At 36.9% G+C, this 72,089-nt stretch overlaps 1 protein-coding gene across 1 annotated transcript; it reads right to left on the reverse strand.

Moving 5' to 3' along the window:
* Positions 1 to 27,117: 27,117 nt before the first annotated feature.
* On the reverse strand, positions 27,118 to 29,567 carry LOC111877938 (actin-depolymerizing factor 5). Its single transcript, XM_023874443.2, has 3 exons — positions 29,410 to 29,567; positions 28,854 to 29,113; positions 27,118 to 27,977 (listed from the first exon to the last, which is right to left on the reverse strand). The coding sequence occupies exons 1-3, from the start codon at positions 29,428 to 29,430 to the stop codon at positions 27,827 to 27,829; spliced, it is 432 nt and encodes a 143-aa protein (XP_023730211.1). The 5' UTR covers positions 29,431 to 29,567; the 3' UTR covers positions 27,118 to 27,826.
* Between the last annotated feature and the right edge of the window lie 42,522 nt (positions 29,568 to 72,089).

Consider the following 72,089-nt stretch of genomic DNA (forward strand, 5'->3'; position numbering starts at 1 on the left):
TCTCATTCATTCCTTCCAATACTTTGTTACCACCATTTATCACCACTGTCTCTACAACTCATTCACCAACCTTTGATCTTGTTATGAATCAACCCATCACTTCTCTAGTTTCGTCTCAATCCACTGAGCCACCTAAACCAACCAATGATGATAATACTGATGATGGAGGGTTTGGAGGATCATTTGCTGATTTAGAATTTGATCTAGAAGAAGACAACATACTAGACCACATGCTTATGTCAGGGAAGCAATTTAAAATTATCAACCGGAAACTTAATTCATTGTTGCAATCACAAGCAGATGCAGGGGGCAGGAATTTTGTATCTGGTACTGAAGTTGACATTATGATCAAAACTCAAGAGCTTCGTCTTTTAAACAAGTTGAATGTGATGATTCAAGAAACCGAGTCTCGATTTCAAGACAAGCTTGATGTCTTAGATAAAAATAATGAGTTACGAGTGAAGTCTTCATCTTCAAATTTTAATGATGAGCTCAAGGATTTGAAGCGTGTTGTTAAGGAATGTCATGTTCTTTTTGTGCAAGATGTCAAAACTTTTTGTGAAAATGTGAATCACAAGGTTAAAGAGATGAAAGTCAGTGTCTCTACAGAGCTTCGTGAGTTGGATCAAAAATACTCTTCGATTCTTGAGAAAGTTGATATTATGGTTGTTGCTGTTACTACATTTGTTTAAACACATCAATCCTTTGTTCCTAAGTTTGATGAGAAAGCAACTGCCGATGTGAATAGCTTTGGTAAACTTAATTCCATGCTTGTCGAATTAAAGGAGCTTGTTTTGAAGTCTGGCCCATCCTCTATCATAACTTCTGAATTTTTGGCTCAAAAGTTTTGCTTGTTCGAGGCTCAAGTTCAAAAGGTGTTGGCTCCATTATCTCAGCTTATTAATCTCTTACCAACAAATGCCCCGCCTGTTGTTACAGGGGTGCAAGGGGGAGAAAAGAAAGATGTTGTTAAAGGAAAAACAACAAAATCAACTGAAGAAACAAAGGTTGTTGGAAAGATTTTCAAAGCACAAGTTCCTACATCAAAACCAAAATTTTCGAAGGTAGAACCAACAATGGCAACTACAATTACTACAAGGCCAATTGCTAAAGGCATTGTTATTAGTTCTGCTAGTGAAGGAAGTTCTTCAAAACCTAAGTCTTAAGAAGCCAACAAGGGAAAAGGAAAAGAGATAGTTATTGAAAAATCAAAAGAAGAAAGAAAAGTTGAGATAGAAGTTGAATTGGAGAAGCAACGTCAAATTCAAAGCATCTTGAGACTTCGAGAAAATGATCCTCCTACAATGGATAAAGGTGATCCAAAGAAGTTGCACATCTATGAAAATATTGAAGCAAGAGTGTCATACAATGAAATGTATGCATTCGAAAAGAAGCCAAGAAAGAGTTAAGCAATAGAGAACACAGATATGAATCAGCTTCATTTCCTAATCAATGAAATGATGTTCATCACATCACAATACAAGATTATTGAGAAATTTGAGAATAAAGAAGACTTTCTACATATGAAGATGAGGTTTCATGTTGTGTTGGGAAAAGAGCAGGAGGAAGTTTGGTCCCTTATCAAGATTGTTCGAGTGATAAGTGTGACTAAGGATGTGATGTTTGAACACATGATTTAGAACTTTCGATTTCATGTTGTAAGGGCAAACAATATTGTTTGTGATTTTTCAGTTGATGACTTTCCACTGATGAAATTGAATGATCTTATTCAAGTTGCATTAATTCTCAAAGATATGGATGCTTCGAAACTTCAAGGGACAGGCAAAGAGATTTTGAGACTTGGTCTTGGTCAAATAAAAATATTTATAGATAATTACTATGATTGTCTAGCCTTAACTGATATTGAGTTATGTGCTGCTCTGGGAAAGGAAGTAAAGGTTGCTCCAGAAATTGTGAAGAGTCAAGGATATTTGAAGAAGTTTGCTGATGGGGAAATTTGTTTAAAGCCTTTGGGATTAGTTTTTTCGGGAAAAGACATGAAAGGAAAAGCTAAGAGGTTCTTATTTCAAGCTTCAGAAATAGAACGGTATACGTATAAGATAATTGAGTTATAAAAATGTATTTGGTCTCATTTAGAAACATTATGTGTTCAAATCCAAAATTTCAAAATTTGGCAAACTACATATAAGTAAGTCAAACTCATAAAAAATTATACGGTTCTCATGACCAAAATGTTTTTATATAAGGATTTTAAGTGCCAATTTATATAAAATAAAATCATATCGTATCTTGTGAAAACATAAAATGGCCTACTTTACTATAGAAATATTGTACAAGCGTTTGTATAGTTTATATGTAAAACTAATAAGTTTCGAATTTATAAACTTTGTAAAATCATTTCGTGGTATTATTTAAGCATTATTTTACTTAATTTGGGAACTGACACTTAACCAGTGGGGCAAACTCTTCCCACATAGATATAGTGTTTTCGTATAAGAACAAAGAGTTTAAATAAATAACTCATTAGCTGTAAGTTATTAAACCTTAATTAGTCGTGTCATGATATTAATTAAGTGTTATATAACTTAATTTCTAGTATTGAAACTTATTGTTTTGGGTCACAAACTATTCCACTACCTACGGTCTCTTTCAACTAGTATCAGTAAACAAAATCCCCGTATAAACCAAATGTCGATTCTATAAGGTAACAAAACGAAACTGAGATTTTGTGATGAACCCATAACCGAACTTATGACACCACACTTTTATACTGACACCTTAATAGGGACTATTTTAAATCTCGTACCCTGTTATAACATGTGGTAATATACAATGGTACTAACGTCAACGCCAAAATCCGTCTCTTCAGACATAGTTGTAGCTAGTAACTCCCAAGCGGGCGGTCAAACCGTACAAGATCAATAATATGACACTTATACTTGTTGTTAGTCGTTCTCTAAGGATTAACAGTTATGAAAAGAAAGAGTTTTCCCACTAAGACACGCAGTCTTAGTATACCCAACAACATAGCTCAAATGACTTAGGAAACAAACCTAACTCATATGGTTAGAAACAACGTGACACCAATAGGGAGACCATGGAGTGTTCGATCCTAATAACGTGTCTAGGCATCTTAGTCCTAAACTTCCGGTTATAAGATTGTTGAACATTTATGATTTTGTTGTTTAGGAATAATATTTGATTGAAGTCTTTTAGTATTGAGATACGCAAGACTTAATGAATTTTCAAATTTCTATTGTCTTTTATAACGAAATTTGGGCAGCATAACAGTTGCTTTTATAATATTTTCCAGGTTTCAACCAACATGAAACCAACCATTTCCATAATATTTACAATCCACGTGATTAGTAAAGTACAATATTTCACAAACATAAACTCTTAAGACTTTAAGTCGATCATGTTATTTCTTAACGGAATGATTCGATTTCAATGGGTGAAGGAATCGATCTTGTGATGAATGATTTTGGTTCGATGTCTATAGTTCTAACGTGATGTTGATAGTTACTCACTGAGACCGAAGGCTTGGTATCGAGATCAAAGGATAGTGGCTTGAATCGATTTTGGTGTCACAGAGTATTGATGTTGATTTTGAAGGCTTCGTTATGGGTAGTTCAATTTTGACTTCGCTTTTGTGTCAATATCTTGATAATGAACAGATGATCGAACTCAATTGCTTGGGTTAGAACATTTCGAATGATGGGGTTAAGGATCGATGGTTGCTATTACTTGCTCTTAACTGGAAATTGATGATTCGATGTCAAGGTGGAATGATTAAAAGCGAAGGATGAGTTTTGGAGCTTGATTGATAACGAAAGGGAAGAAGGATAGATAACGAAGGGTTGAAGGATCTGTTATTGAATTCAATTTTGGGCTCTCAAAGTCCTGATGTCGATGGTTGATGGATTTTAATTTAGAAGGGTTGGATTCAAGAATCGAACAAACTAAAAGCGAAAGCAGTGGATTTGTTCTCGTTCTTCGTTGTTGAGATTCCTTGACCGTCTCCAACCGATGTCCATTTTTTACCCATAAATAGAGTAAAAAAAATAGGGTAAATAGTGTTTCATCTCCAACGCTATTTCATTTTCTATCCCATTTTTACCCCAAAAAGTATATTCCTAAAATATTCCATTTTTATAATTCTATATTTATAGATATTAAATATTATATTTAAATTATAATTAGTAGATAAAATAAACTAGAAATGTATAAAATAAAAATAAAATGGACTAAAATTGACAATCAAACTTCACCTCCACTTTTGGAGATATAAATAGTATTCCCCCATAAAAATGGAGTTGAAAATGGGGTAGGGTTGGAGAAGAATGGAGGAAGAAATGGAGTTTGGGAATGAGTTGGAGATGCCCTTAGCCATGATTAGTAGTCTACTTATATAACGAAGTGAAGAAGAAAACTAACATTTTCAAATTACACCCCTAATCTTTCAACGAAATGGCAAAAATTACCCAACTTCGAAATGGGTGTAAAAATGAAGTCAAAAGTTGAAGTTTCATTTCGAATCCTTGGAGTACGTGAGAAATGGCAGAATTTACCCAACTTCGACATTGGGCTAGAAATTCTAAGAAATGAGATTATTTTCGAAACAAGCTCCTACAGTTAATGTGAATTAACACTTTATGCCCAATTTCATAATTAAGGGAGTGTTTCGCATCTTAGACTGTTTTGGGCGCACCGGGTCACTGCAGAATTTCAAAATTGATAATTTCTATCCAAATTTGTGAAATTTTGTCAAAGGCGGTCCGTGAATAAATTTGAAAATTAAAGATTTTTTGGATTTTCCAGATTTAAGCAAAATGTTTATACCATGTGTTAAAAGGGGAGTTTTTGATAGAAAATTTCCGAATTGAACGCTTTCTCATTCTCTTTTTGGTTTTATAATTATTTTTCAATTATAAAAAGGGAGAGAGATTTTGATATGGAAATTCGAAAGTTGAATTTTTCATATTACGCGTACTTGAAGATCGAAGTGACTTCAAGCATTTGGATTTTATGAAATGATTCAATTGGAGATTCGAAAGTGATTTGGGTTTTCCCGGTTCACGATGGATTTGGATTTATTGTAGATTTTTGGGGTGTGCTTTTATGCTTAAATTTTTTTTTTTTTGGAGATTTGGATACTCCTAATTATCCTTTGATGCTCGGTTTGTAAGTTCTCACACTCTAGAACCCGAATTGGAAAAATCATTGAAGAATTGAAGATTTGAAGTTCATTTCTACATGTGTCACACTTGAGGCTTGGTTCATGAAGTTGCTCGATTTTGGAAGATTTGAAGCAGGTCATCCATTCCTAACTTTGAAGGGGAGAATGTTGGGATGCAAAGTTATCCACGTATGACTTTGTTGTGGTTTGACTCTTGTAGACCCACTTGCATGTGGTAGAGTAGCCTTGTGACATGAGAGATAGAAAAAGAGTGAGAGAGAGAGAGAGAGAGAAAAAAAAACATGTAAACACCTCCATATAAGGTGGGTTCATACCACTTATAGAGGTGTGCTTGAGAGATGTAACATTGAGAGTGTTAGTGTGAGCTATTTATTTGTCTAGATCTAGCTTATACTTTTTTGTACACCTTTCATGATCGAATACATCTCTTAAACACCCAAATCACCATGTTCCTTGTGTGTTCTTTAATTTCGCATGTCAAATCAAATGCTCATCATTCACATCACTATTCTGTAGTTTGCTCTACTTGTCATCCTTAGCCTTCTCCCACTGTATGGAGTTCATCCTCCAGACATCTGGTTTTGACTTATTCTCACACATCAACGGGTCATTGGTTGATGGAGAATACCTCATTGTAGTACATTGCTTAGTGGTCCTCTTGATAATAGGAGGTTTAATCTTTGAAACACTTACAACTCAACCCTTATTACTATTATCACTAGAGCTGCCACTCTTTCTGTATTTATCAGAGCTCCCACTGCTTCCTGAACATCTGCCTATCCTCTGACCGGTGATAGGTCTTCCATGATTTTGAGATCCTCCCACCGAAGAAAATGAAGTGGAAATGTAACACCAAAATGAACTGAAATTGACTTCCTAAACTCTAACGAATTTCTTATCTTCGCAAAACTGACCTTCTTTTATCTACTAATAGAGAATGGCTTAGAATAATGTGCCACAATCATTGGATATAACATTCTCCCTTTAGATACAAGCTTCCATATTCATTCCTCATTCATATTAACAAATCTTTGGTGGCATAGAGTGGATGTCCTAACTCCTTCAACAACGATTGCGTGATCTTTGGAAACCTTCACCATATATAGTGTACCATGTTTTCGAGCCTTAGCACCCCTTCTTCACTTTCCACTTGTGATCACCAAATGTAACATGATGATCTTTGTTATCAAGTTTCCGCAACTGATATCAACATCCTCTTTAGATCTAGAACGAACTTGTCATTCTTCAAAGTCCAATCCGTACCTAGAGTCGTTTTAAGAACCACATCTCCAACACCCATGATATCCAAACACTTGTTATCTTCCATTCTGACCATCCTTTGGTAACGCCTGATGTTCTGCATCACATCTCTGGAAGGACTCATTGGGTTTTATGTACTCTAGCATTCATATGGTGCACATACAACCCTAATGCTTTGGATCTAACTTTTCAGTAATTATACATGTAATAAACATTTTCCAAAGCATGAAGCCTAAACTAGCATGCAAGGTGATATTTGAATCATAAAAACTAGTTAGAATATTACCTTGTGTAGTAGCTTGAATAACTTGGCCTCAAGAAAGCTTAGCACCCCAAGTGTGATGCCTCAAATGGAATCACAAAACACCAAGGTGTAACCAATTTTGTACCTATATATATATATATATATATATATATATGTGTGTGTGTGTGTGTGTGTGTGTGTGTAGAATAGCCCATGACCCATCCATTGATTTGGATAAACACTTCATGAATTAATCCATAAGCCCGTCACAAATCAAACCATGGATCTTTAGCCCGATTCATATGTATCATTTTAATTAGTCTCTCTTGATCACTATATAAATTAATTCTTAATCAATACTGATTAAATAATATGATTCCTCAATTAATATATTATACTTATGATATATTAATAAATCATAAATAACCTCTTACTCAAATATCCTTCCTAAAATATTGCTTTGATGAATGCAACCCAAATGGACCATGCTACTATCGGTTCAAGTACATACCAATTATAGCTATGGGTTTAGACACCTTTTCCAACAGTCTCCCACTTGGATAAGTCTAATAATTGTAATTGCCAATGTAGCTTAAAATCTGATTAGCAATCGTAGCTCTCAAAAAACCGCTGCTGAACTCTGACGCGTCCATTAGATAAGTGATCATATAATCCTCTGTTCTACAAGATATCATGCAAAAAAATACATGGAACATAGTCATACTTATTATTCTGCAGTTTGTTTCCTGATTTCCAATTTGTCTGACATAGAACTTAATTGAACACATCAATAGAGTTCTGCCCGGGTCGGGCACATAAGTCAAAACAAAATCATCGAGGGGCCTAAGATATCGCTTTTAATCCTCTTAGGAGAAAAGGAACAGATAAACTTCGACTTATATGCTTGTACTAACTTTTCATTGAATCATACATAACAATACGTTTTATAACATCGATTTACTGATGCATTTTCGCACTATTAATGTACAATCAACAAATAATCGCCAACTCATATATCTTGGTTTGAAGATTATACAATATTACCGTCTCACAATCACTCATGATAAATTCCATGAAGTGATATGTGAGTGTGGGTTTATTCCAATACTCAAATCTAATTTTAAGAGTACTCATGAATTTTTGTAGCAATCTTTTGCTATGTCTAACACCTTAGACAATCATACAAAAACCCATTCATGACAGTCTTCTTTCAAGACCTACTTCCAAAGTATGATTGACTGTGGATAGTTTGAATAATATTATTATTCTGGAAGTCAAAACATGCAAAATGAAACAATAGTAAATAATTGACATAAAATAGTAACATTACTTATAAATAAAAAACACCTTTTATTCAATCATCAAATGTCAATTACATTTTAACTATTACAAGTTTCTGAAATTCTATCTAATCATTAAAACTAATATCGTCCTTTAGCCCGACACTACTAGCGTGGCACAAGTACTTAACCCTACTCAGTCCCTTCGTAAGGGGATCTACTGGATTCTCTTCTGACGATACCCTCTTAACCATGAGGAGTCCCTCTTCTACTTGATGTCTTATGAAGTGATACCTTATGTTGATGTGTCTTGATCTGCTATGATCTCTTCGTTCCTTGGATAAGGCAACCACATAATTGCTATCACAGAAAATCTCCATGGGCTCCTTTATAGTCGGTACAACTCCAATGTCTCCGATGAAGTTCTTCAGCCATATCTCCTCCTTCGATGCTTCACTTGCTGCTATATACTCTGATTCACACATTGAATCAACTACAGTCTCCTATTTGGAACTTTTCCAAGTTATTGCTCCTCCATTTAGGGTAAATATCCAGCCCGACTGAGAGCGGAAATTACCTTTGTCGGTCTGAAAAGCTGACATCACTATACCCTACCACTCTTAAGTCATCACTCCCACCAAGGGTAAGGATCAAGTCCTTAGTCCTTCGCAAGTACTTAAGAATGTTCTTTACCGCAGTCCAATGAGCTTTACCAGGGTTCCCTTGATATTTGCTAACCATGCTCAAGGCAAAAGCTACATCATGGCGAGTACATGTCATAACATACATGATCGAGCCAACTGCAGAAGCATATGGTATTCGAATCATTTATGCTATTTCAACATCAGTACTCGGACTTTGAGTCTTACTCAGTCTGACATTGCTTTGGATAGGTAATTCTCCTCTCTTGGAATCTTGCATGCTGAAATGTTTCAACACCTTGTCCAAGTAGGTACTTTGACTAAGTCCTATTAGTCTTTTACTCCTGTTTCTCAATATCCTTATCCCTAGAATGTCAGCTGCTTCTCCGAGGTCCTTCATAGTGAAACACTTCCCAAGCTAGGATTTAACCTCCTGCATGATTGGGATGTCATTTCCAATGAGCAGTATGTCATCCACATACAACACGAGAAAGCTAACTATACTCCCACTAGCTTTCACATACACGCAGGACTCATCCTCACTTCTCGAAAAGCCAAAATCTTTGATTTTCTAATCGAAACAAAGATTCCATCTGTGAGATGCTTGTTTTAATCCTTAAATGGATTTCCCAAGCTTATACACTCTATTAGGGTACTTTTCATCGGCAAAACCCTCTGGTTGATTCATTTAAACATACTCAGCCAACTTCCCATTGAGGAAAGCAGTTTTGACATCCATTTTCCGTATTTCATAATCATGAAATGCAGCTATGGCTAGCATGACCCTTATAGATTTAATTTTGGCCACTGGTGAAAAGGTCTCATCATAGTCAACTCCAGGAGTTTAAGTATAGCCCTTCGCAACCAATCCTGCCTTATAAGTGTGTACTTTCCATCCATGTCAGTATTCTTCTTGAAGATCCATTTGCACCCGACTGTCTTACAGCCTGGTATATTGTCAACCAAGTTCCAAACTTGATACATACACTGAATCTTGTTGTCCATTGCCTCTTTCCATTTAGCAGACTCGGGGCCTGCCATGGCTTCCTTATAGTTGTTAGGCTCATCTAACTTTACTCGTGTGCTATCACTAATAAATGTATCACCTTCAGAAGTAATATGGAAACCATAAAACTCAGGAGCCTGCCTAACTCTACCAGAACGCCTCAGAGGTAAGGACTCGTCAATTGGTTCAACAGGAGTTTCCTCCTCGGGTTGAGTGCTAGTGTTTGAGGTTCCTTCATCACTTAACTCTTGAAGCTCTTCAAGGTCAATTTGCCTCCCACTGTCCCCTTGGCATATGAGTTCTCTCTCGCGAAAGACTCCTTTCCTCGCAACAAAGACAACATTGTCACTTGGTCTATAAAAGAGATATCCAAAGGATTTCTATGGGTAGCCAATGAAAATACATCGCTGTGACATCCCCAAAATCTCGGCCAGAAAAGACCGATTTCATTTATGCTTTTAAAATAATTTCAGAGTAAATCCTTTTGATTTGAAAGAGTTGCGGAATTTGTTCCCAAAAACAAAACATGATAAAACAATGTTTACCAAAGCATTTCATAAAAGAAATGTATTTTATATAATCAAAACTCGGGGTGTCATGTTCCGATACAGACCAATAAGCATAAACGATAACATTACAAGTCATTTAACAAATATATACATATACAGACTTGTAAACAAAACAACTTGATGGTTCATCCATCTTATGCCCTCGCGCCACTTCCTGTAATACAAATAAAACTGAGTGGGTCAGGCTTGGGAGCCTGGTGAGCATATAGGGTTTTCAACCCACAATAAATAATCATATTTAATTTCCACCAACCAACAATAACCCAATTACCCATTCCCGTTATTCTCACTTTATGTCCCTAAAACAACTAACATAAGGGACCTAGTCTAAGAATATTTCATCGGGGCGACAACACATGCTTCGGGGGTTCCTCGGCAATATAAGTCAAATAAGGCAACCATGAGGGGGATGGAGTACAGCGAATGAACACCCAAGTTCATTAATACCTACAGGTGGCGAACTTGCTAATGTTTCCACAAGACTGTCTAGAATAGCCCGTGGTCGTCATCTAAACTCCGCTAGATGACTAAATCAAACAACAACGAGGCCTCTCATCTGTTTATTACACACCAACTATCTACCCATGTTCTACCCAACATATTAATAGATAAAAATATACAATTTTATACATAGTTTAAAAACCTGTATAGCATGCTTTAATCAACACATAATCCACATAACAGATGAGGCACACACACACATAACACATATCTCATAGAGAATAAATCATATCTATGAGATAGAAGAGAGTGAATATACATTCACACATATAACAACAAAATATATACACATAGCACGTATTTTATATAAAATACTTTATAATAATGTGATGGAAGAAGGTAACTACACACTCACACCTATAAACAACAATATACTTAATACACTCAAACCATACTTGTATTATTATCGTGTTTATGAAAGGTAGTATACACTCACTTGATCAGAAGATGATCGGATAGCACTACGACTTGCAGAAGTAATAATCCTCAGCAGATCTGAAAGATCTTCACAAAAATCGAACTTCTCGCGGGCAGAGCTTCGGCTCGAGAACCGCACTTCTCGGGATCTTCGGGATCTCGGGACTTGCCTCGGGGCTTGAGAATAATACCGGGGCTTCGGGGTATTTCTGGCACGCAAAACGATGCAAAACGGGAGAGAGAAAAGAGAAAATGAACAAAAGAATCGGCTGCCTTCGGATCCTATTTATAGGAGGCTGGAGCCTCGGAGTACGTGGGGCGTACTGCTTCCGAAATCGTCACTGCATGCGTCATCCGAGCCACTTGTTGCGAGTGTCGACACCTTCAGTGTACGCGGGGCGTACACGAGTACGCGGGGCGTACTTTGGATCGGATTGCTGACTCTTCTTCGGATAATGCCGGATTTAAAGATTTAATTTAAATATAAAATATTTAATAAACTTCGGAAATTCATATCTTCTTCATACGAACTCCGTTTTCGACGTTCTTTATATCCACGCGAAGGTGAGACTACGCTCTACAACTTTCGTTTAGACTCCGTCGGCTAATTTCGACTTTATTTTTATTATTTATTTTTAATAGGCCGCGACAAAAAAACTTCGTTATAAATTCATAACTTCTTCGTTTGACGTCCGTTCTCACCTAACTTTTTTTATCGCTTTGATACCAACAACGAGACCTTCGATCCTCATTTAGATTGCTTCGGCTAAAAACCGCTCGATCTCAAATCGAGTATTTCGGGCTGCACACTGCTAAGCTGAAACTTCGATAAATCATAACTTCCTCATACGAAGTCAGATTTGGGCGTTCTTTATATATTCGGAAACCTCGTTTCAACTACTACAACATTTACCAAAGATATAAAGTTTATTTTACACTTAAATTTCGACGCTTATTTTTATTCTTAATTAATCAAACCACATAATTAAGCAATTAAGCACAAAACACATAATACTCAAATAATACAATCTTATTATTTCAAACCGGGTTACAAAGGTTAACCTAGACTATTACATTCCACATTCCTTAAGATAGTCGTGGAACTCGATACTAAGATACTCTCCTCCTCGATCGGATTGAAGAATCTTTATCTTCCTGCCCAGTTGATTCTCCAATTCTTGCTTAAACTCTTTGAACTTCTCAAAGGTTTTTGACTTATGCTTGATTAAGTAGACATAGCCATATCTGTTGTAATCATCAATAAAAGTCACATAGAAGTAGTTGGCATCCCTTATGGAGGTTCTGAAGGGTCCACACACATGTGTGTGTATGAGATCCAACAGACCCTCACCCCTTGCACAAGTGCCAGTGAAGGGTGACTTTGTCATCTTTCCAAGTAAGCAAGATTCACAAGTGTCGTCTGACTTTAAGTCAATTGACTCCAACACTCCATCCTTTAGGAGTTGAGCTATGCGCCTCTTGTTAGCATGTCCAAGACGACAATGCCATAAGTATGCTTTATCCAAATCATTAGAAGAATCAATATGCAACACATTATTTACTAAGTTATCTACAACCATAGCAGTTTCATATATGCCATTGCAATGTATTGTGTCACACCCCCGAACCAGACGGTGAAAACATCTGGGGTTTCTGTGTGACTTCATCCTTGTAGTATCATCACATAATACATAATTGAAACATAAGATGATCATTATCACACATCTAATATAACAACATACATTGTTTACGTCGAGTATTGTGTTTAAATATTACATGCCAAAATAATTAAAGTATGATGAAACAAAATATAACCAAACATCCTTTAGATTGTTCAGCCCAACCTGCTTCAACGGTTTCCTGAGAATACAAGTTAATTTAAAAAAAAAGGTCAACATGAAGATGTTGGTGAATTCATAAGCATGTTTGAGAAAATGATTTTTATAACTTGTAATCACAAAAAAATCCTGTATTTTCTTAAAATAGTTTAGTATGTTTGTGTCCGATCTTGTATTAATGCATGTGTGTTATTGTTTAATAGAATTCCAAAAGTGAATGAAGAGAATGTAAAGAGAATGCCCCCAAACAACCCTATGTTGCCTGTAAAAGAAAATGCTGGTATATCAGCCCCCGAGATTGAGTACCGACGCGAGTATGTTCCCGAGTAATCCAAAGAGAAAAGAGAATGGTCTCCCATAAATTTCATAATGTTAATTCCTCTAAGTGAGTCGTTATAACCATACTAGATAATGACAATTTCATCTGTCTTGGCGTTTATGGACGCCAACGGAAAATAGAACAAAGTTTTCGTCACCCTAGACTGGTGTAGTCTAACTGTAGCGAACAGCTCAAGTGTGGGGTGTCATCCCTGTATAGATCTATACACAAACCCCCGCTCTCCCTCCAAGAGACTCTGGTTATAACTATAGGCTACGATCGTACACTCAATAGCTGTCAACCGACACGTCTCACTAGATCCTTAATCAAATTTACGCGAAGAGAAACATATAAAACACATTCCAGGCCCAATGAACCATGTAAGTGAACAACTGAGGCTCACTAAACATGTAAGTCATTTCCAGGCCCGAAAGTAATGAGATTTATAACATGGGCCCAAAATATATGTAAAAGGACAACTAGGGTCCATTTCACATGTAAGGTATTTACAGGCCCAAATAGCACGCAAAGAGTATCCAAGGTCCGTCGAGCATGTTAATGAGTCAATGAGGCCCAATAAACTTATAAAGAGTATTCAGGACTTATCAAGCATATAAATCGGCCACTAAAGTCCAATAACATGAGAATGACAAAATTAGCATGTTTGTTATTATTTTGCTAGTATTAGCTCAATTATTTACTAAAATGGCTTAAAAGACCCATTTTTTTGTAAAAATGACATTCTTGGCCCATTAAACCAAAAATTTACAATTAAGGCACAATTTTAGTAAAAATAATATTTTAGGCCCCTTTTTAGACAAAACTTGCATTTAAGGCTAGTTTTTATAAAAATAACATTTTTAACTCACTTTTGTCAAAAATATCATTTTTGGCTTGATTTTTATAAAAATATATATATTCGGCCCACTATAGATAATTTCATCTTTTTGGCTCAAATTTTTATATTTTCACAACTTTAACCCTTCTTGTCAAAAATTTACATTTTTGGCATAACTTTCTTGAAAATGACATTTAAGCCCATAAAAAATCAAAAATTACAATTTGTGGGCCCAAAACCGTGAGAAGCCCAAACAAGGCCCATTTATGAAAATGTTTACATTTTTAGACCTTGTAAGGTCTCAAATGTCGAGATTAGCCATGTTTATCAAACATTTCCTTTTGAGCCCCTTACTAGTCGTGAGTTACATAAATAACCCATACTTTTGTCATTTTGTTGATTTTAGCCCCTTTCATGAGTTTTTCTTAGCTTCAAGTAACTTAAATGTATTTTAAACCTTTTTCTTATAAGATGAGTTGAAATGAGTGTTATTTCAAACCAATATCATCATCTTTTAGTAGATCTTTAAGTCCATGAAGTTTATAACACATAAACATATATATAACTAGGAAAACACACAAAATCATGCATACACACATAGATCTACACAAAACAACTTGTATTCTCCCCCAAAACAAAGTAAAAATCGAAAATTGGGGTATGAACTCACATTGCTTTGAAGTTTTTGGTTTTTGGTGAGGGAATGAGAAGATCTCGACCCTAGATGTGTTCTTGAGAAGATTTTCGAACTTAGGAAGTTCTAGGAAGCATGATTCACGAAAAACATGTGTTTAGGAGGAGTGATTAAGCTTAAAATGAAGTATATCAACTTGAGTTTGTATGATCTTACCACAATGTGAAGCTTGAAGTGATCTTCTTGAAAACACACCTAATACTCACGAATTTCTTAAGAGGTAGAGAGTGGAAAAGTGTTGAAGGTTGAGAGAAAAGGTGTTGAATTAATTGGTGAGTGAGGTTGGAGAAGGAGAGAGGCTGAGAGTTAGAGAGAGATAAGAGAGGGGAGGGTTGACTTATAAAGAGTGTGATTTGAGGGTTGCATGGATACATGCACTCTTTCATGGATATTCACTAGATATTATTGAGGAGTCAACTCTCTCCTTCCCTCCTATTTGTTTTTTTTGTTGTTGGGCTGAGTATAAAGGAAAAGGAAGAGAGAATTAAAGAGTTTGGGCCCTTTCTTGATTTAGTTCGAATTTAGGAGGCCCAAGATGAAGATTTTCGGTCCATTGGGCCCTTATGAGGGTTCACGACCCAATGAAGTCCAATAATATAGTTTACGGCCTATTAGGGCTTATGAAATCATTTAAGGCCCATCATGGCCCACTAGAGATAAGATGAATCATTTTAGGCCCACATGACCCAAAATACTTTAGTTTCATGGATGTGGGTCTAATTAGAGACCAAATAGGGTTCCTTGGCCCAAAATAGCAAATTGAAAGTTTACTGGTCCATTAGGCCCAATAAGAGGATCCTAGTCTATAATAAACTTGAACCGGGATTTTTAGGGTTTTCAACCCATAGTTGACTATATGAGATGTATTGTATTAGGTTTTGAACTTCAATCAGGAGTTTGGATTCAAATGGATGATTTAATTTTAGCATATAGCATGATATTCACTTAGAGTACAAGTCTTACAATAGTTGATGTTTACATGAAAATAGAATCTCCTAGCTAATAATACTGGTTGTGACATACTGCTTCAAAATAAAATACACCATTATAATAAACAATAGTACTACAAATTTCATTATTAAAAGAAAAGGTAAAACCTTGTTCATACAAACTATGAAAGGAAATAATATTCATCGCCATATTAGATGAGTAGCAACAATTATTCAACTCTAATTTTAAACCATTACTAAGTAATAAAGAGTAAACTCCAATCTTGGTGACAGATGACTTTCCCCTATTCCCCATGATTAAGTTCATCTTCCTGTGCTCCACATCCCTACTTCTTTTTAGTCCCTGCAAATTAGAACAAACGTGAAGACACATCCTGTATTAAGGACCCAAGAATTAGCATGTGATGAGTTATTAGATAGAATAGTATAAATACCTGCAAAGGAGAGTTGGATCTTCCCATCCATTATGTCCTGCAAGTATTTCAGACAGCTTCATCTCGAGTGCCCTTTTTTCATGACAATGGAAGCACTCGGCTTCATTTGGATTGGAAGAGGGTGTGACAGAACCAACTTTGGTTCCACTGGAAGAGGATCTAGCATGGGACTTTCCCTTATAACTCTTGGAAGGAGTCCTCCTCTTCTTTCCCTTTCCATGTCCAATTGCCAGGACATGGGTAGTTGCAATAGGAGTAGATACAACAAATTTGCCTTTCAAACTGCTTTCAGCAGTTGTCAACAGACCTTGAAGTTTTCTTAGAGTGACCTCCTCCTTGTTCATAGGATAGGTCATACGAAACTGATCATAACAAGGAGGCAAAGAGTGTAGAATAATGTCTATGGCCAACTCTTTATCGAAATTAACATTCAATTTCAGCAAGCGGTCCACAAACCTTTGCATCTTTTACAAGTGGGCTGTGATGGACTCTCCATACTTCATTTTGGTCGTGATCATGGAGGCAATGATCTCATACCTATCCCGCCGAGCACTTTGATGGTACCTTTCCATCAAGTCCTGGTGCATTTCATAAGGATAAAAATCCTCATATGACTTTTGGAGCTCAACAATCATGGTAACTATCATTATACACTACACTTTGGTCGCGTCCCTCTCATGGGTTTTGTACTCAACAATCTGTTCGAGAGCAGTAGTGGATTCATCAATATCCCTAAGCTCTTTATCAAGGACATATTCTTTGTCCTCATAACGAATTTCCATTCTTATGTTTCCAATCCAATCATGAAAATCCGATCCATCGAAGATGACCCTCCCACATAAGTTCATGAGGGAGAAAGAGCCGGAAGGGATTGTGCTGCAAGCATTGTTTGAAGTAGACATCTGAAAAGAAACACAAAGTTTAGATTAGATAATGATCCTTAATATAACATCCAAAATGAGATATTAAGGCTAGGACCTAACACAATATTTTACAATTCGGAAGAGGGATGTCGTAATCCAATTGCAAAATATTTGAAGGTAGGTAAATGACGATTTGCCAACTTCCAACATGAAAAATGAAATTGAATATTAGGTTTTAAATGAATTGAAATTCCTAGATTCTTTTGAGATTCATTGAACTCTTCAATGGCATGTTTGAATCTCGATTATGCCCTTCAAGTTTGTGACTGGGATACCGAGGATCAAAGAAGGTGTGAATAACCATGCAAATTAGCTTGGTACTCTCGATGTTACAAATTACCCAATCAATGTGCCCTTTAACCACACATGCTCCATTGATCCATGATTAAGACCAAGCTACCCTTTGTCACACATTTTCAGTCCCAAATTAGTGTGTCGGTTAATCACACATGCTCCACTACCGACTTAACAAGGTGCAAAGTGCAATTTCATGGAATAGCACCATTTTCACATTTTTCCTAAAGTAACTAAGATTGAGAATTTATAAAAGTTTAGTTACTTTAATAATTTTCATTATACTTATTAATGAGAATTAGTGTCCTATCCTACTCGTTTGGCTAACGACCCTCCACCAGTCAAGGAAGCGGTGGGTGAGAGTGGACATCCATTAAACCACCATTTAATAGGCAGTAACCTTATACCCCCTTATAGACCGTCTTCGTGAATGAGGCCTACTAACGTTAAGGCTGACTTGTCTGATACATATATATATAAGTATTAAACTTTAATATTATAATAATATAAGGTTTGACTTTTAAACTTTTAAAACTCTAGGGTTTGGAATGAAAGTTTCATTAATGTAACTTTTCAAGTTCCAAAACTTGAGGGCAAGTTTTGTAACTTGTCAAGACTTTTGAAATTCATAACTTATGAACTTTTATGTTCCTTGAATGAGACCTTTCCAATTCAAAACTTATGTACAAGTTATGAAACCTTCCAAGACTCTTACAATTCTATAACTTACTTTAGTTAATGGTTTCATAAATGAGGACTTTTCATGTTCCATAACTTGAGGACAAGTTATGGAACTTAATCAAGAACACACATAGATAAAATTAACTAATCCAATTAAGATAGGATGATTGTTTACCAAATTTACCTAATTTGTTCATGTTTCATGATAACTTCAAATTTTACAAATAACTAGTATTTACCAAAAATCTAGTAGTTATCTTAGAATTTGACAAAACATCATGTTATTGGAAGGGGATTAACATTACCATATCATTAAAATCAAATTTTATGAACCAAAACAGTTTGTGGTAATGTTCCTAATCCAACTTGTCGAGTGCACTAATGAACTCGACGAGTTCATCATCATAAGGCACCTACTCGTCGAGTTCATATATGGACTCGTCGAGTAGGCCTGGCAGAATCCAAGTTTGCAGTTTTTTTAGCTTTGGAAATTACACAGTTGCATCAATACAATAGAAAACATCCTAGGCTCTGATACCACTACTGGGTTTTATGTACTCTAACATTCCTATAGTGCACATACAACCCTAATGCTTTGGATCTAAGTTTTCACTAATTATACATGCAATAAACATTTTCCAAAGCATGAAGCCTAAACTAGCATGCAAGGTGATATTTGAATCATAAAAACTAGTTAGAATATTACCTTGTGTAGTCGCTTGAATAACTTGGCCTGAAGAAAGCTTAGCACCCCAAGTGTGATGCCTCAAATGGAATCACAAAACACCAAGAACAATTTAGGATGAATATAGAGAGGTTATGGAGACTAGAAATCGGATTCTACTTCTTGGAATACAAGGTGTAACCGATTTTGGACCTAGAGATACATACATACATACATATATATATATATATATGTGTGTGTGTGTGTGTGTATGTGTGTGTAAAATATCATGGGTCATGTGTAACCCTAATCCATACACATTAGCCCATGACCCATCCATTTGATTTGGACAAACACTTCATGAATTAATCCATAAGCCCATCACAAATCAAACCATGGATCTTTAGCCCAACTCATATGCATCATTTTAATTAGTCTCTTTTGATCAGTAAATTAATTCTTGATCAATACTAATTGAATAATATGATTCCTTAATTAATATATTATACTTATAATATATTAATAAATCATAAATAAACTCTTACTCAAATATCCTTCCTAACATATTGCTTTGATGAATGCAACCCAAATGGACCATGCTATTATCTGGTCAAGTACATACCAATTATAGTTATGGGCTTAGACACTTTTTTCAACAGGACTAGCATTAACTGATGCACTAGAATCCAAGACCCAGGATTCTATTGAGTTTTCAACTAAACAAATGAGTGTGTCTCCTTCTAAATCTTCTGCCATATTCATCGCCTTTTGGCCTTTATCTGCCATCAGCTTTAGGCACAAATTTTTGAAATGATCGTTCTCTTTATAGTTCCAACAGGTAATGTCAATCTTATTGTTCTTTCCACCTCTCCTTCTCAACTTTGATCTTCCACTACCCCTATACCCTCTATTGGACTCCCTTCCTTTGTCTCTGATACTCAAAAGACTATTGGGAGCTTCTCCAACACTGTGTGTGCGTACATCCTCACCAAGGATTATATTAAGAATGCCTTCGAATGTCAGCTTAGTACCCCCAACTAAGTTGCTATACATTATCGCTATACTAGACGAACTATTAGGCAATGATGATAATAATAGCAATGCCATGAATTCATCTTCAAATTTAATCTCAACCGACATCAACCTCGATAGGATTAAATTAAATTAATTAGCATGCTCAGTCACTGAGCCACCCTCTTTCATCTTCAGATTTACCAATTGTCAAATTAAGTAAACCTTATTTGTTGCCGAAGGTTTTTCATACATGTTAGATAGAGCGTTGATCAAATCATGAGTCGTCTTCATATTGATAATGTTTTAAGCTACATCCTTTGCCAAGGATAATCTCACCACACAAAGTTCCTTCTGATCTAACAAATCCAATTCCTCTGCTTAATTTCTTTAGGTTCTCTTTCGGATAATGGCTCATATAAATTCTTCTGGTGGATGTAATCTTCAACTTGAAATTTCTAGAAACTAAAATCCTTTCCATTGAACTTTTCGATCTTAACTCTCCCATCCTTATCCATAGCTCCGATACCATTTTATTGGGTAAAAACCAAACAAGTTAAGCACTTCAAACAAATTTCAAACAAACTTTGGTGAAACTTGTGGAATAAAACTTTTGACAAACTTAAATCAAAACTGAACATAATATTTAACGTGGTTCGGTCAAGGCGACCTACATCCACGGGTGAATGATATATGCATATATATATATATATATATATATATATATATATATATATATATATATATATATATATATATATATATAGAGAGAGAGAGAGAGAGAGAGAGAGAGAGAGAGTATTTTATTAAACGTATAAGAACAATTACGATCACACACAAAGTTTACACCTCACTTGAGCTCTAAAAAACTCTTTTCTTGCTAACTACTCCAAAGGATGTGTACTCAACCTCACGATGATTCATCTCTTGAAATTACTGGGTACACGCACTCACAAAGAATAATGAATGGGAATATGAGCCTATTTATAGGCAAGCATGGGAAAACCTAATTCTGATGGGCTAGACCCATCCAAAATTAGCCCATAAAAGGGATGCCTTAATTTTCAACAAATCACAGAATGCCATATGGGCACTTCTAGAATCTTCAACCTCATGAGCATCGTCCATGAGCATCATCAATGAGCATGTTCCGTGAGCATCATCGATGAGCATCTTTCATGAGCATCATCAATGAGTGTCTTCCAAGATCATCGATGAGCATCTTCCACGAGCATCATCCATGATCATCTTCCATCAACATCATCGCATGAGCATCATCCATGATTATCTTCCATAATTGGCTCATCAAGTGATACTGTGACTCATCAAAGGAACACATGTGATGCACCTTGATTATGGAGTGGCACATCTACCTCCAAGGATAGCGCATCTTCATCATGGAGCATCACATGATGCTCTATTCCCTTCCTAGGTCCTCTATACCCCCTTTTAGAAGTTTCGTTCCATTGTCACTTGATCTGTTCCTTTAAAATTATTTACCAGATATTTTTCTCTCTTTGAAATTATTAATTAACATAAACTAATGCTTTTAACATTTATTTTCTCTTCCAATTAATTAGTTATCTCACTTATATTTCTAATTATATAATTACCGTTTTTATTTGTTAAACTTTTTCAAAAAAAAAAATTGAAAAACTAGGCGTTACATCCAAAAACCCTAAGGGATAAAGAATTTTCAAATTTAGATTTATCTACATCACCTTGGAGATGTATTTAGGGATAAAATCAAGACAATTTTTGCCCATAAAACTATGATCAAATTTCTATTTTGCCCATAATTTATACTTTTGTTATTGTTGTAATTATTATTCTTATTGTTATTGTAGAGACCCACCACCTAGCCCCATCTCACCTCATCCATTCCGCTTTATATATGCTATTTTGAGTAGAAGTGGTATTGGTTTAGGAACATTTTACGTATTGAAAGACTACAATGTTATTACATTGTTGATTTATCATCATCATGGATCTACCACTATTGTTCGATGATTCTCGTGTTGCCTTCTTTTTAAGGCTCTAATTTCCTTGAAAATAGATCTTTTAATTCTTCAAGAATAGAAATATATGCAAGGTCATTCCAAACATACCTTGGGTCTAGGGCGAGAGAAACAAATGACTTTAGATGATGAAACTTAATAAAAAAAATCATGTAACTTACGATATATACTTGCAATATATTTTAGATGCAAAACTACAAATAATATATCAAGTTAAACAATGAAAAACAAATAAGTCATACCATCGATGGAATTTAGTTAATTTTTCATTAAATATCATCTTTATGTAAGTTTACCATACCAACGAAGGAATTAATTTAACATTGTCTTAGATGTTTGTCACTTACTAAATGCCCTTATTAGATTTTGTTGATTGTTATTTATAATCACATGTTTTTACAAAGAATGCCTTTACATACTTCTTGCCAATATCTACTATGAATATACTAACCATATAACTACTATAAACAAAAGGATGCACTTTAATAAATAAATTCTTATCCTTTTTAACTCGTGGACTAGCTTGCTTTAAATTAAATTTTGTTATTTTAAAAGAAACTCAAAACTAATCATATCACTTCAAACTTGCATGCTTACCACACAATTCCAATCTATTAATTTAATAAACTATTTCATATAACGGTTTGATAAGAATGGGGTGACATCCGATGATTTTCTTCTTCATTCATAACGAGTTGAACATGTATTTAACTAATTTTAAGCTTGGATATGGGAAAAAATGAAATATATCTAGTTGTTATTACCTTAGGTCGAAAAGTATGGGGCCTTTGGAACAATGGGCCCTAGTTAGTCTCTTGCCCAGTCTTTGGGACGATCCTGAATATTAGTAGAGTGAAGAAAGTTTACAATAGTGAGGGGCAGAGATTTATATTTTAAAGGTGGTGGAGGTGGGAAAAAAATGTAATTTGTCAATGACTCAATGCTTTTAAAATGACAAAATAAATATAAGAAACCAATGAAGCCTATCAGTAATAACCTTTTCTCGACATTTTTTTCCTTTTGGAATAACCTTGACAAATATTACAAAAAAATAGACCATCTTTTAGGTTTACTCTATAAGAATAAGTTATTGATGCTTGAATATTTAGGCACTAGTTAATCCTACTAATGTAACTAATTATTACCTAAGAGAGTGTACCTTGTTGAAAATAGTATAGCACAATAGACAATTATCGAGCACAGGGAACGAAATGATTAGCTAATTTTTTTCTACTACTAACTAAATTATAGGAAAATGGATTTTCTCTAGTTTTGAAAGACTAGAAACTTAATTAACTAAACTAAGTAACTATCAACTATTAAGGCAAATATTAAAACTAAAAGCAAGAAACATAAAAGACGATTTAAACAAAGGTAATTAAGAGACTTTCGTCTAGCTTCGATTTACTTGTTATTATGGTTGATTTATGGAAGTGCAATGTATTAATGTTTCATTGGTTACCGATTCTTAAGATGACCATGTTAATATTCACTAACGTAATCCTTTAGCAAGCAAACTCATTCATACGGTGATCAGACGGATAAACTAACAACTTTACAAGTGTTTTGTTCAAGTTAAAATAGGCTTATAATAGATTGATCAAATTGGTTTATTGATTCAATTCAATATATGATTGGTCATCATATATTAGCTCCTACATTTATTTACCCACTTTTCTATTTAACTATAGGTTTTGGTCAAAACACTAGTCCTACAATTTTTGCAATTCACAAATATCATAAGATTCAAGTTTAGTTAAGAAAGATGGTCATGCAATCTAGATCAAACTCAACAATAAACAGAAAAATTAGTTCTCATAAACATAGAAGGTTCTTTAATAAGCTAATGCAACAAATAACTAATAAAACTTAATCCTAACCATAAATCAAGCCATAGAAAATCAAGCAAACCTACACTAAACTAAAGTCATAAGGTTTTAGCCCATGATTTCAACAATCAAACTCATAAAAATGAAATTCATTGTAATAAACATGATTAAACTAAGTAGAAAATCGTAATAAAGGGTTGTATTCCCTTAATGCTCTCAATTCCCAAGCTATGATCGACTTCTTCACTTCTAAGCTTCAAAACAGATACTTGGCCTTAGAAAATCGACAGTAGCTTCTAGCAAAAGTTACAAATTCAGAGGAGAATGACGTCTATTTATAATTTCCCGAAAATAGATCACCATGACATGGTAAGTCAACCATGTTGTGGCCTTCGTGGTTATCCCGTATCCAACAAGTCTTCTAGATCCATCAGGAGAGTCCAAAACACCACGTCATGGGAATGACACCACGACGTGGAGAGTATATTTTTCTTCATTTAAAGACTTGATTCAAATTCCTAGCTTCCAGCTTCCAGACTCCTACTTCCTTTTTGATCCGAGTATGTCTTTTACCCCTACAACACAATACATAACTATTTAAGTGCCTTTTGTTCTATAAATGGCATATAAGTAACTAGAAATATTAAGATATGATGTAAAATTATATGTATAGATATGCACATATCAGTTATAAATTTAGACCATATGGAATACCCAAATGGAGTGTTAATCTATTGTAAAATTATAGTTTTACCCCTATTTTGGTTTTTTGTTGTGTTGTTCTTTTGAGATAATCGATGGTAAGTTCTGTATTTTTTATTAATATTTGTTTGAAATTAAAATGTTCTCTATAAAAAGTACAACTTTGAATGAGTTACCAATATCTCATGACATTCATGTTTAGTGTCCTCTTATAGAAAAGTTGTAATGGAATTAAGTCAAATAACTACTAAATGTTGACATACGAATTATTTAATGAAGTATGTATGAAGTACTCCCTTGAAACATTTTATCAGTTATAAATTTAGACCATATGAAATACCCAAATGGAGTGTTAATCTATTGTAAAATTATAGTTTTACCCATATTCTTTTTGTTGTGTTGTTCTTTTGAGATCATTGATGATAACTTTTTTTTTATTTTTTATTAATATTTGTTTGAAATTAAAATGTTATGTACAAAAAGTACAACTTTGAATGAGTTACCAATATCTCATGACATTCATGTTTGGTGTCCTTTTATAGCAAAGTTGAAATGGAATTAAGTAAAATAACTGCTAAATGTTGACATACAAACTATTTAATGAAGTATGTATGAAGTACTCCCTTTTAGCATGTTAATGTACAAAAAAATAATAATACAATTGATTACTACAAAAAAACATCATTAAATTTCAAATGTGTTATGTCAAAAAGCATCATTAAATTTCAAGTGTGTTATGTTGTCTATATGTTGTGGTGGTGAGTTGCCATAAATTTAGCATAGGTGGGGTGGATATAGCGAATGAAATAGGGGAAGGAGTGGGAGAATGAATTAGAAATGTGAATTGTTTGTATGTTATCCACTAACATGTTCAATTTATCACTATGATCAAAAAACACAATGCATATGTTGGTGTTAGTATGCCAACCACTCTACAATCAACTTCTATTTATTTTCCAAGTTTCTCACTTCATATAGGTTCTTAATGCATAATCTTCTTCTTTAACTCTTCAATTTTATTGATATGATTTGGTAGCAATTCTCCTAAAGACCTGATATATTGAAGGTAGTACTGGGAGGAGAAAGAATTCGCTGAGGGAAGGGATATAACAAACAAACTACAAAACAAAAAAATTGCATATTGTTCTTTTAAAAATAGCACATGGACAATTAGATTTAACAATTTATCGACTAAAACTACAACAAACTAAGACTAAAATCATAAATTTATATATATATATATATATATATATATATATATATATATATATATATATATATAAAATTTAAACTAAATATGATAATTTGAGTATATTACATGACTAAATTTAGTGAAAATTGAAATGATTTATTCCTTTAGATTGAGTTTAACTGGTTTCCTTTTGATTGAGATTCTCCTTTGGATCCTCCAACATCCAATCAACTAGCTAGAACACGTAGATCAAAGACTACTAATATATGTAATCTGTAAACCCTCTTTATTCGTTGTTTTGTTGCAATGGATAGGTTGATCTGGATCCGCTTTACGTTTATGATTTATTTGCACTTCCGTTGTATGTTCCTTTATGGCTTCTTTGTTTCTGCATAATCCAACACTACTATCCTCATCCTTTTTACTTCTTATCATATAAAAACTCGGTCCAAATTCAGCATCATCAAACCAAACAAAATTCACCACTCTCCAAACTAATTCTTTTTCTCCCATTCGTAAAAACTCACATCTGTCTATTTCGTTTTTCTCGATGATAACTTAATCTCTTGGTCAGTTAAACAACATGCCAATCTTTCTTGTGTAAATGTCGAAGCTGAGTACCAAGGTGACGCTAATGTCGTTGTCGAGGCATGTTGGCTCAGAAACCTACTTCTCTAACTCTATCCCCCCCCCCCCCCCCCCCCCCACACACACACACATTAAAGATACTCTTGTTTATTGTGAAAATGTTTCTACACTTACCTTTATGGCAACCCTGTTTAACATCAACGCACGAAACCTATTGATATGGACATCCACTTTGTTCGTGAAAATGTCTCTATCCATCACATTCAGGACTTTCACATCCCTTCTGTCTACCAATATGCAAACATCTTCACTAAAGGATTGCCTCGTCAGCTATTCTTCAGCTTCAGATGTAGTTTTAATGTCTCCCTCGTCGCACTCCAAATGTGGAGGCCTATTAGCAATATTTGTGTTTATTATATAAATAAATATATATTTACCATAAAAGCTATTCTTTCCGTTCTATTATGTATTCAAATTTCAAAGACAATTTTGCCGATCCCTAATTATAAAAAAAGCTTTTAAAATAATATAAGATATTATATAGACAATATTACAAAAAATAGTCATTAATAAACACTCATGACAATATTTACAACTTTAAATATATTTGCACTCGATCCAAAGAACAATGGGTATATACCATTATTGCAGTATTGTCCTAATTCTATAGTTTACTCTAAAATTATAGTAGTTGGCACAATTATTAATTCTTGCTAGGTTAGCGAACGCGAACCACACACAAATAAACCAAAATGCATATTAAAATTGAAAATTGAAAAACGAAAAATTAACCCAAAAAAATTGAAAATTGAAAAATGAAAAATTAACCCAAAACAAAGGAAGAAAAGAATCAACATAATACTAGTAAACGAAATAGCAAAATACCAAATTGCTAATAAAAAAACGTAGCAATCCAGATAGCATGCAATCGGTAAATCGTCTAAGAGGCCAAAAAGAAGTCGAAAGGCACTTGCTACTTTAAACATCCAAAACTCCCCAAGATTGATTGCAATAATAGTTCATCATAAGCATTAGCTGAATTTTAAATTCTCCCCAAAACTAATTGAGAGAAACATAAAAGGGGCCTTTTCCATTAGATAAGAAAAAAAAGACAATAATTATTACAAAATTAGTACATAAAGTTATATCATTAGTGCATTAATCAACAAGAACTTATAGTGGATATCTAGTGATAAGAACAAGATGGCAACTCTATAATTGATTGAAATATGCCAAAACATGATGTGAAGGGGTCATTATATTATATAGCTTCGATCCAATCTCATATCATTAATCTATGGTTATTTACTAAAAAGACCTTATCATGATCCATCACTTTTATCAATTTTTTTCAAAACCAAATTGTTTTAAACAACGTCCATTGTTTCATCCCATATAGACCATAGCTAAATTTTAACCATTTGACAAAATATACTTTTAATTATTTTCTTAAATTGGTAAATATAGAAGCAAATTAGCAATTCTTACATAAATTTTCAGTAGTCGAATATTCATATTCTGTATAAACATATTGAAACATAGGTTTATAATATGCATATACAGATATAAAATTCGACACGAAAATATATCGTAGCCGCCATTTTACTTCTTTTGGTCCTCGATTTTTTTTTTCAGAGAAAAAATTATCAAATTCATAACATGTAACTTTATTATTGTTATGAATTTTTTAAGTTCTTCTTTCGAAAATAACAAGTGAGAAATCAAGATTAATTAGTCTTTTTATTAGTAAATAACCATTTTGATTAAATCAATTATTTTGCTCTATCTTGAATGATATCAAATCCCATCTCAGTTGGATCTGTTGCTTGGACTTCATAGTGGATGCCATCCAACACTCTTCTTAATCCATCTTTTGATGTTGCGTATAACATTTTTTCCCTTATTCTTGAAGCACTTGGAGCCCTAAAAGAAACATAAAAATTGTACTTTATAATGAAATATTTACATTAAATATATGTATATTTTGCAAGTTATATATTTAATGATTATTTTCATATTTTCACCACAATAAATGTAATTCTAAGAATTCATACACGAAATAAGAATAACTTTTTTGGTCTATATAGAACAAATAAAGTGACACTTTATTACAACATTTTTCAAAGTAGATTTTCCAATAAAGATTACCTTTTTGCAATTTATAGATCTCATTTCCATTCGTGTTTTCTAAGAAAAGAATTGTAATTTGTAAGCATTACTACCAAATTGGTATAAATATATTTTAGGAAAAAAGCTATTTTTTGTATAGAAGGTAATTGAAAACATATATTTTTATTTACAAGTTTTTCTTTCGTAATATCAAAGCTAGCTAGAGATGGAGTTGTAAAATTGTTTTATACTTTAATAAAAAATTAAAAAATTAATAAAAGAAGAATACGATTCTCACACCTTTTACTTTTTTTTTCCTAGTGGAATCTTCTTTTCACATATGGAAGAAATCTAAAGCTTAATTTTTAAAATTTTGTGGGATTGATCTCATAATATGATGACACTAAGAATATAATTGTCAGATGTATTTACTTAATGTGGGTAATAAAGTAAAATTTAAATTTATATGTATTAAATGAACACATTTATAGCTATTATCAATATTATTATTATAATAAATAGATTTAAGGAAAATAAAATGTGTATTGTATTCCATCATTTATATCACCAACATTATGGTAGCATTACTTTTGTTACTCTATTAAAAAATAATTGCGTTTAGTTTTTTTTTTGGACTAATAAAATTATTATAAAAAAAATAAGAGGGGAGATTAGAGAAAGGGGACAAACCATGCAATGAAGAAGATCTTGCTCTTATGGCAATTGTCAACGGTGACAAAATCAAAATCGAAGACGGCGTAACGGCAGTCGTCGCCGGGAAGAGAAGCTTCAAGATCGGAATAGCCTTCTCCGGCGCCACCAACCTTATCAACTGTAACCAATTTCGATTTCTCATCGATCTTAAACACTATGTATCGATGAACTTTCTTCCATTTCATCTCCATAAACGAGCTCTTACATTCATCCGTCACCCACATTCCCGTTGTCGCCTGTAATTCATACACATAATAATCAGTTCATCGTTAATTTCAATTCAACCTCACACAACTAACAGATAATTTCACGATCTAGGTATACAAAATTGACCATGCAATTTCATGAAATTTCAGATCAAACAATCAAGAAATCAAAAAAGTTCTAATCGAACTGAATATATGAGAGAGAAGAATTCGAAGATGGAAACCGATCATGAGCTTCGCAAACGAGTTACGCATCCAAATTAAAAAGAGTTTAAGGCAGAATCAAAAGTAGAAAATGTTAAATTAATAGGGGGGATAATGAATACCATCTTGAAAGCCATAGCCATGGTGGATGAATCTTCTTGTGAGGTTTTTGAGGTAGTGGAAGAGAGAAGTGTGTGAAAAAAAGTTGATTTTGGGAGAAGATGGAATATGGCGGGTGTTCAACTGTTCGTTTATGGGGATTATTATATACATGTACTATCATTAAAGTGCCCCTGATATTAAAGTAAATTACAGTTTATGCCACGCTAGGTAATAACACTGATGAGCAAATGCTCAATTTGACATGAGCGTTTTTAAATAATATATAATGTTACAATTTCAATGAGATACATAAAAACAAAAGTGTTAAAAGTTTATATATAATAGAGGAAATATGTTAATTTTATGGTACATAGATGTTATATGTTCGAAAACTTTATTATCAAACATGTTTTGCACAAATCTTAAGCAAAAGTCACTAAATATACAAGTTTTAAAACATGTTTTCATATATGAAGCAATTATATCGTTTATAATTTTGGTGATGGTTATCTTCTACCTTATCTTATGCATGTCAAGTTATTAAGTCATTGTGATGTCAAATAGATGATTTGACCTTTTTCCATTCAAATTCCGTGTGATTTCACGATCGTCTCATTATGACTTGGTGAGACGAATTATGGTTCTTGTTAATAATTTTAAGTTTATATATATATATATATATATATATATATATATATATATATATATATATATATATATATATATATATATATATATATATATATATATATATATAGGTTCAAATGTTTTCAGTATCTATTGTGTACATGTATGATTGATTCTGGACCAATCATTTTAGTTATTTTAAGAAAGTAATTAATACATATTAAATGCTAAAGATGTAATTAATATCAATTATATGTTCAACATTTAATATACATTAATTAATTTCATAAAATAACTAAAATGATTGGTCAGAATCAATTATATATGTACACAATAGATAGTGAAAACAAAATAACTTAACCTTTTATATATATATATATATATATATATATATATATATATATATATATATATATATATATATATATATATATATTATATGATTGGTCCATCGATTTTTCCAAGTATCTCATTTGTGTTTCGTTTAACCAAAAATTACCAAGAAAGGAGTGGCTATATAACAAAATAATTACATTTTCAATATTTATGATTTATCAAGAAATAACCATTCATTTGATGGATATAGTTTAATTAGATATGTATAGCTCGATCTACTTGTTATAAGAATACTGCAAAATGTTTTTTCTGACAAAACCATTAAATCTAAGATGTTTTAGGTTTCTTGAATGGACACCCTTTGTGAATATCGTCAAAGTGCCAATTATTCGGAGATATGTTGAAATTTGTGTTATATATTCGATCATATTTCCTCCTTCTTCTATCATCTTCTTTAGAGCCGGTCCATTTATTTTAAAAGCCTTATATATGGAAATTAAGAGGATGTTTGATATTGCTTTTAAAATGACTTTTGGATTTTTAACTTTTTTTAAAAATAAAAAATGTCCAAAAGATGTTTGGTAAGTATAAAAGTTGTTTTTAAAACAACTTTTTACCAAGAACAAAAAAGTGGTTTTTCAAAAGTCATGAAATCATGTTTTTTGTGATTTTCTGCTTTTGCCACTTAAAAGTTTTAAAAGTTTAACCAAACACATTTTAAGACTGGGCCGCTAAAATTTTGGATTGACAACGGATAGTAACAAATTAAGTTATTTTGGGCCCTCTGACGCATGTCTGTGTGATCGCACACCCCACATGTGCCCACGGCCGACAATGTCTCTTTAATACTTTTTTTACCATCTTTCAAGGTGGTTATTACCTTGTTCTTTCAATTGAAAATGAAGTCGGAAAACAAGACTATTAAAATTGTTTTTAGTAATGGAGATGCATGTGAAAACATTAATAGTGGTTCAAAATATATGAAGTTGGAACGTTTTGTCAAATGTAAAAAATTACAAGCTCTCAAACGCTCTATGTCGAACACACCCAATATGTGGTTATTGAGAGTATATGTAGTTAGAATTGTTAAATCATTTGTTAGATGCGTCATTACGTATAACCATTTTCGAGTTGGTCAATTTTACAACATGAAGGTTCCCTTTGGTTGATCATCAGATTCGGCCATGTTTCAAATATCCCCATGTTGATAATGGAGGATTTTTAACCAAGCTTGTAGTGCTTTAAAAAATTAATTACAGAGTAAGGGTAGTTTAAAACTAAACTACAAATTAATGGTAGTTTTTTATCTAAACATAAAAACAAAATCCCTATTTTCCTAATTCGCTTATTCATGTAATAATTCTTTACTCGTATGCCTTTAACGTTCCTCCAACGTTCTTCGGTCGATCCTCCCTGCACTGCTATCTCCATCTCCAGTATCCTCTAACATTAGCGAAACCTCCATTAACGCTTCTTCCATTGCCATAATATCCTACAATATCGAGTTCAATTTATGAGCCAGTTTTTTTTGTTGAATTTTCTTATTTAAACTTTGAAATTTTGTTTTACATATTAATTTGGTTGTTTCTGTTGGTGCAACACCAAAATTAGTTTTTTTTGTGTTGAATCATCATTATATACTTCTCATTGCATAATTTCAATTTCATAATTTTTTAGTTGAGTACATGAATATGATTTCTCAGTACATTTGTCTTTTTTAAGGTTGCGCAATCAATCAATATAATGTGTTTTATATTAATGTATTATGTCAATTAAAATTATAATTTTTTTTGTTTATTTATAAATTTTTCTCGATATGGTACCGAAATTTGTTACATTGTGATGCTATTGGGACAGAAAAATTTATGACGGAGAAGAAGATACAACTTACAACAAGTCCCCAATTAAAGTTATCAAAATTCAAAGTGGATTACAATTCAATGGCCTAATCAACAAAATCCATATTACAACATTGATTGATAAGCAACCATACCATATAAAAGTAATTTGCAGATATCCATCAGTTGTTGGAAAGGTAATGAACTATATTCATCTCGCAACTAAGGATGATAATAACATTGAGATCATGTTTAATGTGCCTAGTCTTCATCATGAACTAAGCAACATTTCTATACTTAGAGGTTGAAGTCAATACTAATAAAAAGCAAACTCATATAACACCCATGTATTAAAACTCATTTTATAAATCAATTTCAAAAAAATATTTATATTGTTTTTTGTTGATTTTTATTTTTAATTGTGCGTAGAACTCATGATTCGAATTCGATAGAAGAAGAAATAAGCAACACCTTATTACCTACGAATCATACTATTGTTATTCCACACATGATTCAACACGAGGACTTCAATTTAATACAATTTCTCAATTTGCGGTTGTGGACAATGCAGTGGACAGTGGATTTCACACGGACAATGAAGGAGATGAAAGTGGAGATGAAAGGTGAAACCAACAATGGAGATGTAACTATAGGGTAACATCCTTAAAATTTCATAAATTTCAACTATTTCAACCAACCAAAAATCATAATTGTTTACATGGTAATTTTCAAAAGATGTTTAATATCAGAGTTTTTCCTAAAATCACAAGACACAACACGAGGATGTGTACAATCAAGCATTTACCTTCCCACAATCATCTGAGGTACCTGAAACATAACCCAAAACTGTAAGCCTAAAGCTTAATGAGATTCTCACAAAGTACCAACACAAAAAATAACACATATACAATAACAACATACTTTGGGTCCAATCAAACTTCGGGTTGGAATACCCCAGGCCCCTCAACCATCAGGTTGGAATGCCAACATACTACGGGTCCAATCAATCATCGGGTTGGAATACCCCAGGCCCCTCAACCATCGGGTTAGAATGCCAACATACTATTGGTCTAATCATCCTCGAGATGGAATACCCTAGGCACTCAACCATCGGGTTGGAATACCCCAACCTCTTGGCTTACATACAAAGCAGTGAAGCCTCAGCCACTAACCAAACATGTGCACATATAATAGATAATCATATAACAGTTTACAGTCAGTCAAACAGATCTATAGACCACTAAGCATGGAAACATCATATCTACCAGGATACCGATCTAACATATCACAACAGCACAATGGCATGCATAACAGAATATCAATCTAATGGGCCGTCATTGGTGCCTTCGACCCGCAAGAACAGTAAGGAAAAAGTCACCTCATAAGCTGAACAGAACTGATAAGGCCTGACTCCGAGTCTCAGCTCTATACTCAATACCTACATCCACCAAGTGACCAATTCCATCAAAATCCCAAAATACCCAAAAATACCCTCAAAAGTCAAAGATGGTCAAACTCAAAGTCAACCGTTTAAAGTCCATAAACCCACTGAGTCAACCCAGCCGAGTCAACCCAACCGAGTTAACTCAACATGGGCTGACCCATGCGAATACGCAGGGCATACTCCCGAGGTACGCTCAGCGTACATAAGGCTTTTCAGAGAACCACCATTGGGGTGGATGACCGGGTAAACAAGGCGTACACCAGGCTATGCGGGGCGTACCCTCGCAGATCCAACTTATTCATTAAGTGCTTAATGGCTTTAGCACTTAAGATCATACTTCAGATCCAAGGTCCAAAGGCATACTAGGGGCATAAAGTTTCTAGAGGCATACTAGGGTCATAAAGTTCTCAACTTTATGACTTTTCACATCCAAAAAGTCCTTAATGCTAGGTCTTACTCCATTAAGACCTTCTACAAGAAACAAGGAGCCAAACTAGCTAAAGGTACCTCATTTTATGGCTTAGGACCCTTCCCAGGGTCTGAAAGGACATCCCAAATTGTCCAAAACCAAACATGCAGAACAATGGGACTTTCGGGACAAGAAGAACAACTTATAGCTACCAAAATGAGATCTGAGCAAACAAAGCATCATGGTGAATACTTTTTACCTTCTAGAGCTTTCCAAGAAGGTAACGATCCAAGATCCACAAGCTTGCTTCAACTTCTAAGCTCCTTCATGCAACGCCTTCTTCCTTAAGCACACCAAGAACACACTTTTAGCTTAAAAACACTCTTAAAGGACTAGGGTTTGCCAAAAACGACTCAAGGGATTTGGAGGATGAAAAGGTGGGGATAAATGATCCATAAAGATGCTTAAATATCCACAAATCCTAAAATTTAGGGTTTCCTTCGTACATGAGTACGCCCAACCTATATATGTGTATGCCCAACGTACTAGGGAGCGCCCTAGTACGCTTAGCATACACCTCCTGCCCCAAAATTAGAATCTTGCCACTAGGGATTCCAATTGCTACTTCCTTTCAATCCAAGGACCAAAATGACATAATTTAAAGCCAAGGGATGGATTTGAAAATACCTGAAAACCAGGGTGTTACATATAGATGGAGCATTGAGGTACCTTCAAATTTTACTAGTTTAGAAGGAATGGATGTAGTTAATGTTGATAATTGGGTATTGTCACATTCTGAAAGTAAACATGATTTAGCTCAAGAGTTAGGAGAAAATTATTTTAAGAATAAAGATGAACTTATTAGAGCTATCAAACTCTACACTAATAGAAAGCTTCGACGTTCAACAATTTGGAAGTGGTCGTACAACCCAAAACCATAAAGTTTTACAAAATAGTTTTCAAGACATTTCCAACATCAGAGTTTTCCCAAAATCATATATCATAACAAGACGATGTGTATGGTCATGCCTTTTCCTTCCCACAGTCATCCAAAGTACTTGAAACATAACCCAAAACTATAAGCCATTGCTTAGTAAGTCCCCCCAAAGTACAACCACATAACCAAATAACATATAAAAAATTAACAACATCCAATGGGTCCGCAGCTAAAAGACTGGATTACCCCTGAGCCTACAACTTAAGTCTGGCTTGCCCCCGGGCTCATAGCTTACGTCTTGCTTGCTCCTTGACCAGTTCAGTCATTAGATTAAACAACAATCAAGCCCTCAGTACGAGTTTGGCATACTGACCGGTCCTCAGCTCGTATCTGGAATGCTTATGAGCCCACAGTATGGGTTTGACATGCCCTACCCGACCCTTAACTCATATCTGGAATGCTCCAGGGTTTGTTGGCTACCACACGGAGCAGTACGACCTCAACCTACCACAATAAGTCAACATATAACAAATAATATCATATACAGATAATCATGCAGATAGAATCACAGTTAGTCCTACAGATCTACCAACATAGCATATCAAGAAGTAGCATAAACATGCATATCTATTCCATACTTAGCATATCAATCAATATTAGGATATCAAATCAATGGGCCGACCTTCGTGCCTTTGACCTGCAAATACAATGAGGAAAACTCACTGTGTAACTAGACAAAAACTTATGAGGACTCAACTCTAAGTCTCAACTCGAACTGCTTCCTAATCCAGCCAAATGACCAATCTCAATTAGAATCTCAAATACTCAAAATGACCTTAAGGTCAAAATCGGTCAAACTTGGTTAAAGTCAAAGTCAACTGGTCAAACCAACTAAGTCAACTGAGTCAACCCAACCGAATTGACCAACTACGAGTACGCGGGGCGTACTCCGAAGGTACGCTGGGCGTAGTCCATCCTCACATGTTGACCACCATTGGGGTGATTGACCTTGTACGTAGGGCGTATTCCGAGTACGCGGAGCATACTCTTACTAACTTCAAAACTCATTAAGAGCTTAATGGATTAAGTACTTACGCCTATATTTCAGATCCAAGGCTGAAATACACTCTAGACTCATAAAGTTTTTAATTTTATGAGTTTACATGCCCATTAAGTGCTTATCTCAACTTCTTAATCAATTAAGACATTCTACAAGATGTATGGAGCAAAACCAACCATTTGAAACCCATTTTTATGATACAAGACCCTCCAAGGGTCTGATAGGACAACTTAATGGGTCAAGAACATGATTTGTTCATGAAACACCACATTTGGGACAAAAAGAACCTACAACTAACCCAAAAGAAGATCTACAAGAAACTACACCAAGTTCAGAACCTGATACCTCAAAATGGTGCCAAAAGTTGGTGTGATCTTGGATCTAGAAAGCTTCACTCCTTTAAGGTGATCTTCTCTACCTTCCTTCTTCTTCAAAAGCACCAAAGAGCACACACGCTTAGAAATGGATCCTCAAGAGGATATTAGGGTTACAAACATGCATGAGAGGGTGGAGGCTGATAAGATGAAGGAAATGAGGTAATAAGAGTGCTTAAATACCAGCCAAACCCTAAAAATTAGGTTTTCCTTATCTGTTAAGTATGCCTAGCATACACTGATGTATGCCCAACATACTAGGGTGCACCCTAGTATGCTCAGCGTACACCATGTACCCATGGTGTACTCCGAAGGCCCAAGAATTACAACAATGCCATTAAGGCGCTTTCACATATATTTCTTGAACTTTAGGACCAATTGCAACATAAATGAATTAAAGGGGTTTAATTTAGGAGTGCCTTAACATTGGGATGTTACAATTCTCTCCCACTTGGTTTAGAATTTGTCCTCAAAGTTTTCTGTGAAGAATAACTCAAGATAATGCTCCCGCATCTCAGCCTCCGGCTCCTAGGTCCACCCGGAAGCCATCTGATGTTGCCACTATACCTTTACCAAAGGTATCTTCTTGTTGCGCAGAACTTTCATCTTTCTCTCCAAAATAGCCACCGACCTCCCAACATAGTTCAGACGCTCATCGACCTGAATATCATCCAAGGAAATCACTGCCTCCCCCATCCAATACGCACTTTCGCAACTGCGAAACATGGAATGCGTTGTGAATTTGACTGAGCTCCTCAGGTAGATCAAAATTGTAAGCAACCTCTCCAACCCTGTAAATCACTCGAAAAGCACCAATATATCGGGGACAAAACTTCCTCCTATTCCTGAAGCAAATCAAACCTTTCCAAGGTGAGACCTTCAGTAATACCATATCACCGACCATAAACTACAACTAGGATTGGCGCCGAGCGGCAAAGCTTTTCTGCTGACTCTGAGCGGTCTGCAATCTTTACGTGATATGTTGAATAAGCTCCATAGTCTGAAGGACCACTTCAGTCCTTCCCATAATCCTGTGACCAACCTCCCCCCAACAAATCGGGGTATGGTATCTCCTGATGGGTTTTAGTATACTACAACATCCTATGGTGCACATACAACCCTACATGCTTTTGATCTATGTTTTCTCTAATTATATATGCAATATTGTTTCCAAATCATTAAGCCTATAACTAGCATGGAAATGACATAATCATCAGTTCCGAGAGACCTTGAAAGAGCTACGATTGTTGATCAGTTCCTGAAGTCATACTTACAGTTATAGTTATTAGACTTATCCGAGTGGGAGACTGTTGGATAAGGTGTATAAGTCCATAACTATATTTGGTATGTACTTGACCCGACCCGACATGGTCCATTTGGGTTGCATGGCATCATTCATTTGGATAAACTAAAATGAGAGAAATAACACTTATGGTTTATGAATATATTATAATTTCTAATATATTAATAATATTATTTAATTAGTATTGATCAAGAATTAATCTAGAATTAATTAAGTGATCAAAAGATGACTAATTAAATATATGGGTTGATTATGTAAATCATCCATAACTTGTATAGTGGGCTAATGCTCCATCGATTATCAATTTGGGCTAAAACCCATAGGATGCTCTATGGATGCTCCATGGGAGTTACAAACCCATGGGTCATGGAAATGAAGAGTCATGTCACATTAGGGTTTACATGGTGTAACCCTAGATGTGACACACTATATAAAGAACATAATATTATCCAAAGTCGGCTACATGAAGTTAGAAGAGGGCTAGGCCGATTTTGAAGTGTTAAGCACTTGGTGTTGTGTGAAACATTTGAGGCATCACACTTGGCATGCTAGGCTCTCAAGGTTTTCAAGGAATCAAATCATTTACAAGGTATGTAATTCTAGCCATCTTTTATGTTAAAAAGTTCCCCATGTATGCTAGATAGGATTATGAACCTTGGAAATCATATTTTGCATGTATTTTAGACAAACATAGATCCAAGGTTTTCTAGGGTTGCATATACACTTAGGAGTGTTAGAATGCTCATAACCCATCAAGGGCCAGCAATAATTTGGACAAAGATCTCTATACATCTTTTTCGCCCAGGATGAATGGATAATCTCGATTTGTGCACCTCCTCCATCAGAACCTGACACACACCACCCCAATACGGAACCCACACTATCCAATGGAGAGTGAATAACTCTCAATTATTATAAACAAAGGAAGCCACCTGAACCACTATACACTCACGCTTCTGGTTCTCTTCCTTCATAGCCTTGATCTGAGCATCCTGAATCTGCTCCAAAAGTGAAGTTATTACGGTCATCCTCCAACAAATACCTCTAATCAGAGCCGTGACCGACTTGTGGCTAAGAGCATCGGCCACCATATTAGCTTTCCCTGGATGGTAAAGGATCTCAAAATCATAATCCTTCACCACATCCTACCACTGGCACAGGATTTGTGCTTGGATGAAGAAGGGTCACATGGTTACTAAGGCACTGGTACTTAAGCTTGTTTTGTTTGTTTTTGTTATTACACGTGTCATGATCGCATCTAGGATAGTGGGTTTGGTTTGAGCCCAAGTAGTCATGAAGAATCGATTCTGAGAAATGCAGATCTATGTAAGTGACTTGAGTGATTCTGAGTATCTTGTTCTATGCAATAACCAATTTTAGTCTTAATATTTAAGAAGAAAATGATCAAGGTGATCGGATTGCAGCCTTCGTTAAGGCTAAGTAGCCAGTGGGTATATCTGATAACTTTTATGATGCGGTTGTGAGCCAACCTGCAATAATCAAAAGAATAAGGATCAGGGGGTAAACACAAGATGGATAAAAGAAATGGAAGACGTATTACATGTTAGTGTTTGACTTGTAAATACAAGAGTCTAGTTCGATAGGTATCGATTACTCTATGCAATGGAAGGTCATTAGAGTATGACCATTCAGTATGTATTATAGTCAAATTAAGGACCTTATCTTGGATTGAGCCTATGACCCACTTTTGTGACTCGAGAGTTGGGATTCAAGGTTCATCGGTGGATGAAAGAACAAATGTAGATTCCAACACCACCTTTGGAGAACAATTTCAACTTATCTGATTGTTGTTTAGAAGCATAGGAGAGCTGCAGTCGTTGCAAAGTCTCTTGTGTGTGTTTTCACCCAAATGTTTTAGATATGATTGGAAAGATCATTACAAAGGTTCAATTGGAGCACGACAAGGTAAAATATCACAAAGAAGACGGAATAATTATGTTAATATCATCATCTGTCATTGTTGCTAGTGATTTCCATTATGTTACTAAAACCCTCTTACCATTTTTATACGTATACCTTGGTAGGTGACTTTGTGCTGGTCGTGATCTTGATCGGTCTGTGATCGCATTTTACGAGAAGATCACATGTTATGGGTGCAATTTGTGATACTATGTTTAAAATGTTAAAGTCATTGATATGACAATCAAAAATCCCTCGCAAGAAGAAAGAGAGCTAGAAATCACATAGATAGAGCCAACATCGGCATTGATCGGTTGTGAGTAACAACAAATGGGATTTTGAACCCAAGTAGGGGAGAATCAATCATTAAGGCAAAAGTGTGAAAGGCAACTTGACTTTGGATTTGACGTCAAGATCTAGGAGATTTGCAGCCCCAAAAGTTAAGAGAAAGAGAGAGTTATTAGCTTTAATTGTTGTAACAAAGATGGAAGAGTGGATGTTTTGGTTGGAAAGTGAGAAAAAGACATTAATTATCGTGAGAGAACTTGAGACCTTTACATATGGGCAAACTGGATGATCTTATCATATATCTTATCACCAAGTGTCCCATGATGGTATAGAACCATTGTCACAACTAGCATTTGTTAGCTAGGAAATTATGTCCTCATGTAAACATCAACTATTGTAAGACTTGTACTAACACGTTAAAGTTTACATTATGGTTCCGAATGAGACATGTATTGTTATAATGCAAAGCATATATGTGACAATCCGATATTTCAAGTCAATGTAATGACCTATGTCAAGTATTGTAATCTATTTTGAAATAATAACTAAATATAAATAACATCAGAAATGCAATGTTCAAAAGTATCAATTGGGATACATAAAGTAATAGATATCGTATCAAGGTTTTCAGAAATATAAAGAACACAAAAATCCGAGTTATAACGAATAAGTTATGACCAATCAAAAATCCGCAGCAAAACCGGTAAAACACTGTTAAGCGTAAAATGCGAAATTTCAATAAAACTACTTTTTAGCCTTAGGTATCTAAACGAATGTTGGAGATATCATTAAACCATGAACGTACATAAAAAGAACATCCAAATCTGACTTTGTATGAGGAAGTTAGGATTTTTCTAAGTTTCAGAGTAGAGGTAGACAACTAAAAACTCGAAATAGAGATAGAGTGATATTTTGCCGACACGACCTAAATGAGAATTGAAGATCTCAACAATAGTAGTACAACGGTAAAAAGACAGACGAAAACGGAAATCGGATGAAGAAGTTATAAAATTTTAACGGACTTTTCAAGTCCCGGCCGATTAAAAATATATAATTAAAAATAAAATCAAAATTTACCAACGAAGTCTAAACGAAAGTTGTAGATTATATTCTCACCTACTCATGGATATAAAGAACGTAAAAACGGAGCTCGTATACGAAAGTTACACATTTTAGAAGATCGGGGCACACAAACCGAGGGGGTACGCTATAGCGTACGAAGGTACGCACAGCGTACCCGATGCAAGGCCTCGGATCTACTATGTCTCCCCTATGAAATCTAGCCTGTCCCATCCGAAGTTCGGTGTCCACGGGTGGTGTCATCACTGACGTACGCCCAGCGTACGAGGGCCAGGTTCCCTCCTTTAAATAGGATGCGAGGGTTCCGGCTACACTTGCCAATTTACAACTTCTCCCATATTTTATCACTCTAGAGCCTCCTGAAACTATCCCGACGCCCCGGTTATGTATCCAAGCTACGACGAAGGTCCAGAAATCCCGAGAAATTTCCCACTTCACGGTCAAAGTGCTGCCCGAGAAAAGTCTCGTTTTCTTCAAATCATCACACTTACCAGGTGAGTTCATACCCTATATTTTCACGTTTTTACAAATTTTGTGAGACATTTGACATCACGTACTTTTACGTACGCATTTTAAGTCGTGTTTTATATACCATAATCTCTTATTGGGAGAGTGTGATACTTGTGTATAGATCTATACAGGATTGACAATCGCGCACCTAAACTGTTAGCTACAGTTTGCCCGACAGGTCTTAGGTGACAAACGTCATATCATTCCAATGCTTGAAGAACGTTGTGATAGACAGTCTGGGCAATAGTACGGTTATAAAACTCACATGAAGTTTTAAAACATTTGATTTACGGGGCTATTAAACGCCTTAGTAGTTATATATACATATATAAATCTACTTACACTATTTTAGGTATGGAAAATACTTATGCATTTTGGGTTTTTGGAACTTTTAAAATTACTATTCATTTATCGAAAATATTGGATTTTCTAGAAACAAACTCAGTTACTTTATACAAAAAGGCATACCATAAAAATGCTTATGAACTCACCAACTTAATTGTTGACACTTTTTGAAAATTACTTGTGTTTCTCAGGGAGTCAGTAATACAGGTAACAACAGTTTTTAGGGAAGGAACGCTAAGACGTCAATTTCAAACTTATTATATCATCATAATGTAATTTCTTTTACAACATGTATTACAATCAACAATGTAACTTTTAAATTATATTTATGATGGTTTTGTTTGCTTTCTTTACTATTTGTTCAACTGTTATGATACTACATGAAGTCATCCGCCCTCGCACGATTCCACCGTTCTGGTTTGGGGTTGTGACAGATTGGTATCAGGGCATTGTTTATAGTGAATTAAGTATATCGAACCACATAAGATATACAAACTATAAATGTAAAGGGAATAAAACTCTCTGACAAAACACTTTCACGCCTACCACACTTCATTAAATTAAAATGTTAGTTTTCATAAATGTACAAATTCATGCATGCAACAGTTTAATGTCATAGTTAAAACCATACAAAAGTATTAAGACAAGTTGGACTCTATGACAAAGCCTCAGAATACGTAATCAGATTTAGGATGAGTATAGCCTGGTCAACTATATTTATCCGAGATGTGACCAATGTATGTTGGGGAATAGTCGTAGTGAGCAACAACTCAAAAACATACCAAAGTAACACTAGAATTAAAATTTCAAAATTAAATGCTATAGGAGTATTTATGACACAATAAAAACTATAACAAGCGAGTAAACCCCAACGTTTAATTAGGATTTATGTTTTCGCTTTAAGTTTACACATGAGTGAGGTTGCATAGGCATATGATTTATGTTTTCGCTTTAAGCTCTTTTCCTTGTTTGGATGTGGTCTTGGAGTGAAACAACTTATCCAACAGTCCATTCACTCTCAATTGTATGTAATTCGTATACACTAAGTAATTATAGAAGGACTCGGTGTAGGTCTTATCATAAAGTTTTCTCCTTACACTCAAATTTTATATATAACTTTCTTATCTCTATTCTCGATCAGACGAAATGGCAGGATTTCATATCCCCGGGGATCCCTACTACCCAAACCAAGGCAATGGAGGTTGGATTGAGGAGGATCCATAAGAGGATCCTGAAGAGGTTTCCGAGGAAGATCAAGAAGAGGATCCCGAAGAAGAGGAAGAGGATGCTGATGATGAGGGCACTGACTCAGAACCCGAGGTTTAAAATCCTCCCCAGGTAGTACCAAATCTCTAACGGGACTTTCAGGGCCCGACGCCCCTCTGGATGTAGATCTGAAACAATTGAGCAGGGAACAAGGACAACGTCCAACTTACGGCATGGAACAAGGCTTTTTATGACCTCCGTAATGGGAGTTCGGTAGACAGAGCACTCCCTATCACGGTTCATCGCATCACCAATCAAGGTGAGCAAACAAGGATAAACACCAATCAAATCCTGGACGTTGGTGCCACTGCCCAAATCACTACAGTACGTCTTCGTCGCCTAGACGAAGAACATGATCGAAAAATAGAGCACACCTGTACCCTTCAGAAGGACATTACCGCTGCTAGAGCCGAAGTAAGGGAGTTCCGGAAAAACCAAGCCGCAATGGAGAGGCGCGTCATCGATGATGAACATCAAGTAGCTCGAGCTCGGACTTCCACAACAACATACTGTGGTCCGCAGCATACCACCCGCTCAGAGTTGAGTGCGTACTTCTTGCGCTATGTATATATACTTATCGAGTGAGAGTTGGTGCTACTCTTTCCGTGTGACATCCCCAAAATCTCGGCCAGAAAAGACCGATTTTCATTTATGCTTTTAAATATTTTCAGAGTAAATCCTTTTGATTTGAAAGAGTTGCGGAATTTGTTCCCAAAAACAAAACATGATAAAACAATGTTTACCGAAGCATTTCATAAAAGAAATGTATTTTCATTATAATCAAAACTCGGGGTGTCATGTTCCGATACAGACCAATAAGCATAAACGAATACATTACAAGTCATATAACAAATATAAACATATGCAGACTTGTAAACAAAACAACTTGATGGATCGTCCATCTCATGCCCTTCCGCCACTTCCTGTAATAAAATTTAAAACTGAGTGGGTCAGGCTTGGGAGCCTGGTGAGCATATAGGGTTTTCAACCCACAATAAATATCATATTTAATTTTCACCAACCAACAATAACCCAATTACCCATTCCCGTTATTCTCACTTTAATGTCCCTAAAACAACTAACATAAGGGACCTAGTCTAAGAATATTTCATCGGGGCGACAACACATGCTTCGGGGGTACCTCAGCAATATAAGTCAAATAAGGCAACCATGAGGGGGATGGAGTACAGCGAATGAACACCCAAGTTCATTAACACCTATAGGTGGCGAACCTGCTAATGTTTCCACAAGACTGTCTAGAATAACCAGTGGTCGTCATCTAAACTCCGCTAGATGACTCAATCAAACAACAACGAGGCCTCTCATCTGTTTATTACACACCAACTATCTACCCATGTTCTAACCAACATATTAGTAGATAAAAATATACATTTGTATACATAGTTTAAAGAAAACCTGTATAACATGCTTTAATCAACACATATGTCACATAACAGATGAGGCACACACTCACATAACACATATCTCATAAAGAAATAAGCAGATCTATAAGATAGAAGAGAGTGAATACACATTCACACATAACACAACCAAATATATACACATAGCACGTATTTTTATATAAAATACTTCGTATTATTGTATTAGAAAGAAAATAACTACACACTCACACTTATAAACAACAATATAATTAATACACTCGAACCAAACTCGTATTATTATTGTGTTTAAGAAAGTTAGTATATACTCACTTGATCAGGAGATGATCGGACAGCACTACGGCTTATAGAAGTAGTATTCCTCAGCAGATCTGGAAGATCTCCTCGAAAATCGAACTTCTCGCGGGCAGAGCTTCGACTCGGAAACCGCACTTCTCGGGATCTTCGGGGTCTCGGGACTTGCCTCGGGGCTAGAGTATGATACCAGGGCTTCGGGGTATCTTCGGCACGAAAAACGATGCAAAAGACTAGAGAGAAGAGAAGAAATGAACAAGAAATATGGCTGTCTTCGGATCCCTTATATAGAGGCTGGAGCCTCGGAGTACGCGGGGCATACTGCAGTACGCAGCGCGTACTGTGTCCGAAATCGTCACTGCATGCGTCATCCGAAGTGTCGACACTATCGGAGTACGCGATAGCGTACTCACGTACGCGGGGCGTACTCCGGATCACACCGGTGACTCGGCTTCGGATAAGGCTTCCGATTTTGAATTAAATATAAATACAAAATGATTAATAAACTTCGGAAATTCATAACTTCTTCATACGAACTCCGTTTTCGACGTTCTTTATATCCACGGAAAGGTGAGACCACGCTCTACGACTTTCGTTTAGACTCCATCGGCTAATTTTGACTTTATTTTTATTAATTATTTTTAATAGGCCGCGACAAAAACTTTCGTTATAAATTCATAACTTCTTCGTTTGACGTCCGTTCTCGCCTAACTTTTTATCGTTTCGATACCAACAATGAGATCTTCGATTCTCATTTAGATTGCTTCGGCTAAAAACCGCTCGATCTCAAATCGAGTATTTCAGGCTGCATGCCGCTAAGCCGGAACTTCGATAAATCATAACTTCCTCATAGGAAGTCAGATTTAGGCGTTCTATATATATTCGGAAACCTCGTTTCAATTACTACAACATTAACCAAAGATATTAAGTTTATTTTACACTTAAATTTTGACGCTTATTTTTATTCTTAATTAATCAAACCACATAATTAAGCAATTAAGCACAAAACACATAATACTCAAATAATACAATCTTATTATTTCAAAACGGGTTACAAAGGTTAACCTAGACTATTATATTGCTACAAATGGAAAGCCTGGAAACACAGGCGTTACAATTCTCTCCACCTTAGAATGATTCCGTCCCCGGAATCACACATCAACAAACAAATGCGGATAGCGACTCAACATGTCACTCCCCGTCTCCCAGGTGAGATTCGGCCCATTCGTGTGTTTCCATCGGACAAGCACTAACCCAACCATTTTGCGTCACAACTTCTTAGTCTTTCGGTCAACAATTGCCTCTGGTTCTTCAATCAACCTTTTGTTCTCATCAATTCTCAATTCAGAAATTGGAATTATATCGGGAACTTCCCCCGTGAACTTCCTCAAATAACACACATGAAAAGTGTTGTGAATTCCATTCAGTTCTTCGGGTAATTCGAGCTTGTAAGCTTGGTTCCCAATCCTCTGAAGGACTTTAAATGGTCCAATAAACCTTGGACTCAACTTTCCCCTTTTACCAAATCTTATAAGTCCCTTCCACGACGAGACTTTAAGCAAAACCGAATCTCCAACCTCAAAAGTCATCGCTCTTCGCTTCTTGTCAGCATAGCTCTTTTGACGATCTTGAGCTGCTAACATTCTTTCCCTAATTATTTTCAACTTTTCAGCAGTTTGATGAACCATCTCCGGTCCCATAAACTGCTTTTCCCCAGCCTCAAGCCAACAAGACGGTGTACGACACTTCTGTCCATACAAAGCTTGAAAAGGTGCCATCTTAATGCTCGAGTGAAAACTATTATTATAGGAAAATTCTACCAACGGTAAATGTTCATCCCAATTACCTAGGAATTCCAAGGTACATGCTCTTAGCATATCTTCAAGTGTTTGTACTGTTCTTTCACTCTGACCATCAGTCTGCGGATGGTAAGCTGTGCTTAAACATAACTTGGTACCCATTTCCTCTTGTAGACTTTTCCAAAACCTTGAGGTGAAACGGCTATCACGATCCGATACAATCGTTAACGGAACACCGTGAAGCCTCACAATTTCCTTCACATAAGAATTTGCAAGCTTTCCATAGACCATTTCTCTCTGGCCGCTATGAAATGCGCACTCTTAGTGAATCGATCAACGACCACCCAAATCATGTCATGACCATTCTTTGTTCTGGGCAGTTTAGTGACAAAATCCATAGCAATGTCTTCCTACTTACCCATAGGCACAGGCAATGGTTCTAAACTCCCGTAAGGTTTCTGATGTTGTGTCTTGACTCTCGCACAAGTCATACACTCGGCCACATACTTTGCAACATCAAGCTTCATCGTCGGCCACTAGTAGTAGGGTTTCAGGTCCCTATACATTTTAGTGCTACCCGGATGAATTGAGTACATGGTTTTGTGAGCTTCTTCCATCAGAAGATCCCTAATTCCTCTTGACTTAGGTACCCAAATACGATCTTGGAATACCTTCAGTCCATGACCGTTAGTACCAAACACCAGCGTTTTACCCAAACCTTCCTCCTTTCGGTCATTCTTCTCAGAAGCTTTGCTTTGTGCTTTCTTTATACTTTCCAAAATAGTCGAGACAACTTCAATTCTCAACGCTCTTGGCCTCTTCCTTTCAAGATTGACCTTCCGACTGAGAGCATCAGCAACAACATTAGCTTTACCGGGGTGGTAAAGTATCTCGCAGTCGTAGTCTTTAAGTAATTCTAGCCAGCGTCGCTGCCTCATATTCAATTCTTTCTGATTAAAGAGGTATTGGAGACTCTTATGATCAGTGAAAAGTTTGCACTTCGTGCCATAGAGGTAATGCCTCCATATTTTCAGAGCGAAAACTACCGCTGCCAACTCCAAATCATGAATCGGGTAATTCTTTTCATGCTCTTTCAGCTGTCGAGACGCATATGCTATCACCTTTTCTCTTTGGGTCAAAACACAACCCAATCCAACACCAGACGCATCGCTATAAACAGCGAAGTCTTCAACTCCATCGGGTAGAGAAAGTATCGGTGCCTCGCATAGCTTCTTCTTTAACTTCTCGAATGCTTCTTTATGCTTCTCACTCCAAGCATAAGTAGCTCCTTTGTAGGTCAAAGCTGTCAATGGAGTAGCAATCGAAGAAAAGCCTTGGATAAACCTGCGGTAATATCCGGCTAATCCTAAAAAGCTTCGAATCTCCGTGGGACTTTTCGGTTGTTCCCACTTCGTCACAGCTTCGATCTTCGCTAGATCAACCATTATCCCTTCTTGGTTGACCACGTGACCCAAGAATTGGACTTCACGAATCCAAAAATCACATTTGGAGAACTTTGCATAAAGCTTCTCCCTCTTCAAAACTTCTAACACTTCTCGCAAGTGCCTGCCATGCTCCTCCTGGCTTTTCGAGTAAATTAGAATGTCGTCTATGAACACTATCATGGATTTATCAAGGAAAGGATTACAAACCCTATTCATCAAATCCATGAACGCTGCTGGAGCATTGGTTAGTCCAAACAACATAACCAAGAACTCGTAGTGTCCATATCTAGTTCTGAATGCAGTCTTCTCGATATCTTGCTCTCTTACTTTCAGCTGATGATATCCTGACCTAAGATCGATCTTCGAGAAATAGCTCGAACCTTGCAATTGATCAAACAGGTCATCAATCCTCGGCAACGGATATCTATTCTTTATTGTTGCCTTGTTCAGCTCTCTGTAATCGATGCACATTCTCATACTTCCATCTTTCTTCTTTACAAATAACACCGTAGCTCCCCAGGGCGATGAACTAGGTCTAATGAAACCTTTGTCCAATAACTCCTGAAGTTGCATCATCAGCTCCTTCATCTCCGTCGGTGCTAATCGATAAAGTGCTTTTGCTATTGGCGTGGTTCCTGGTAACAAGTCTATTCTGAACTCCACTTGTCTATCAGGTGGTAATCCAGGAAGATCCTCGGGAAATACTTCCGGATAATCACACACCACTGGAATACTCTGCATCACCTTCTTTTCCTTCTTAGCATCAATCACGAATGCTAAATATGATGTACATCCCTTGGTCAAACACTTTCTGGCTTTCATTAGAGAAATGATCCCAGAATTCACTCTGCGTTTGTCCCCATACACCATAAACGAATCTTTTCCAGGCGGGTTTACTTTAACTATCTTCTTCTTGCACAAAATTTCGGCATCATTGGCGCTAAGCCAATCCATTCCCAACACGATGTCGAAACCATTAAGATCGATGTGCAATAATTCCTCGTTAAACTTATTCCCATTCAGATCAATTAAGATGCTTTTCATACGATGGCTAACAGGTACAAACTTGCCACTAGCTACTTCGACTAATAAAGCATTATCTAGTCTATCAATAGGCAAAGCTAGCTTTCTACCAAACTCATGCGAAATAAAGGAGTAGTTGGCTCCAGAATCAAACAAAATTTGAGCAGGTAATTCATTTACGAGAAAGGTACCTGAAGCGACATCAGCTTCATCTTTAGCAGCCTCAAGTGTCATCTGGAAGGCTCTTGCCTTCGGCTTTGGTGGAATGTTGGGCCTAGCTGCCTCCTTCTTCTTCAGACAGTCTTTCAAAATATGCCCCTCTTCATTACACCCAAAACACATCCTTTTGTTGTTCGGACATTCATTGGCAAAATGTCCAACCTTTCCACACTTGTAGCAGGTCACATCCTCGCTACATTTCCCAAAGTGCTTTTTCTTACACTTATCACACCACTTTGCTTCGCCTCCTTTTCCTCCAAACTTTTTCGAATTAGATTTCGAAAATTTTCCTTTCTTACCGGAACCAGATGTTCCCTCAAACTTTCTTTTCTCACCAACATCAGCCTTGTTGGTGGTTCTCCCCTTGATCATGTTTTCAACAGACTTGGCAGCCCAGATAGCTGCCTCTAGAGTAAGTGCCTGACGTACTGGCACCTCGTACTCCCATGGAAGTCCCTTCGCATACCGATCCACCTTTGTCAGCTCGTCTGGAACGATATGCAAGGCAAACTCCATCTTATCAGTGAAGTTATTGGTGTATTCATCAACTGACATGCTGCCTTTCGTCAATGTCAGGAACTTGTTCTCCAAATCCAACAAATTTTGAGCCGAACAGAACTTGCGCTTGAACTGCACCAAGAATTCTGCCCATGTCAATTGCAGTGGCTCATTAGGGCTTAAGGTCTTCCCTAGAGTGTTCCACCAACGAACGGCTCCACCTCGGAATTGTCGCACGGCATAGATAGTTTGCAACTTACCTCTGTAGCCACACGTCATGAAGGCTAGCTCCATTTCGGAGATCCAATCCATAACCCCAATCGGATCCTCCTTTCCATTGAAGGTCGATGGTTTGCAAGTTAGAAAGTCTTTATACTTGCATCCTATTCCATCATTCCTTCCATCATGGTTATCTTGCCTAACTATTGGTGGGTTGGCTGGACCAACAGACCCACTGAAGTTTCCTCCTTCTGAGTGCCCTTCATTTAATTCAGGCTCTTCCACACAAATCGACAGTTCTTCACGATTTTGTTGAAGCAACCGTCTAGTTTCATCCATCTGACGATCCAACATCGTCTGAATCATCAATTGCACACCAGCCATGGTTATTGGCTCAGGTGCTGCTGCTACGACAGGTATTGGCTCAATCACTGGTGGTTGATTCCTGTTTTCGTCAGCATTTCCAACTCCACTTCTTGTTCTCACCATTTTGATCTACACACCGAATAAGGTGAAATTAGATCCTCAATCATGATAGATATTCAAATCATCCTTATCACTCCGAAACGTTTACATGCTAGTTCTAATATCGTAGACGTACGCTTAGAATCCTACACACATAAGGTTTCTAGATCCGGTCGGCAACAGACCATAGATCCGAACAAATAATATCATATATATGGCAACATATAACATTTAGCACATAAAAGCATTTTTAGGCAACTTTCCTAAAATAAACTAGTGCTCGTGTCTAAATCACAACAGACACACATCTCAAAACTTCACTTAGCATTCTAAGTTTAAGTCTAGAAATCCAACAAATTCCTAGTTCGCTTAAACTAATGCTCTGATACCAACTGTGACATCCCCAAAATCTCGGCCAAAAAAGACCGATTTTCATTTATGCTTTTAAATATTTTCAGAGTAAATCCTTTTGATTTGAAAGAGTTGCGGAACTTGTTCCCAAAAACAAAACATGATAAAACAATGTTTACCGAAGCATTTCATAAAAAAAATGTATTTTCATTATAATCAAAACTCGGGGTGTCATGTTCCGATACAGACCAATAAGCATAAACGAATACATTACAAGTCATATAACAAATATAAACATATGCAGACTTGTAAACAAAACAACTTGATGGATCATCCATCTCATGCCCTTCCGCCACTTCCTGTAATACGATTTAAAACTGAGTGGGTCAGGCTTGGGAGCCTGGTGAGCATATAGGGTTTTCAACCCACAATAAATATCATATTTAATTTTCACCAACCAACAATAACCCAATTACCCATTCCCGTTATTCTCACTTTAATGTCCCTAAAACAACTAACATAAGGGACCTAGTCTAAGAATATTTCATCGGGGCGACAACACATGCTTCGGGGGTACCTCAGCAATATAAGTCAAATAAGGCAACCATGAGGGGGATGGAGTACAACGAATGAACACCCAAGTTCATTAACACCTACAGGTGGCGAACCTGCTAATGTTTCCACAAGACTGTCTAGAATAGCCAGTGGTCGTCATCTAAACTCTGCTAGATGACTCAATCAAACAACAACGAGGCCTCTCATCTGTTTATTACACACCAACTATCTACCCATGTTCTAACCAACATATTAGTAGATAAAAATATACATTTGTATACATAGTTTAAAGAAAACCTGTATAGCATGCTTTAATCAACACATATGTCACATAACAGATGAGGCACACACTCACATAACACATATCTCATAAAGAAATAAGCAGATCTATAAGATAGAAGAGAGTGAATACACATTCACACATAACACAACCAAATATATACACATAGCACGTATTTTATATAAAATACTTCGTATTATTGTATTAGAAAGAAAATAACTACACACTCACACTTATAAACAACAATATAATTAATACACTCGAACCAAACTCGTATTATTATTGTGTTTAAGAAAGTCAGTATATACTCACTTGATCAGGAGATGATCGGACAGCACTACGGCTTATAGAAGTAGTATTCCTCAGCAGATCTGGAAGATCTCCTCGAAAGTTGAACTTCTCGCGGGCAGAGCTTCGACTCGGAAACCGCACTTCTCGGGATCTTCGGGGTCTCGGGACTTGCCTCGGGGCTAGAGTATGATACCAGGGCTTCGGGGTATCTTCGGCACGAAAAACGATGCAAAAGACTAGAGAGAAGAGAAGAAATGAACAAGAAATATGGCTGTCTTCGGATCCCTTATATAGAGGCTGGAGCCTCGGAGTACGCGGGGCGTACTGCAGTACGCAGCGCGTACTGCGTCCGAAATCGTCACTGCATGCGTCATCCAAAGTGTCGACATTATCGGAGTACGCTATCGCGTACTCACGTACGCGGGGCGTACTCCGGATCACACCGGTGACTCGGCTTCGGATAAGGCTTCCGATTTTGAATTAAATATAAATACAAAATGATTAATAAACTTCGGAAATTCATAACTTCTTCATACGAACTCCGTTTTTGACGTTCTTTATATCCACGGAAAGGTGAGACCATGCTCTACGACTTTCGTTTAGACTCCGTCGGCTAATTTTGACTTTATTTTTATTAATTATTTTTAATAGGCCGCGACAAAAACTTTCGTTATAAATTCATAACTTCTTCGTTTGACGTCCGTTCTCGCCTAACTTTTTATCGTTTCGATACCAACAATGAGATCTTCGATTCTCATTTAGATTGCTTCGGCTAAAAACCGCTCGATCTCAAATCGAGTATTTCAGGCTGCATGCCGCTAAGCTGGAACTTCGATAAATCATAACTTCCTCATACGAAGTCAGATTTGGGCGTTCTATATATATTCGGAAACCTCGTTTCAATTACTACAACATTAACCAAAGATATTAAGTTTATTTTACACTTAAATTTTGACGCTTATTTTTATTCTTAATTAATCAAACCACATAATTAAGCAATTAAGCACAAAACACATAATACTCAAATAATACAATCTTATTATTTCAAAACGGGTTACAAAGGTTAACCTAGACTATTATATTGCTACAAATGGCAAGCCTGGAAACACAGGCTTTACATTCCGTTTTGTAAGTACGCCCGACAGATTGTGAGTACACAATTCGAGGGCCTGAATGCAGTCAAATTTTCCCATTTTCATTGATGTACTCTAGACCTGTGTTAAGGTCAAATTTTCCCGATCGATGTATCGAATGTTAAAATCAATGAGATTGACACACATTTATTATTTCATTGAGTATTTCATTAAGTTCTTAAAATACTAAGGAAAACTCATACACTTATTATTGAAAGTTTCCATTTCGCAATTAACTTACAAATTCGGTAATGTTCGGAACATAAAGCATATAATACTAAGACTTTACATAATCATTTCTGAAGACTTATCAAGAATTCATCTTTTAACTTATGGCAGAATCATGTTGCCAAGAAGAAATCCCCGACGCTTCAATACTATGGGAACACCCACACCACCTCCACCACCACCCCCATCAATGGACAATGCTGTTTTCCAGGCAGCCGTAACAGCTGCTGTCACAGCAACAATGGCACAAATGAGTAACAATGGGTCAGGAGGAGGAATAAATAGCTCTACTAATGGTCAACATCAGGGTCGTTCCGGGGAATGCTCTTACAAAGACTCACCAACCGCAAACCGATATCCTTTAATGGGACTGGAAGAGTTATGGCTCTATCCCAATGGATAGAAAAAACGGAAGCAGTATTCGAAATCTGCTCATGCCAAGAATGGAGAAAAGTAAATTTTGCTGCATGTACTTTCTTCGAACAAGCCCTAACGTGGTGGAATGGCCATGTCAAGTCAGTAACTCTGGTAGTGGCTAACTCCATGGGATGGGAAAACCTAAAACAAATGCTCATGCAAGAGTACTCCCTGAGAGGCGAAGTGCATAAGCTTGAACAAGAGCTTTGGGGCCTTACAATGGTAGGCTCGTACATCACAACGTATACCAATTGGTTCAGTGACTTGAAAATACTTTTCCCGAGAATGGTTGCTCTAGAGAGCAAGAAGATCGAGAGATATATCTGGGGACTTTCACCCCAGATTCAAGGAAGTGTACTAGCTTCCAAGCCAGTTACTTTCGTTAGTACCAAACAGCTGGCACAGTCCCTCGTTGACCATGCCGTCAGTCAAGGATTCATGACTGCACTTCCGAAGAAACCCATAGAGAGCAACAACAACAACAACAATACCAACAACAACAACAACAAGTTTTGGAACAAGAGGAAGGGTCAACCTTCGCAAGAACCTTCCAAGAAACATCAGCTAGTGACAGTTCATGCCGCTAATACTCCCACCGGTGTTCCTGTCATCACTACACTAGCAAAGCAATATGCTGGAAACCTATCGAAGTGCAGCAAATGCAATTACCATCATAACGGAAATTCTAGGGTAATACACTGTAATAACTGCAACAGGAAAGGACACACTGCCCATTTCTATAAGGCACCGATACAACCAATCACCCAAGTTCCTGGAGTCGGGTTGCGCCTGGCGTGTTATGGGTGTGGCGAAGCTGGGCACTACAAGAGAGATTTCCCTAAGTCAAAGAATGCTGGCGGTGTAGGAAGAGTGTTGGCAATAGGGCAGAACAAAGAAATAGCTGCGACATCCCCAAAATCATGGCCAGAAAAGACCGATTTCATTTATTCTTTTAAAATAATTTCAGAGTAAATCAATTGATTTAAAAGACTTGCAGAATTTGTTACCCAAAAAAATATGATACAATAATATGTATCAAAGCATTTCGTAAAGAAATGTATTTTCATTAGATAATCAAAACTTGGGATGTCATGTTCCGATACAAACACAAAAGCATAAATCGCATATTATAAGCCTTACAACAGTTATATACAACTACATGCCTATAAACAAAACAACTTGATGATTCATCCATCTTATGCCCTCGCGTCACTACCTGTAGTACAAATAAGACTGAGTGGGTCAGGCTTGGGAGCCTGGTGAGCATATAGCGTTTTCAACCCACAATAAATAATTATATTTATTTTTACCAACCAACAATAACCCGATTACTCATTCCCGTTATCCTCACTTTACATCTCTAAAACAACATCTATTACTAGGGAGCTAATCTAGGATTTTCATCGGGATGGACACTATTGCCAAGGGGTTTCCTCAACAATGAATACCCTAAGGCAACCATGAGGGGGATAGAGTACACCGATGAACACATCATTCACAACACCTATAGGTTATGAACCTGTCAGCGTTCCATAGGAATGTCTAGAAAGAGTCCATGGTAGTCATCCATACTCCGCTAGATGACTAGATCAAAAACAACATCGAGGCCTCTCATCATTTTATTTCATCACACATCCACTATCTACCCAACATCTTTGTATATATATATATATATATATATATATATATATATATATATATATATATATATATATATATATATATATATATATATACACACAACATAACACATGTATAAAACATTCAATCAATACTCATTTCAAATAACACACAACATATAAACACACAACACGTGTTTTATAGAAAATACTTCATATTTATGTGTTAGAAGAAAGTAACTACACACTCACTTGATAAGAAGATGATCGGACAACACCTCGTCTCTTAAAATAATCTTTTCCGATAAAACCGAGACGTTTTCTCCAAAACCGGGCTTTACGCGGGCAAAGTTTCGGCTCGAAAACTTTACTTCTCGGGATCCTCAGGGCTTCAGGACTTGCTTTGGGTCTCGGGATTGATACCGAGGCTTCGGGGGTATAAATTGCCAAGAAGAAAGAAATATAAGGGGGGAGAGAAGAAATATTGGGCAACAAACCCGGAGGTCTCGCATCATATTTATAGGGTTGAACTTCGGGGTTATGTTGGGCGTAACCAAAGATTACACGGGGTGTAACCTGCTGTCGACATGTACGCAGGGCGTACACCTAGGTACGCTAGGTGTACCGTTTGGATTAGATCGGACGAGTCACAATTTCGGATATTATCCGAATATATAATAAAATTTATATATTTTAATTATTTAAAAATTTCATAAAATCATATCTTTGTCATACGAGCTCCGTTTTCGACGTTCTTTATATCCAGGCGTAGGTGAGACTAAGCTCTACAACTTTCGTTTAGACTCCGTCTGCTAATTTTGACTTTATTTTTATTATATTATTTTTAGTAGGCCGGGACAGGGAAACTCCGTTAGAAATTCATAACTTCTTCATCCGACTTCCGTTTTCGTCTGTCTTTTCACTGTTGGACTACTATCGACGATATCTTCGATTCTCGTTTAGATTGTTTCAGGAAAATATCACTCGATCTCTATTTCGAGATTTGGGTTGCATATTGCTAAGTCGAAACTTCGAAAAATCGTAACTTCCTCATACGAAGTCAGATTTAGACGTTCTTCTTATGCACGCTCTCAGTTTAACTGATTCTATGTCTTCCGTTATGATCACTAAGGCTAAATATCGCTCAATCGTAAATTCACTATTTACGTCACCCAGTGTCGCGTCGGTTCTGTTGCGAAACTTCGACATGTCATAACTTCTTCTTTATAACTCGGATTTCGGCATTCTTTATATATTTGGAAACCTTGCCATGTCCGCTACAACTTCATTTATCGATATCAGGTTTATCTAACATTTTAATTTTAACGCTTAAATTATCCTTAATTTAATTAAGTCACAACAATTAGGCATAAATCACATAATACTCAAATAATACATTCTTATTATTTCAAAACGAGTTACAAAGGTTAACCTAGACTATTACATAAACATTAATGCCTAGCCCAGAAACATGGACGTTACAGTAGCTGATCCCACAGTGGTTACGGGTATGTTTCTCCTCAATAGCGCTTATGCATGCATACTCTTTGATTGTGGTGCAGAGAGGAGTTTTGTGAGCCACGAATTCAAACTCCTACTTAAGTAGAACCCCCAATCACTTAATAAGATATTTATAGTAGAAATGGAAAACGGTGAAACAGAAAGCACAAACGATATGTGCATAGGATGCACGCTAGATTTAAATGAACACTCGTTCCAAATCGATCTAATGTCGATCACTATAAAAAGCTTTGATGTCATCATCGGTATAGATTGGTTAAGCCTTCACCATGCCGATATACTTTGTCACAAAAGGGTCGTTCGCCTTAATCTGCCAAATGAATTATGGTGATAAACCTAGTACAAATTTACAAATCATCTCTTACGTCAAAGCCCAAAAATACCTACGCAAGGAATACCATGCTTTCCTAGCCCACATGGTAGATAAGGAAAAAGAAACAAAAGACATCATAGATATTCCAGAAGTCTGCGATTTCCCCAACGTCTTCCTTGATGATCTTCTAGGAGTTCCACCAGAACGTCAAGTCGAGTTCAGAATCGACTTGATTCCCAGAGCTACCCCAGTAGCAAAATCACCATACCGTCTAGCCCCAGCAGAGATGCAGGAATTATCCAGCCAACTAAACGAGCTACTCAATAAAAGATTCATCAGGCTGAACTTCTCACTTTGGGGAGCACCTGTCCTATTCGTAAAGAAGAAGGATGGATCCTTTCACATGTGCATTGACTACCGAGAACCAAACAAACTCACAATCAAGAACCGATATCCTCTGCCGCGCACAGACAATCTGTTCGATCAACTCCAAGGAGCAAGCTATTTCTCAAAGATCGATTTGAGATCCGGGTATCATCAGCTGCGAGTCCTGGAAGGAGATGTCCCCAAGACGGTCTTCCGAACTGATTATGGTCACTACGAATTTGTAGTGACGCCCTTTGGATTGACAAATGCTCCGACGGTGTTCATGGACTTAATGAACCGAGTATGTTGTTCTTTCCTAGACAAATTTGTGATTATATTCATAGATGATATACTAATCTATTTGAACAGCAAAGAAAAACATAGGCAACACCTCCAGTAGATCTTGGAAACACTAAGGAAAGAGAAACTATACGCAAAATTCTCAAAGTGCGAATTCTGGATTTGGAAAGTAGATTTCCTGGGTCACGTGGTCAACAAAGAAGGGATACACGTGGACCCTTCCGAAATCAAGGCAATCGAGAACTGGTCAGCTCCAAGAACTCCAACGGAAATCCGACAATTCTTGGGCCTAGCTGGCTATTACCGAAGATTCCTACAAAACTTCTCAAAGATTGTCAAACCACTTACCACCCTGACTCAGAAGGGTGTAACCTACAATTGGGAAGAAAAGGAAGACGCTGCATTCCAAACACTGAAACAAGCCCTATGCAGTGCACCTATATTATCCCTGCTAGAAGGATGAGAAGACTTCGTGGCCTACTGCAACACATCAAACCAAGGTTTGGGATGTGTTCTAATGCAACGAGGAAAGGTCATCGCATACTCATCGAGACAACTCAAGACGCATGAAGTCAATTACACCACCCACAACCTAGAACTAGGAGCAGTCGTTTTCTCCTAAAGATCTGGAGGAATTATCTTTACGACACGAAATGCACAATCTTCACTGATCATAAGAGCCTTCAGCACATTCTCAACCAAAAAGAACTCAACATGAGACAGAGACGATGGGTTGAACTACTAAGCGATTATGAATGCGAGATTCATTATCATCCGGGAAAAGCTAATGTAATAGCTGATGGCCTCAGTGGAAAGCATGGTTGTAAAAATCACTCGGCGGTAGCTCGGCGGTCGACTGGCGATAAGCGATTAATCGGACTATGCGGGATTAATCGGAGATTAATCGGAGACCCTTAATTATTAATAAAATTATTTAAAAAATAATATTCCCTAAAAAACTAAGTATTTAAATTTTTAAAATTTAAAAAATTTAAAATTTTGAAAATTTTAGTTTACTATTTTAAAATTTGAAAATTTAAAATTTTGGTGTAATATTTGAAAATTAACAGTTTTTGAGTTTTTAATAAAAATTCCCGCCTATGACCGCCGAGACCTCAAAGGGCCGCCATGGACCGCCAATGCCGACTTTGACTGATTTTGACCAATTTCCGCCAAGCACCCTAATCCTAATCGGTTTAAGGCCGCCAAGCGATTAATCGGCCGCCAAGGACGATTTCTGCAACACTGGTCGAAAGGAATACTCGGGCCACCGAGTGAAATCCTTAACCATGACGATTTATTCACACCTGTCCACGCAAATCAAGGAAGCTCAAATGGAAGCCTTGAAAACAGAAAACGTGGCTAGCGAAGCCTTAAGAGGAATGGATAAAAAGCTTGAAGTCAAGGGTGACGGAGTTCGTTACTTCTTGAAACGAATCTGGACACCGAAGTTTAGTGGATTCAGAGACGTTGTCATGAATAAGACTCATAGGACTTGATACTCCGTGCATCCTGGTTTAGACAAGATGTATTTGGACCTCAATAAATTGTATTGGTGGCCAAACACGAAAGCCAAAAATTCTGCCTATGTAGGAAAGTGTCTGACTTGCGCCAAAGTCAAAGTAGAGTACCAAAGGCCCTCGGGATTGTTACAACAACGCGAAATACCCGAGTAGAAGTGGGTGTGAATAACCATGGATTTCATAACGAGGTTACCCAAAATAGCGGGCGGACTTGACACCATTTGGGTGATCGTCGACAGATTAACCAAATCCGCGCAATTCCTACCAATAAAGAAAACTAACAAGATGGAGAAACTAGATCGAACATACATCAGAGAGATTGTGCGACTGCGTGGTGTACCAATATCCATTATCTCCGATAGATATAGTAGGTTTACCTCACGGTTCTGGCAGTCACTAGAAAAACCTCTGGGACGAGACTAGACATGAGTACCGCTTACCATCCACACACCGACGGTCAGAGTGAGAGGACCATTCAAACCATGGAAGATATGGTAAGAGCTTGTGTGATCGATTTTGGTAGGGCATGGGATACCCATTTACCACTAGTCGAGTTCTCATACAATAATAGCTATCACACTAGCATCAAGATTGCTCCATTCGAAGCCCTCTACGGTCACAAGTGCAGATCACCTCTGTGCTGGGCTGAAGTGGGCGACATACAACTAGCTAAAGGACAAGTACCTGAAAACACTCTCACTGGCCCGAAAATCATAAAAGAAACGACCAAGAGGATTGTCCAAATCCGGGAACGACTAAAAGCTTCAAGAGACAGACAATAGAGTTATGCGGAAAAAAGACGGAAGCCCTTAGAATTTCAGGTTGGGGATCGAGTTCTATTGAAGGTCTCACCCTGGAAGGGATTAATATGTTTTGGTAAACGTGGTAAACTAAATCCAAGGTATATCGGATCATTCGAGATCCTTGCCAGTATCGGCTCGGTAGCAAACAAGCTTTGATTACCGCAAGAACTCAATAACGTACATCCTACCTTTCTTGTGTCAAACTTAAAGAAGTGTTTGTCCGATGAGACCCTCGTCATCCCTCTGGTCGAAATCAAAATCAACGAGAGTCTCCATATTTTAGAAGAACCAGTACAAATCATGGATAGGGAAATTAAAAGAACAAAACAAGGTCGTATACCCATGTGAAGGTTCGTTGGAATGCAAAGCGAGGGTCTGAATACACCTGGGAGCACGAAGATCAGATGAAATCAAAATATCCGCATCTTTTCCATATTCCATAAATACTTATCTTAGAATAAATTTTGGGACAAAATTCTCTCTAACGGGGGCATGATGTGAAAACCCGATATTTCAAGTCAACGTAATGACCTAAATCAAGTATTGTAATCTATTTTGAATTAATAAATAAAAAAATAGCATCATCAAAAGTCTCAATTGGGATACATAAAGTAATAGATATCGTAACAAGGTTTTCAGAAATATAAAGAACACAAAAATCCGAGTTATAACGAAGAAGTTAAGACCAATCAAAAATCCGCAGCAAAACCGGTAAAACACTGTTAAGCATAAAACGCGAAATTTCAATAAAATACTTTTTAGCATTAGGTATCTAAATGAATGTTGTAGATATCATTAAACCGTGAACGTACATAAAAAGAACATCAAAATCTGACTTCGTATGAGAAAGTTAAAATTTTTCTAAGTTTCGGAGTAGCGGTAGACAGCTAAAAACTCGAAATAGAGATCGAGCGATATTTAGCCGACACGACCTAAATGAGAATTTAAGATCTCGACAATAACAGTACAACGGTAAAAAGACAGACGAAACAGACATCGGATGAAGAAGTTATAAAATATTAACGGACTTTTCAAGTCCCGACATGTTAAAATATATAATTAAAAATAAAATCAAAATTTGCCAACGAAGTCTAAAAGAAAGTTGTAGATTATATTCTCACCTACGCATGGATATAAAGAACGTCAAAAACGGAGCTCTTATGCGAAAGTTACGCATTTTAGAAGATCGGGGCACACAAACCGAGGGGGTAGGCTATAACGTACGAAGCTACGCTCAGCGTACCCGATGCAAGGCCTCAGATCGACCACGTCTCCCCTATGAACTCTAGCCCGTCCCCCCGAAGTCCGTCGTCCGAGGGTGTTGTCATCGCTGACGTACGCTCAGCGTACGAGGGCCAGGTTCCCTCCTGTAAATAGGATGCGAGGGTTCCGGCTACACTTGCCAATTTACAACCTTTCTCCCATAGTTTCTCACTCTTGAGCCTCCCGAAACTATCCTGACGCCTCGGTTACATATCCAAGCTACGACGAAGGTGCAGAAATCCCGAGAAATTTCCCATTTCCCGGTCGAAGTGCTTCCCGAGAAAAGTCTCGTTTTCTTCAAATCATCACACTTACCAGGTGAGTTCATACCCCTATATTTTCACGTTTTTACTATATTTTAGGGGGAGAAATACAAGTGAAGCGCAAGAAAAAACTTATGTTAAAACGCAAATCGTTACATACAGTTTCAAATACTTTATCTACATTTTGTGTATAAATGTTAAATACATAAAATAACCTTATTACAAATGTTATACTTTACATGAAAAGTTAGTAACACACTAAAGTTTATCATGCAAATGAAATACATTTTTGGAAAACTATAATAGGTATAGTTTACGAGATATTGATGATATTTTACACTCTATAAAAACTATAGAAGGGAAATACTTACATTAACAAGAACAATGGACTTTTCATAAGTAAATCTATTTAATACAAACTTTGTGAGACATTTGACTTCACGTACTTTCACGTATACGTTTTAAGTCCTGTATTATATACCATAATCTCTTATAGGGAGAGCGTGATACTTGTGTATAGATCTGTACAGGATTGACAATCGTGCACCTAAACTGTTAGCTATAGTTGGACCGGCAGGTCTGGGGTGAAAAATGTCATATCATTCCAACGCCTGAAGAACGTTGTGACAGGCAGTCTGGTCAGTTGTACGGTTATAAAACTCACATGAAGTATTAAAATGCAAATCGTTACATACAGTTTCAAATACTTTATCTACATTTTGTGTATAAATGTTAAATACATAAAATAACCTTATTACAAATGTTATATTTTACATGAAAAGTTAGTAACACACTAAAATTTATCATGCAAATGAAATACATTTTTGGAAAACTATAATAGGTATAGTTTACAATATATTGATGATATTTTGCACTCTATAAACACTATAGAAGGGAAATACTTACATTTACAAGAACAATGGACTTTTCATACGTAAATATATTTGATACAAATTTTGTGAGACATTTGACATCACGTACTTTTACGTACGCATTTTAAGTCGTGTTTTATATACCATAATCTCTTATTGGGAGAGTGTGATACTTGTGTATAGATCTATACAGGATTGACAATCGCGCACCTAAACTGGTAGCTACAGTTTGACCGGCAGGTCTTGGGTGACAAACATCATATCATTCCAATGCTTGAAGAATGTTGTGACAGACAGTCTGGGAAATAGTACAGTTATAAAACTCACATGAAGTGTTAAAACATTTGATTTACGGGGCAATTAAATGCCTTAGTAGTTATATATACATATATAAATCTACTTACACTATTTTAGGTATGGAAAATACTTATGCATTTCGGGTTTTTGGAACTTTTAAAACTATTCTTCATTTATGGAAAATATTGGATTTTCTAGAAACAAACTTAGTTAGTTTATAAAAAAAAAGTCATACGATTCTTATACAAAAATGCTAATGAACTCACCAACTTAATTGTTGACACTTTTTCAAAACTACTTGTATTTCTCAGGGATTCAGTAATACATGTAACAACAAATTTGGGGAAGGAACGCTAAGGCGTCAATTTCAAACTTATTATATCATCATAATGTAATTTCTTTTGAAACATGTATTACAATCAACAATGTAACTTTTAAATTATATTTATGATGGTTGTGTTTGCTTTCTTTACTATTTATTGAACTGATATGATACTACATGAAGTCATCCACCCTCGAACAATTCCGCCATTCTTGTTTGGGGGTGTGACAATATGTCTCTCAATCTCTCTCAAATCTCTCTATGTATCTCAAATCTCTCTATGTATCTCAAATCTCTTTATGCATCTCAAATCTCTCTCAAATATCCCTATGTGATCTCCTTGGTCGAAACCAACTCAAAACAAAAGGAGAAAACTTGAAAGAGCAGGCCTATTTCAGAACCTATTAGATGACTTCGGAGTTTATAAAGGAACCAGACATTATCGCACCTAGGAGCCTGCTGACTTCGGAATACCTTCTCATCCAGAAAAATTCACATCCAGAACTTTTGGATTGCTCTGGACAATCTCGCCTCGGAAGTCCTTGTAGCTCTGGAAGATCTCATACTTCGAACCAGAAGCCTGCGCTGCTTCGGAACCCTTGATTTTGGAAGCTGATGTCCGACTCCGGAACCTGAAAAGGGACTCTAGAACTCATGGTTTGACTCCGTAATGTGAAGTTTTACTTCAAAATTCACCATTTGATTTCAGATTTTAGACCATTTCGTCATTTTAAGATATTTTGACATCGGGAATCCCACCAAACTTATGTTTTTCATAACTTAGACCCCTTAAACCCCTATTTTATGCCAAATTTTAATATTTATAACATGTTTACATAAATTAATATTTAATAATTATAGAGGTATTATTTTAAATCATAAAGTGATAAGAGGGTTTTACTTTATGATTTGATGTAATCCCCCATTTCCCATGCAATTCACAGTAACCCATGCACTACCCACCAAATAACAATGCTTGAACCTTCATATTTCCATGCACATATTCCCGCCCCCCTCTTTTCTTTTATCCCCTTAAAGCAACGACATAAGATAGATTTAAACTCCACCATTCTCTCACTTATCTCATATTCTCTCCAATACTTTCTCTCAAAAGTATGAGCAAGGATCTTGCTAAAGGCTTAACTTCTCAAGTTCTCCTTAGAGCTTTTAAATAAGTTTCTCCACTCATCTAGTATTTTATATAATTTTCAAGATAAATTCACATTATTTCACCCATAATTTTAAGTGAGAAAAACTCTTAGGACAACATCCCTTCCAAGCAAGTTCCTCAGCTCATCTAAGATTTTAGGCTTGAGATCTTCACCCCATCACCCCAATCAACTCGTCAACCAACTCAAGGTCAGCTTCATACTCCTATTTTCGAGGTTTTATTGTTTTGGGGGAGAATACAAGTCAAAGCCTTGTTTAAATCTTGATATATTTGCTTGCTGTGCATGTATGCGAAGTATAAGTTAAAGATTTTTACGACAAAAACCATAAGTATAAGTTAAAGATTTTTACGACAAAAATCATAAGGGTTTACTTCAAAAATTGGTTAAACAAATATTTTGGATGAAATGGAACACTTTCAACAAATCACATAGCTTTGAACCACCTTTCGATAAATATGAGTCTTATTTGATAAATTATAAAATGAATTAAGGACCATTTTTGCCAACATCAATAATATTGGGTCATTTTTGGACAAGCCTGAATAAAAAAGGAGTGTTTTCTATAAGCGAAAACGAAATATCTAGTCAACGAGCAGACTATAATTATTTATGTAATAAATAACGGATTACAACGATTTTTGCACAAACACCTGTTAGTATTCTAGTCAGACGTATCTTTATAGTACCTATATATATATATATATATATATATATATATATATATATATATATATATATATATAATAGTGTATGCTTAAAGTCTGTAAGAGTTATAACCAGAGTCTCCTGGAGGAGGAGCAGGAATTTGTGTATAAATCTATACGAGGTTGACACCCCGCACCTTCATTGTTCTCTACAGCTAGACCGGCTAGTTTAGGGTGACAAATGTCTTAAACGAAACCGACGCCTGAAGAACGTCACAACAGACACTCTATCATATTAGTATGGTTATAACGACTCACTTAGAATATAATAGTTATTATTTAGAAGGTTACACAAGTTACACCTTTCAAATATAAACAACTAGTGTTTTGATACATTAAATGAAGCTTTTACAACACAAGTCTTAGGGATTTTAAGACTACTATTTTGTACATCAGAAAATATAGGATTTTCTTGGGAAAAATGATTTATACGATTTTGAAAACGATAAACTAATACAGACAAGCAACTATTCGTGATTGGAAACAAGACTTACAATTATTTTGACAAGAAAATATTGGATTTTCTGGTTTTCTAACTATCACAGATTTTTATACAAAATGCTTATGAACTCACCAACATATTTTATGTTGACGCTTTCCAAACGCCTTGTATTCTCAGGAAATTAGTAAGCAGGTTAGTGGGATGCTAAATTCAATATTATTTTACTGTAGTTTGGAATTTACTTATTATTGTCTCTTTTGTGTAATATGAGAACATAAACATGATATAATACAATGTAAGTTTATTATCTTTGTGTATGATTTTTGGATTTGCGATGTTTCAATTATACTCAATTGTTATGATACTTCACAATGACGTCACTCGCCTCTGGACGTTTCCGCCACTCTGGTCCGAGGGTGTGATAGATTGGTATCAGAACACTGTCTATAGTGAACTAGTATATCTAGCCATACAAGATATACAACTATAAACACAATGGGACTAAAACACTCTTAATAATAATATGCCTTAACAATACAGGTATTTATAAAAAGTATACGTACCTGTAAACACATTATTAGTAGGGTCTTAATAGGGAAACAATCAAGAGTCCTTAAAAGAGTTGGTTTTCGAGACTAAACTTGGATAGTTTTGTAATCATATCTAGGGTAAATATAGCTTGATCAACTATATTAATTCGAGATATGACCAACATGTGTCTAGGAGTGGTCGAGGTGAACAACAAATTTAAGACTTACCGACTTAAAACTATAAGGGTCAGAGAAAAAAAGCTAAAATAATTAAAATACTATAGGACTATTTTGACATTCCATCTATTTTCTCGTACTTACATATTCTCGTACAGACGACATGGCTGACTTTCATCTCCCCGGAGACCCTTACTTCCCCACAAGGGGAATGGGGGTTAGATCGAGGAAGAACGCAAGGAACCCATGGAGGAGGACGATGAATCGGACGCAGAGTCTGAAGTTATCAACCATCCATACACGGCAAGGGTACCACCGGATAGAATGGGCTACAATGGCCCTACACCTCCTTAAGCTAACGATAATGAGAGGTGGGGCCGACGCCAGGGTCAGCCACCACCATTTAGGATGAACTGAATTTCCATAACCTCCAGCATGGAAGACCAGTGGACACTTCACTCCCTAACTTGGTCAGGCGTAATGGACATTGGTGACTAGGCTCAAGTGACCGTCGACCGGGTAATGCAAATACGCGTGGCTAGGCAGGTTACGGATGCTCGCATGCGAGACCTAGAGCGAGACTTATATCAAATGGAACGACTCATGGATGACCTTGACACTGCACGAGCGGAGGTCAGGGAATACCAGGAGAGGCAAGCCGCTCTGGAGGAGCATGTGCGGATCACCGAACGCAGATTAGCCAAGTTTCAGGGCACATCTACCTCATCGCCAGCACCACTAGACCCTACTCGTCGCGGAAAGTACCCGTTTACTCGTTACCATATTGATTTTCCTTTATGCACTACTCTATGTACTATCGACTACATGATTAAGTGATTACACTACTCATGGAGTCGTTACTCTGTCAGATTTTATTTCGCTTCATGTATTGTATGCCTCATGTTGGCAAATTTTCATGTACTCCAAATTATTATCATTAATGAAAACGACTATATATTTTCTCATGATGAATTACCTTTTATGTGCTCTATTACTATTATTACATGTTGATTTTATGCACACACTTGCTTATATACAACCGAATCACCGACACTATTCTATAATCAAGAAGTCATGAAACAAACAATACATTGGATACTCATTGTCCTTCTGATCCATGAAAAAAAGATGCCAAGGAGACCAATCCGTAAGAATAACAACACAGCACCACCACCGCCGCCCCCGCCGGAGACAAACTCTGCGGTCTTCCAAGTGGCAGTTTCAGCTGCAGTAACAGTGGCTCTAGCCCACATTCAAAACGGAAATGATGGTGGTGGAAATGGCCAAGGGACAGGAAGCTCCCACCAAGGGTTGAATCAAGGGCCTGTAAAGGTCTGTACCTACAAGCACTTTTCCAATGCAAGACCCCACACTTTCAACAGGACTGGAGGAGTCAGCATCTTGAAACGATGGACCGAAAAGGTTGAATTGGTATTTGAAATATGCGAATGTCTGGAAGGGAGTAAAGTGAAATTTTCGGCCTGCACATTCATTGATCAGACATTGTCATGGTGGAACAGTCACATTGAGGCTACGAAACTTCCCGTTGCAAACGCCATGTCTTGGGAAGAACTCAAGGAGATGCTAATAGTAGAATATTGTCCCCGAGGGGAGGTACAAAAACTCGAGCAAGAACTGTGAAACCTTACGGTGCAGAACTCACACATTAACGCGTACATCTCAAGGTTTAGTTAACTAGCTGTTTTGTGTCCTGGTATGATTACTTCCCAGGGAAAGAACGTCGAACGATTCATCTGGGGATTGATGCCTCCCATTCAAGGTAATGTGATTGCCTCGAAGCCCGAGACCTATGACAGTGCAAAGCGCCTAGCCAAGAAGCTTTGTGATCACAACGACAAGAAAAGTACCAAAGCGACCGAGGGAGAAAGCAAACAAGAAGAAGGGAACAAGAAGAACTGGGAGAACAAGTGTAAAGGGCGATAGAATTCAGGGCCATCCAAGAAACCACAGACCGTAGCAGTCCATTCTGCTACCGCACCAGCTCCACCCGCGCTAGCCTTAACCACAACAACGCCAGCCATGTCATACGTGAGTTCCAATCCCATGTGTGACAAGTGTAATTACCACCACTTTGGGTCATGCAAGGACTTCCAATGCACCAACTGCAATCAAAAGGGACACACTGTCCGATATTGCAAGTTTCCCCGACAACAAAAGAAGCAGCCTAATGACAACAACGTTGGAGCCAACCGTGCATGTTACGGGTGCGGAGAAACCGGCCACTTTAAATGCAACTGCCCCAAGAAAAATAATCAGAACATAGGAAGGGTCCTATCCATGGGACAAGGAGAGGCAGTGTAAGATCCAACTATGGTGACTGGTATGTTTCTCCTCAACAACTCTTATGCGTGCATTTTACTTGATAGCGGTGTTGAGCGGAGTTTCGTATGTCACGGATTCAAACACCTACTCAATCGAAATCCCCACGAATTGAATGAAACTTTTACGGTCGAAATGACCAATGGTAAAATAGAATCAACCAACGATATCTACGTAGGGTGCACACTAACATTAAATAATCACTCCTTTCCGATCGATTTGATGCCTGTTAATATTAGGAGCTTTGATGTGATTGTTGGCATAGATTGGTTAAGCCCCCACCATGCTGAAATTATGTGTCACGAGAAGGCCATTCGCCTTCATCTACCCGACAGCGAAACCCTAATAGTTTATGGTGATAAACCCGACACAAACCTCTGACTCATTTCTTACATCCAAGCACAAAAGTGCTTGAATAAAAAGAATCACGCCTTTCTTGCTCACGTGTAGATAACTCAAGGAGGAGAAAATATTCCTAAAGTACATGACTTCCCCAACGTATTTCCCGAGGATTTGACAGGAATTCCCCCCCCCCCCCCCCCCCCCCCCCCCCCGAGCGTCAGGTCGAGTTCCGAATCGATCTTGTACCTAGAGCCACTCCAATCACCAAATCACCTTACAGATTAGCTCCTTCCAAAATGCAAGAGTTATCTAACCAACTAAGTGAACTTCTTGACAAAGGATTCATCAGGCCGAGATTTTCACCATGGGGAGCTCCGGTCCTGTTTGTTAAGAAGAAAGATGGATCCTACAGAATGTGTATGGATTATCGGGAGTTAAACAAGCTTATTGTCAAGAACCGATACCTACTTCCTCGAATCGATGATCTATTCGACCAGCTCCAAGGAGCCAGCTAATTCTCCAAGATAGATCTGAGGTCCAGATACCACCAACTAAGAGTCCGAAATGAGAATATTGCAAAGACTGCTTTCCGAACCCACTATGGGCATTTCGAATTCGTAGTCATGCCTTTTGGCCTCACAAATGCACCTGCAGTTTTCATAGACCCGATGAACAAAGTATGTCAGCCATTTCTTGACAACTTCGTGATTGTTTTCATCGATGATATACTCGTTTACTCTAAAAGTGAGGAAGAGCACAGACATAACTTACGGCATATTTTGGGTACATTGAGAGCAGAGAAGCTTTACGTAAAGTTCTCCAAATGTGAGTTCTGGATTCGAAAAGTGGAATTCTTGGGACATGTAGTCAGTAAAGAGGGAATACATGTGGACCCTACCAAGATCAAAGCTACTGAGGGCTGGGCAACCCCAAGAACCCCAACCGAGATCCGACAATTTTTAGGCCTTATTAGTTATTACCAAAGGTTCATCCAGAATTTTTCCAAAATCGCCAAGCCTCTCACCACTCTTACTCAGAAGGGTGTATCTTTCCACTGGAATGACAAACAAGAAGTTGCCTTCCAAAACCTGAAACAAGCCCTCTGCAGTGCTCTAGTATTGTCCTTGCCAGAAGGAATGGAAGACTTCGCAGTATACTGTGATGCTTCTAATCAAGGGTTAGGTTGTGTGCTTACGCAACGCGGAAAGGCGATAGCTTACGTATCCAGGCAACTGAAGACCTATGAAGTAAACTACACCTCCCATGATCTCGAGCTGGGAGCTGTGGTCTTCTCCTTAAAGATTCGGAGGCACTACCTATATGGTATAAAGTACACCATTTTCACAGACCACAAGAGTCTCCAACACATTCTGGATCAAAAGGAATTGAACATGAGATAGCGGAGATGGGTCGAACTGCTAAACGACTATGAGTGCGAAATCAAATACCACCCAGGTAAGGAGAATGTGGTAGCCGACGCCTTGAGCTGAAATGAATACTCAAATCACCGAGTAAAGACGCTAACGATGACTATCCACTCCCACCTATCCTCACAAATCAAGGAGACTCAGCAGGAAGCCTTGAAACCAGAAAACGTCGCCAATGAGGCGTTGCGCGGAATGGAAAAGAATCTGATGGTCAAAGATGGAGCCTATTTGTAACAGCCCAAAATCTCAAGTATTGTTAAATTTCAATTTTGGGGTGTTTTAAAGGGGAGACTCGGTGAGTGGGAGCCAGACTCGCCGAGTAGGGTCGCAGATTTGGTCGCGGGTTCGCGACTGGACTCGACGAGTCCAGGTATGGACTCGGCGAGTCGACGCTGTTCAGTGGAAAACCCTAGCCGTTCAGTTTGGGACGTATATAAGGGATCTTAGGCCGTCATTGTTCGTCTTTTGGCCGATTGAGGAGAACCCTAAACGACTGTGGCATCTAGAGCAAGCTTGAAGGCCATTATTGACTTTGAAGGAATTGTGGTGCAAGAAGAGGAAGGATTTTGGCCAAAGGAAGATCAAGGGGATCGAGTTCTGAGGTTGGGAACACAGAGAGTACGTTTTCAGGTTATGTTTCGGATCATTCCTGTTATTTTGATGTGTACACGAATTTAGGGTTTATGAAACCCATTTGGAGATTAGATGGATTGTTGTGTCGTTATCCAATATTTATAACCTTGTATTAGGACCCTTAGAGGTCCAGAAGGTCCCATGTTTGTATATTCGGGAATATATGTATCTCAGGAAGCAGTTTGATCGACTGCATGGCGTGGACTTGCCGAGTCGGATGATCAGACTCGGCGAGTAGCTTGAAGATTTACTGGGACTCGCCGAGTTGTTCTTCAGACTCGGCGAGTAGAGTCGGGGTGGCCCCGCGATTCTTCCAGGAGTAACTCGTTGAGTCAAAGAGAGTACTCGACGAGTAGAAGGGAATTTTAGAGGAATGAAGGACGACCAGACTCGCCGAGTCGCCAGGGAACTCGCCGAGTCCAGTCGAGTTGACAGCGGACTGTTGACTAGAGTTGACTGGTGTGATTTCTTAGGGTCAACTAATGAGGAAGATAGAAGTATTAATAAGAGACATATGATGTGACAGGGAGCTTGTAGCTCGGAGGATCAAGTGTAAGGGATTTCAGGAGTTGCTATCTTCCAGTGACCGCGAGGTGAGTCTTCTCACTATACTTCACCCGGAAGGGTTTGATTGTGTGACCGGAAGGTCAAGTATGTTATGTGTTATGTTTATATGCTATAAATGGAAAGTTAGCTGCTACGCGTGATATACATGCTTATATATGGGCCGGAAGGCAAAGTATTATGTGACAGAAAGGTCAGGTATGATATATGGTGTATGTGCTTTATGTGTTAGAGTATTTGTATTATGTGTTCTATATGTGTATGGGCCGGAAGGCAATTATCTTATGGGCCGGAAGGCGATATATATTTTGGACCGAAAGGTCCGGGCCGGAAGGCAATGTTATGTGGACCGAAAGGTCCGGGCCGGAAGGCAATGTTATGTTGACCGGAAGGTCAGGGCCTGGAAAGGCGTATGTGCGTAAGGTATATTGGGGAACTCACTAAGCTTCGTGCTTACGTTGTTTATGTTATGTTGTTTCAGGTTCTTACAGTAACGCGGGATGGCAACGGTTCGATTGTACACACCGAAGAAAGAGTTGAGTTTTGGAGGATC

Source organism: Lactuca sativa, chromosome 4 (assembly GCF_002870075.4).
Source record: "Lactuca sativa cultivar Salinas chromosome 4, Lsat_Salinas_v11, whole genome shotgun sequence".
NCBI lineage: Eukaryota > Viridiplantae > Streptophyta > Magnoliopsida > Asterales > Asteraceae > Lactuca > Lactuca sativa.

Excerpts from the sequence above, each read along its gene's own strand:
- LOC111877938 (XM_023874443.2), bottom strand. The coding sequence starts at position 29,430 with ATGGCTATGGCTTTCAAGATG. Across the intron at positions 29,114-29,409 it reads TGGCTATGGCTTTCAAGATG|GCGACAACGGGAATGTGGGT; the intron begins GTATTCATTATC and ends TATGAATTACAG. Across the intron at positions 27,978-28,853 it reads AAGATCTTCTTCATTGCATG|GGCTCCAAGTGCTTCAAGAA; the intron begins GTTTGTCCCCTT and ends TGTTTCTTTTAG.